General features: G+C 39.3%; 4 protein-coding genes across 7 annotated transcripts; all 4 read right to left on the bottom strand.

Annotated features, from left to right (window-relative positions):
- Positions 1-13003: 13003 nt before the first annotated feature.
- Positions 13004-29890, bottom strand: tbx5b (T-box transcription factor 5b). Its single transcript, XM_036580930.1, has 8 exons — positions 29837-29890; positions 28406-28500; positions 25772-25891; positions 23228-23375; positions 22258-22410; positions 21146-21237; positions 15366-15493; positions 13004-13428 (listed from the first exon to the last, which is right to left on the bottom strand). Exons 1-8 carry the CDS (start codon positions 29864-29866, stop codon positions 13004-13006), a joined length of 1191 nt encoding a protein of 396 aa, XP_036436823.1. The 5' UTR covers positions 29867-29890.
- A 7317-nt stretch (positions 29891-37207) lies between these two features.
- On the bottom strand, positions 37208-49557 carry prps1a (phosphoribosyl pyrophosphate synthetase 1A). Of its 4 annotated transcripts, none has more exons than XM_036580034.1 (8): positions 49229-49557; positions 48018-48207; positions 46392-46490; positions 44624-44748; positions 42994-43002; positions 40617-40790; positions 39697-39856; positions 37208-37753 (listed from the first exon to the last, which is right to left on the bottom strand). In XM_036580034.1, exons 1-8 carry the CDS (start codon positions 49348-49350, stop codon positions 37661-37663), a joined length of 972 nt encoding a protein of 323 aa, XP_036435927.1. In that variant the 5' UTR covers positions 49351-49557; the 3' UTR covers positions 37208-37660. The 4 variants fall into 4 exon arrangements, with proteins under 4 accessions (XP_036435927.1, XP_036435928.1, XP_036435929.1 ...); XM_036580035.1 differs by having other exon boundaries at positions 37209-37753; positions 48024-48207; XM_036580036.1 differs by lacking the exon at positions 42994-43002 and having other exon boundaries at positions 37210-37753; positions 49229-49556.
- Positions 49558-52563: 3006 nt separating this feature from the next.
- Positions 52564-55197, bottom strand: LOC118814430 (gastrula zinc finger protein XlCGF49.1-like). Its single transcript, XM_036580033.1, has 2 exons — positions 54972-55197; positions 52564-54261 (listed from the first exon to the last, which is right to left on the bottom strand). The coding sequence occupies exon 2, from the start codon at positions 54050-54052 to the stop codon at positions 53369-53371; it is 684 nt and encodes a 227-aa protein (XP_036435926.1). The 5' UTR covers positions 54053-54261; positions 54972-55197; the 3' UTR covers positions 52564-53368.
- A 5227-nt stretch (positions 55198-60424) lies between these two features.
- On the bottom strand, positions 60425-61840 carry LOC118815046 (zinc finger protein 239-like; the record flags this gene model as incomplete). The annotated part of the gene is made up of 1 exon (XM_036580978.1): positions 60425-61840. A coding segment is annotated over one exon (1185 nt), but the record flags the coding sequence as incomplete, so codon positions are not given.
- Between the last annotated feature and the right edge of the window lie 7504 nt (positions 61841-69344).

Below are 69344 nucleotides of genomic sequence, written 5' to 3'. Positions count from 1 at the left end.
CCAACTGACCTATTTGTCAGCAACATTTTCTGTAAAATCATTTTATATCAGGCTTGGTCATTTTTTTCTTCTCTCAGTTGTTTGTAATATTTGTCTTAGTTTATTTTCTAAAATAAAAGTCTCCGTGGATTTAAAATCTGTTTAAGGTGATTAAAAACTAGTTAGAGCTTTTATGCAGGACAATAACCTGGGTGGTCCGAGGGTGGGCCAGCCTTCACAAACAGCCGGTGGAGTGCCGACCCTTATCAGGCCAGCGGATCGATATATGTTCGCTATCTGGGACAAAACAAAAAATAAAAGAGTTCAAAGCGTCTTCCAGCCTTTTCCACCTTAAATAAACAACCTACACTGATAAAGCTTTCCTCTAATAATCGTCCATGTTTTCATCCGTAACCATGCCAACCTGCTCTTGGCTTCATGCCACCGCTATGAGGTGCAGAATGATGCTTTTTTCATTGCAGCATTGTGGTTATCTTTACTGAACACTGCTTACAGTTAGACAAGCAGTAAGTGATTTGGTGAAATATCAGCAGCGATTACTCTTTACCAGCGTTACATACAATTAGAAAGACTAGCAGACCTGTCAGTAAGGCTGACCAGCATATCAGCACCCAAAGCATAGCATATGCTGGTTTTTGCGGTAGCCAGTCATGCTGGTCTATGTTGTTTTTTCTAGGCATAGAAATTATATATATAAAAGTTTATAATGTTAAAACTCCCTCTGTATTGCAATGTTTCTTTTTCTATTAGCTTACGCATTGGTTATGTGTGCGTGTGTGTGAACCACATTGCCTCTGTATGAACTACATTATCTGAACTACATTGTCTGAGTGTGTGTGTGTGGGGGGGGGGGTCCTTATAAGAATAATTTCCGCTCTGCTGAGCATCGTCTCCTCACACACACACACACACACACACACACACCCTTGTTGAACTCTCCTTGTACAAATAGTCTCCATTTCTTTAAGATTGATCTGCAATCTGCTGTAATCAGCATGTCTGTAACAACAGATCACTCCAAGCTCATCTTTATTACTGTATTACTGCATCATTGGTCACGTGGCTCATTATTAAGGAGGAAGAGGAACCGAGTTCCACTGTTGGTCCAAGAAAAGCAGTTTTTCCAAGTCATAATCGCTGAACACTTTACTTACGGCCACCAGGTTAAAGCCAAAAATCAGATCTACACACTTTTCCCTGTTCCTCAAACGCAGTTAATCAGCCAAGACCAGCTCAATGTTTAAAACTGGCTTCCTGAGATTTAGGTGCACATAACCAAGCATACCCATAATTTTCAAAACACACCGATCAGGCATAACATTATGACCACCTCCTTGTTTCTACACTCATTGTCCATTTTATCAGCTCCACTTACTATATAGATGCACTTTGTAGTTCTACAGTTACAGACTGTAGTCCATCTGTTTCTCTGATACTTTGTTAGCCCCCTTTTACCCTGTTCTTCAGTGGTCAGGACCCCCATGGACCCTCACAGAGCAGGTACTATTTGGGTGGTGGGTCATTCTCAGCACTGCAGTAACACTGACATGGTGGTGGTGTGTTTGTGTGTGTTGCGCTGGTCTGAGTGGATCAGACACAGCAGTGCTGCTGGAGTTTTAAACACCTCAGTGTCACTGCTGGACTGAGAATAGTCCACCAACCAAAAGCATCCAGCCAACAGCGTCCTGTGGGCAGCGTCCTGTGACCACTGATGAAGGACTAGAAGATGACCAACACAAACTGTGCAGCGGCAGATGAGCTATCGTCTCTGACTTTACATCTACAAGGTGGACTGACAATGTAGGAGTGTCTAATAGAGTGGTCAGTGAGTGGACACAGCTTTTAAAAAGTCCCGCAGCTGATAAAATGGACAATGAGCGTAGAAATAAGGAGGTGGTCATAATGTTATGCCTGATTGGTGTATCTACCTTCATATTCATATTACTGACTCTTTTATAAAAGAATAACACTTCTTACGATTAATAACCGAATAATAAGCCCAGAGTTCACAGGGTTAACTAAGTCATCCCCTCGTATATCAAAGCTCAATTTCAGGAACCGGAGGGAAAGAATGCATCTTCAGAGAAGAGCGCAGTCGTAAATTGTGACGGCATCCAGTCAATCGTGCTGATCTACGCTTCTGACTCTCTGCATCTCCCAGCCATAAACCCTTATTTGGGTTAAATGGTGCTCTTTGAGATGCGCATCCTAATAACATTACAGGCTAATATCAGTGAGGAAAACAGCCTTCAGTGGGCAGCGCGGAGGCCTCGGACTGTGTCTGAGATTCCACTACAGCTAAATGATGCTATTAGCCCACAGAAAGCCCGCTCGGATCGGTTAATTGGTGGTAATTGTGGGTCAGGCTTGATCGGGAAATTCACCCCGGGGTCATCTTTAGAAAGATTTACTGGACCTTTAGGTCAGAGCAGGGATTTACAGTAGGAAGTATCACTGGGTTGGAATTAAACAGGCCCACAAATGAGAATTTAGCAGAGAACGATGCATCGTAATATGAAGTTATTCAGTAATTTGTCTATGATCCAGCTGCATCTTGTGGATATCTCATTTCATAATACAACCCCATTTCCCAAAATGTTGGGACACTGTAAATAAAAAAAAAAAGTAAATAAAAACAAAATGCAATGATGTGCAAATCATTTCAACCCTATATTTCATTGAAAATAGTACAAAGACAACATATCAAATGTTGAAACCAAAAAAGTTTCTTGTTTTTTGAAAAATATATGCCCATTTTGAATTTGGTGCCAACAACATGTTCCAAAAAAGTTGGGACAAGAGCACAAAAGGCTGGTAAAGTGTAATGTTAAAAAAACACCTGGTGGTTTATTAGCAACAGGTCAATAACGAGCACAAAATCGAGTACAAAAACAGCATCTCAGAGAGGCTGAGTCTTTCAGAATTAAAGATGAGGGGGGGTTCACCACTCTGTGAAAAACTGAGCAGGCAAATAGTGCAACAATTCACGAATAACGTTTCTCAACGTAAAATAGCAAAGAACGTTTGCTTTTCATCATCTACGGTACATAATAATGTTAAAGGATTCAGAGAATCTGGAGAAATCTCTGTAAGGCACAAGGCCAAAAAAACAGTATCTGCTGGCTGTGATCTTGGGGCCTTGGGTGGCACTGCATTAAAAACTGACGCAATTCTCTTGTAGAAATCATTGCATGAGCTCAGAAACATGTCTAAAAACCACTGTCTGTGAAAACGGTTCATCACTGCATCCACAAATGCAAGTTAAAACTCAAAAATGCAAAGAAGAGTTTCATATAAACAGGATCCAGAAATGCCGCCGCCTTCTCTGGGCCTGAGCTCATTTAAAATGGACTGCGGGGAAGTGGAAAAGTGTCCAGTGGTCTGACAATTCAAAATTGTAAATTCTTTTTGGAAATTATGGATGCTGTGTCCTCTGGGCTAAAGACCACTCAGCTTGTTATCAGCGCACAGTTCAAAAGCCACCCACTGAGAACATTTTGTGTATTATGAAATGAAAGATACTGCAAATGAGACCCTGAACTGTTGAGCAGCTGAAATCCTATAAGTAAGAATAGGAAAACGTTTCACTTTTAAACGCTTACAGAGTGTTGTTAAAAGAAGAGGTGATGAAACACAGCAGTAAACATGCCCCCGCCCCAACTTTTTTGGAGCGTGTTGTTGGCATGAAATTCAAAATGGGCAAATATTTTTCAAGAAACAATAAAATTTCTCAGTTTCAACATTTGATATGCTGTCTTTGTCGTATTTTCCTTTAAAAATATGGTTTACTTGATTTGCACATCATTGCATTCTACTTTTATTTACATTTTGCACAGCATCCCAACAATATAAACAATGTCAAGAGTGTAAAAGTTAACATTTCTTGCTAAAGAAAGGCAATCAGAAGTTCTCCAAAAAAAGATGATGCAATAGCCCAGTGCTTCTCAATCTTGGTCCAGACGTCAGCCTACCAAGTTGGAAACTTTGAAATGTGCTGGTTCTCCAGGGGCAAGATTGAGAACCCCAGAAAGTGTTACATAATGTAAGGGTTCCATAACAAGTGGAGGTTTTCACAAGAATCAAGCACATAAGAATCGTTTAGTAACCGTGATTTTTCATGGGCCCATATCTTACATTATTCTAATATTATAGAATTAAACAGGCTGTTCTTGTTACTGTGCCTTTAAGACTGATGTATATGCTGAGTTAGTTAAAGCACACTTGAATTAACTTTTTTGTAAGGGACTGTATGACACTGTTCCCTATAAACATGGACAAAAGTACATTAGCATAGCTAAAAACAGTAGCTGGAGCCTGAGGCATGAATTTTGTCCAAACTTTAGTCCATGTTTATAGATAACAGCACATCATACAGTGTCAGAAACCTCATAATCAAGTCTATTAGAGATACTGAACAGCTCCAGAGGGTTTGAGGCACGTCTGTGATGATTTAGGTACGTGGTTAGCACCAAGTGTCCATTATGTTAGCATTAGCCCTGTTGCTCCAGTGCTAAAACTGAAGAAACACCAAACACGTCTTGGCTAATTGACTACATTTGAATTCAAAATGGCTACTTTTGAGGCTTAGTTTACATATACGGACCATATGGACTGTGGAGTAAATGGATTTTTTTAATCTTTGACAGTGCTCATACGCGCTATATCGCACTATATTTTAACGAAGTGCAGTTTTGCATGATATGAGCTTTTGTGCTTTGGTTTCTTATGTTCTCTTTCTTAGTTTTGCACTATAGCTACGAGGCTAATGTAGCAAAACACTAATACTAGATTTGCTTATGTGGTTTACCCTCACAAAAAAGTATACTTAAAGTTCATTTTATTAATTAAACTTAAGTAAAGTTCAAGTATACTTTGCAAGTATACTTTATAGTATACTAATATCAATGTACTGGTAGTATACTTTTAAGTGTACTTTTTTAATACTTCTTGGGACGAAATTGGCCCACTTTTTAGCTTATAAAAGTATACATTTATTCTTTAGGTGTAAGAGTAACTTTGAGTACACAACTTGTTTACATATGTTTTATTTTGTACTCTACTGTGAACTACACTAAAAGTGAACTTGTAAATATACTGTTCATTTACTGGTTACATACTTCTATCCCACTTTTTAGTTTTGAAAGTACACTTTTAGGTATACTTTAAAGTAAACTACTAGTTTAATGGTTCATTTTCTTTAAATGAACTTAATATGATACTTATAGTTTAATTCATATATATAATTTTTGCACTTTATACTGCTAGGTTTCTATTTAGGTATTATTTTTTATACTTATATACCTTTAACAGTGTTTTAAGTAAACAAAGTAAACTAATGTGAACACTACCAGTCAACTACGGATTAAAAATTCACAAGACATACTCATGATTAAGAACATATTTGTTTTCTTTATAAATTTAAATTTTCAAACAAAACTGTTTTTGATGGCAAAATAAAAGGACATAACTTCCCCCAATCGACATTCCAGATCAAAACAAAACACAAAAAACACACATAGTCTTTAGGGAAGTGTGATATTACAGTTTGTGGCCTGCAACCTCTCTGAAATCAGTCCCTGGCTGCCCACAGACAGGTTGCATCTCTCTACAATTTACATAAAACATCAGTTCCATAAATGTGCTAAGCTATTCCGCCCCAAACTACAAGCCAAGTATACTTAAACTTTATGTATAAGGCAAGAATACTTACTTATACTTTTCTTAAGTACATCCCAATCAAAAAATTAATTAAACGTATAGGCCAAATATACTTAGACTTTTTTGTATACCACTATATCAGTATAAGACTGTATTTAAGTATAATTTTGTTTAGTATATCTCTGATAAGTAATTAAAAAGTAAACTAAATGCATACTCACTTCTTTTAATTTCAAAAAAGTATACTTTTGTAAGGGACTGTATGACACTGTTCCCTATAAACATGGACAAAAGTACATTAGCATAGCTAAAAACAGTAGCAGCAGCCTGAGGCCTGAATTTTGTCCAAACTTTAGTCCATGTTTGTAGATTACAGCACATCATACAGTGTCAGAAACCACATAATCAAGTCTATTAGAGATACTGAACAGCTCCAGAGGGTTTGAGGCACGTCTGTGATGATTTAGGCATGCAGTTAGCACCATGCTAATTTGTGAGGTATAACTTTCCATCATAAGTTAGCATTAGCCTCATAGCTCCAGTGCTAAAGCACGTTGTGGCTAATCGACTGTTTGGGGCACATTTTTGCTCTGTCTGAATGAAAGCGACTCAGATGAAGCGTGAGAGATGTTATGTTAACCTTTCAACTGGATTGTGCCGACTGTCCCGCAGTCGTGGGGTTTCTCACAGAAACTTCCTGTCACAGTCGCTTAGCGCGCGAGGTGTTTCGGCACCACGGGGCTTCCACAACCCGAAGAGTGGCATTTCAAAATGTCAATCATTTTTGAGCAGTGACCAGAAAGTGACTCGGAATAAAAGAAGGTGTCTGTCTGATTTGGCTGACGAGCGTTCGGAGTGTTAAATGTTGGAGTGTTCGGGCTGAACTGTCTGCCCTTTGTGGTGAGAAAGTCTTTTTCCCTCAAGAAGTTTTAGCGGAGCTCTTTTAGCAGTGCTGCGCGATGGCGCTTTACTTTCTCTGAGCATGAACACTTGCAGAAAAGGACATGCAGGGCGTGAAACTAAAACCCCAGAGGCTCTATGACCGAACAAACATGCATATATGGAGTTATATTTGCTGAATAAAAGCTTTATTCAAGTTCAAGGCTAGCAGGTTTACATTAGCATTGAAAGGTGGCTCAGTGAGGAACTCCATGCCTCAATACTTTTACTTTTGCCACAGATTATCCTTTTATTTGACATTTAACCGATGGTTGAGCCAAAAATCAAGTTCCCCCAGTTTCCCCCCTTTATCACTAAGATAATCAGCCAAGACATGTTCAGCTTCTGTAGTGTAAGCGCTGGAGCTATGAGGCTAATGTAGCTTACAAGTAATGGAAGCTTATAGTCCCCCAGTAAGCACTGCCTAAATCAGGGGTGGTGAACTCCAGTCTTGAAGGGTGAGCTCTGCGCAGTTGGTGGTTTTCCTAATCAAACTAGGTTTCGTTCAGTGACCTCTATTAGACTTGATTATGTGGTTTCTGACACTGTATGACTCACTTTCATCTATAAACACGGACTAAAAACTCAACAGATTGTAATTTTAAAGGGAAATCCCAACAGTTTTCTAGATTTCTGCGTAATTAAATCATTAAGATGTAAAGTCATTCAGAGTGGTTTAATGTGAAATGGTTTATTGCAGAGAAGCTGAGTCAGAACTGTTCACAGTGGTGGTGATAGGAACCAGACGTCTGGCTCTAAAAGCTCCCTCACCGAAAGTTACTACATGAAATGGTTATGAATTCACTGCCTAATGACTCATTGTTTTATAAGACTTTAGAGAAGATTTTGGCCTAGTCGTCCTCTTTTAATGTCATCTTGGTGGAGAAGTACATGCATGACGCTGTAGAAAAATGCCCCACCCCAAATAAAAACTGCCCCCCCCATAAAAATTTAACAGTAACTGTATTCTGCTATCTCTAAATGCAATGTGGACTGAATGCATTCTGCATATCGCTGCTGTCCAAAGAACAAGAAGTATCTCCAAAATAGTAACTTTGCAGGAGAAGGAAAAACAGTCTTAGCTTCTAGGCCCAGTCCCATTTCTGATTTTTAGCCCTACCCCTTGTTTTCAAGGGTCTCCTCGCCCCCTGGAACTGAGTTATTAGTGGTTGAAATCCTACCTACGAAATGAGACCCTCAAATAAAAAGAGCATTACTTTATTATCAGGCTAGTAGCACAGCTCTGTAGGCGACCCTGTCAGTCTGCAGTGATAGCAGAGGAGGGTAAAGTTCAGCTCCTCACTGCTGGGCTTTAGGCTTTAGTTACATTTAGGACATCAAAGAGGGGGGCAATTATTTATTATCACCCACCCCTAATTCTTCAGTGATATGAAGCTGAAGTCAGATATTCACCCGCTTGTCGTTCAAATTAAGGCGTCAGAACTGCTGGACTATTTAAGGTGGAACAGGAAATTTAGCAAGCTAGCTACTGAGGCATCAGCAAACTACTAGTGATTTTTATGCTTGTTATGAAGAAAAGGATCATAATACACTGAAACAACATTAAACTAAGAGAATACAGTGATTATCATAATTTTCTAACAGAGAAAATTCTCACATCTGTGGGTTTCTTTGGTCTCTTGTTCAGCCATCTTGCCGGTTTTTCTTTTTTTCTCATAACTCTTTGTTTGGAGTCTGAAAAACCTCCGTTTGGAGGGTCATGTATCCCCAACACTTCGCCCTACCCCTCTATCTCAACAAGAATCAGGACACCCTACCCCTAGACAAATGTGCAAAACGGAGGAATAAGGGCTAAGTGGTAGGGGTGAGGGGTGAAATGGGACTGGGCCTTAATGTAAGATAATGTAAAGTGATTTAATTTTAAGTGATTTTAGAGCATTTCTATTAGTCCATTATTTGTGAAAATTTGCTACAATGTAAAGAGCAGCTGCCGTGTCAAATGATGTAAAAAATGGAAAAAAATGGAGATACATGGGTTTATTCTGGGGGGGAGGGTTGGAGACGATATGTACTCCCGATACATTCCAGTCTTATGTGTGCATGAATAGATCTGATTAATTGAATCTGTTAGGGCTGCTTAAATGTTGAGGTTCAGCTTAATTTTAAAACTCAAAAATTCTATATTCTGTAAAAAAATCACTGATTTTGAAAAGACGCTGGAAACAAAATGGAAAAATCAATACAAATCAATTATTTCTCAGGCAGTTTAATATATGATGAATTAATGTGCCACATGACGTGGTATTTGGTGAGTTATTGGTGGCTGCTATTTCCATAATAGGGACTTTTTGTAAATATCTTTGAATAAATCTTAATAAAATTTGAGAAATGTTAAATAATAATATATTCTATTTGAAACATGATTCAAGAAGTTCATTTTTACGCCATACAGGACTGAACAAGAGTCAGATTCAATTTGTCGTCTTTATTTCACCATCAACTTTCACACAAAACGTCTCGACAAGCACTTGTGTACAATGAAATTAGAACACAGTTTCACAACAGAATATATTAAAGCAATTATGTCGCGAATAAGCAGCTCAACTCAATGTGCAATTTCTGTGAGGTAAAAATAAATATTATATTAAATAGACAAAGAGAACACAGAGGAAAACGAATCTTTTCTGAGCGATCCTGATCGTTCTCTTATTGCTGGAAATATTTCGTATATGTACAAACGCTCCATCTCTCTCAGTCATACACGCGTACTCTCATATCTTTCATCCGGACCCTCAAATAAAGGGATAAATATAAGGAATAAATGTGTGGAATATGAAGTATATCCATTACTGGAAGGTTCACAGAACAATGGAAGAGTCAGAAACCTCAGGCCTACAGAGTTTTACTGTTGAGTTGGTTCAGTGATTCGTTCCTGAATGTGCATCATAATGTGGAACTTTAGATTTGTGTCCCAAATAATAACCTGCTCAAACTGCATTCAGAGGAATTCAGCAGAATTCACAGCATAGCAAGTTCTTCAGTTCAGGTCAGTTCAGCTGATATTGCCTGATAAATACAGCTGGCTGATCTAAGCTACAAGCTGCTGTTTTTAGTCCAGCTCATTTTTTGTTGGTGTATCAAAAGCACAGATTTTTAATGCATCTGGCAAAACCATGATGCTGAGAATTAAATAGCATTAGTAAATGTGTCCTTGTTTATTGCTTTGTGATGTGTACTGTTGCATCGGTGCAATTTCGGGGGGCAAGGCCCCCTCCACTTTTTGAAAATTATGCAAGATTATTTCTGTAGTGGTTGGATGGTTGTCAAAAAACATACATGGCTTATATTATTGATAATATTTTCCATTAAATGTTCCACACCAGCCATATTGTGTTGTGATCACAAGCTAAAACAGAGGGCAACTGCATTCCATTTAACCCCTTGCTGTGTTGCATTAGGCCCAAAGGTGGAGCTTGAAGTTATGTAATAATCTGTTATAAACTTAGCTAAACCTGCACAGCCAGCCGTCCTTTGGGTGAAGGTCATTCCTGAGCCATTCACTTCAGAGATTCAGAGATTTGCTCTTGAATCCAGATTCAAAGCAAAGATTCAGGCTTGACCCTGGAATTATATATGTGTGATTCTAGAGATTCATTCATAACCCCCAAAAATTCATGATTTGGAGATTCATTCCTACATGTTTAATCATTTATGCAAGATTCAGAGATTCATTCCTAAGTACAGAATCATTTATGCATGATTCAGAGATTCATTCCTAAGTATAGAATCATTTATGCATGATCCTGAGATTCAATCCTGAATCTGAATATATTTATGCATGACTCAGAGATTCATTCCTAAATGCTGATGCACTTGAGTCATTATTGGAATCATTTGTAAATTATGCTGAGATTCATGCCTGAACCTGGAATAATTTATGTGTATTTCAGAGATTCATTACTAAGCCTCAAAAATGCATGATTTGGAGATGAATTCCAAAATTCACTAAACACACATTTATGTGTGATTAGGGGATTCATTCCTGAGTCATGAATCAATTATCAGGAATTATTAATTATTCATTCATTTAAGATTTACTCTTGAATATGGCTTCATTTAAGAGTGATTCAGAGATTCATTACAAAATGCTGAACAATTTATGCAAGAGTTGGGGATTCATTTTTCATAAATGATTCTAAGATTCATGCCTGAACCTGGAATCATATATGTGTCATTCAGTTTCACTACCAACCCTCAAACGTTAGTGATTTGCGAGATTGATTCCTAAATACTGAATCACTCATTGGCTGATTTGGAGATTCATTCCTGAATCTGGAATCATTTATCTTTCTATCCTTCTCTCTCTCTCTCTCTCTCTCTCTCTCTCTCTCTCTCTCACTTTGTCTCTTTCTCTCTCTCCATTCTCTCTCTTTACAGTTTGGCCTGAAGCCATGACAACATCATTATGGTCAGTGTTGCTCTAACAGATGCTGACGTGCGTAGTACCCAGCGCCCCCTTCCTTATCGAGACCGGGATTAAAACAGAACAAAACTAAAAGCGCCCCTCCAGGGCTCCTCTACTGTAGTGTGTGTGTGTGTGTGTGTGTGTGTGTGTGTGTGTGTGTGTGTGTGTGTGTGTGAATGGATCTGATTATTTGAATGTGTTTTGGCTGTTTAAAGTCTGAAGTTCAGTCTGTATTATAAAACTAGAAGATTCACAGTGTCTATTATGTCCCGTTGCACTAAAGCAGGGGTCTTAAACTACTGGCCCGTGAGAGCTTCATCCAGCCCCATCACATATTTACAATTTTTCCTTAAACCTTACTTGACACATTTTTTTTAACTGCTAAATATTTACATCTGATGGGAAGATTTGCTTCACATACCAGACTCATACTGATTAGGATGTTAAAACAAAAATAAAGCACTGCATAATAACAGGCTATAGCAACATTAGCAACGAACGATTCCAGTGGAAACCTGATGCCACATGAACGCTACACACTGACTGTGATTGAACTATAACTGAGCTATTATTCTAATCTAGACTGATAGTTATTAGATCTGCCTTCATGGATTCACTGTGTCCTGAATGAATCCACACAGGCAGATTTAACTAACTATCAGTCTGAATTAGAACAATATAAAGTTATAGCTAAACTGCAGTCAGTGTGCTGCGCTCATGCAGTGTCAGGTTTTTGTGTGTCAGAATTAAGAAATAAACAGAAATGCCAAATGAATCTGCTCTGCTCTGCTTCACTCGTTTAACTTTGCAGGAATGCCAACGCTATCACAAGTGTCATATATTGCTACTGTTATATATACATAATGGGTAGTGTTTGAAAAAACAATGTACAAAATCTGTAGATGTGATCGGTCCCAAATGCACCAGTGCATCATTGCTGTATAGGCTCTACAGTCCTGCAATATTTTATGGTTCTAGCTCAAAAACTACAGTCTGTGAAACTGGAATATAGAATAATAATAAGAAGAAGAAGCAGAAAATAACAAAAAACAGGAAGCTAGTTTGGCAAGCCAGCAATAATTAATATTATTAGTAATTACTGGGCCATTTTTTCCCTGCATTTTTTTCAACCAGCCCTCCCCAGCTTAGCTATTGGCTCCCAGGTAATTTGAGTTTGAGACCCCTGCGCTAAAGCTTTGGTTTGTGGGAGGAGCTAAAACCTGCTGCTGACCACTCTGGAAAAAAATAATATAAAACGTATATTACAGTCGATTGACTCTAAATGCATCTTTATCTAAATACTTCTTCAAGAAAAATGTTTTCACATCTCAGAAAGACTTAAAGGGCAATTCCACCAATTTTTCAAAATTTCTGTGTAATTCAGTGTGCGCGATGTAAACAGAGTGATTCAGAGTGGTTTGGTGTGAAATGGTTCAGATGTCTTTACAGTGGTGGTGATAGGAGCCAGCAGTCGTTATGACTACAACACAAATATAGACATTTTATTTACTATCAAAACCACCAGTGAACCTACACAAGTCTTCTGAGTTTATATGGAATGTTGATGATGAAAAATAGTGGAAAATCGGGAAAAAATACAGATATACAGAAATGCAGAGTTCTTGGGATACAGTCTCAGACATCAGGCAGTGAATTCATAACTATTTCCTGTAGTAACTTTCTGTGAGGGAGCTTTTAGAGGTGGATGTCTGGTTCCTATCACCACCACTGTGAACAATTCTGACTCTGTAAGTTTCTCTAAAACAGAGCGTTTCACACCAAACCACTCTGAGTGACTTAGTTTACATCACATTACAACCATTTAATTATGCTGAAATTTTGAGAAATCGGTGGAATTTCCCTTTTAACCTGACAGCCTGGAGGAAAACTGTAAAGTTTTGTAACAACTGCACCACAGTTATGTCCGGAAATGGAAAACACACTATACAAACACACACACACACACACACACACACACACTCAGCTCCCCCCACACCAGCCCACCCCACCGCAGTGATTCTGACCCACAGGGTGGCTGCACGCATACAGAGCGTAATCAGTCATAGGGCAATGCGACTGGACGCCCACCTCACAGGTGTATTGTGGGTAGATGTCCTGGGGAGGGTCAGGGGTGTGGCCAAATGCCCCGCCCATTTCCCGAGAGGAGGAAAAGGTCAAGTAGGGAGGGCATTCGGCATAAGACTCCCACACGAGTTCGTCCAGGCCCCCCGACTGCGAGCTGGTGTACATACATGGCTGATGCTGGGCTGAATCTGCACTGTAGGGGGCGCCGTTGCCCAGCCCGAGGTCAGAAGACGCCTGGTAAGTCAGGAGGGGGTAAGAAGGGTCGTGTGTGGGTGGGGTCTCCGCAAAAGAGTTGTCTTCAGACGACAGTTTGTGTTTTCCTGTTAGGAAAAAGAAACAGGAACAGAAAGGAGGGTCAAGATCTATCCAAGCTCCACCCACAAATGCGCATCAGCATTCAGTAAAGCTTGCCCACCCTAGCAACAGTAGCCGGGTTATTCTCATGAGCATGTCAAAATAAAAGTAACTATGTTTCTTTTTTCCTTTTTTTCAAACAATTATGTTATAATTAACAATAGACCTGAATGATTTAAGTGATTTAAATATGTCTTCACTAACGAACACAGAAAATATAAATATACCATCGTATGCAAAGGTGTGTGCACCCCTATCAAATTACATATTAGTACAGTGAAAATAAGTTGGTCACACTTTAGTTGGATGGTCCCCCATAGATGCCCTACAGCAGGTGTGCACAACTCTGGTTGTGGAGGGCCGGTGTCCAGCACAGTTAGGTGATTTACCTGCTCAAACACACCTGATCACACTTAGCTGTTAATTGCCAGGTTAAGTGGGGTTGTTTGAGCAGGGAAACCTCCAAACTGTGCTGGACACCGGCCCTCCAGGACCGGAGTTGTGCACCCCTGCCCTACAGTGGGGCAGTCGTGGGCTAGAGGTTAGGGAACCGGAAGGTCGCCAGTTCAATCCCCTTGGCTGATAGTACATGACTGAAGTGCTGTTGAGCAAGGCACCTAACCCCCAACTGCTCCCCGGGCGCTGTGGATAGGGCTGCCCACCGCTCCGGGCAAGTGTGCTCACTGCCCCCTAGTGTGTGTGTTCACTAGTGTGCATGTATGTGGGTGTTTCACTGCACGGATGGGTCAAATGCGGAGGTCTAATTCCTCTGTGTGCAAACACAGTAGGCTAATGGTTCTGAATTCAGATACTTAAATCAGTTGATTATCAACAACATTATGGTTAGATTGTAGGTTGTGCTTTGAGGGTAGGGTTAGATACAACAAACTCTTTCACACTGAACTGGATGTTCAGTTGCATTTAATGGATAATTAGTTGAATGTTACTTAAAGACAGACTGAGCATCTACAAAGCAGTGGACCATCCAAATCAAGTGCTACCAATAAGTGAACACATCCTCTACAGGGAACACACTTACCGCACATTTTAAGGCAATATTTATTTATTTATTTAATTATTTATTTGCTGAATTTAATGTATTGGGTTGGGGGTGGCTGTTAAACGGCCTGTGCAAAAGTTAAGGCACATTTTATAGTTTTTTTTTCTTCCAGTATGCTAAACTCAGCAAATAAACATAAATTGTGTGCTGAAATTTGCAGAAAATGCCATACTTATGTATGTTTTCTATAGAGGATGCGTTAACTTAATTTCATTTAGAAAATCAACAAGACGCAATTTGTCCAAGCTTTTGTACATGACTATACATATATGCATAGTGAGTATTTATTGCCCTGCGATGGACTGGCAACCTGTCCAGGGTGTATCCTGCCTTCCGCCCAATGACAGCTGGGATAGGCTCCAGCACCCCACCGCGACCCAGAAGGATAAGCGGTTTAGATGATGTATGTATGTATGTATGTATGTATGAGTATTTATGTATACACATTTACACATATTCATGCATGTATCATTGTCGGAGGAAAACCTTGTATCCCCAAAATGGTAACTTTACAGGAGAAGGAAAAAAGTACTTTACTTTTAATGTAAGTCAATGGAACCAGAATTTTTTCCAAGTCATTTTGGGCCGTTTCTTTTAGTCCATTTTTCATGAAATAAACACACAATGTTACAATGGAGATACAAGGTCTTCTTCCGACAGCAGCATATATTTATATATATATATGAGAGCGAGATTTAAAAAATGCCATAAAACTTTTTAAATAGATTATAATTTTTTCCTGCGAAAAACATATTAAATTCATTAAAACAGAAGTGGACATTAAAGTGATGCACACTACAGTCAAAGTATACACTACATTAGTGATATAGTGTGTTTCCATACCTGAGGGTTCTGAACAGGTGTAGTCAGGGCTGAGGGCGTGTGGTAGGGTGTAGGGCACGAGAGAATCAGTGGGTGATGGCGTCACTCTTGGGCGAACCGTGGTTCGTGGAACCAGAGGGTGCTCCTTACTATGGAGAGAAAGGTAAAGAATGCATAAAAGAGCAGTACCAAATGGCATGGGGTAGGGTGCCTAAGTAGGGTACATAGTGGAGTACACTATAGTAGGAAGCTAGGAGACCTAAGCAGGGTATTTTCAAATCAGTGACCCAAGAAGAATACATTGTGTAGTAAAGTCAAAGGATAGAGGACCTAAGAATAGTGCATGGAATGGAACAATACTGCAAGATAGTAGGGTACATACAAAGGTTACATGGTATGGTACATTAAAGTAAGAATAAAGGGGACCTAAGAACGGTACATGGTCTGGTACACTAAAGTGAGAAGGTAGGGGACCTAAGAAGGGAACACAGTACACTGTGGTAAATTAACAGTATAAAGGACTTATGATGAGTACATTGTATGGCACAGTAAAGTAAAAATGAAGAGGACCTAAGAAGGGTGCATAGTGTGGTACAGCAAAGTAAGAATGGAGAAAACCTAAGAAGAGTGTATACTGTAAAGTAAGTAAAGAAGTGTATGTACTGTGGTACCCGTAAAGTAAGAAGGTAGGGGACCTAAGAAGGGTCCATGGTGTCAAACAGTAAAGTAAGAAGGTAGGGGACCTAGGAAGGGTCCATGGTGTGGTACAGTAAAGTAAGAAAATAGGGGACTGTCAGAAGGCAAATTGTGGTATAAGAAGGTAGGGGACCTAAGAAGAGTATATACTGTAAAAGAAGGCGGTAGGAGACCTAGTAAGATTTTATACTGTAAAATAAGAAGGTAGGGGACCTAAGAAGAGTATATACTGTTAAGTAAGAAGGTAGGGGTCCTAAGAAGAGTATATACAGTGAAGTAAGAAGGTAGGGGACCTTTACTGTAAAGTAAGAAGATAAGGGACCTAAGAAGAGTATACACTGTAAAGTAAGAAGAAAGGGGACCTAAGAAGAGTATATACTGTAAAGAAAGAAGGTAGGGAAGCTAAAAAAGAGTATATACCATAAAGTAAGAAGGTATGGGCCCTAAGAAGAGTATATACTGTAAAATAAGATAGTAGGGGACCTTTACTGTAAAGTAAGAAGATAAGGGACCTACGAAGAGTATATACTGTAAAATAAGAAGGTAGGAGACCTAAGAAGAGTATATACTGTAAAGTAGGAAGATAAGGGACCTAAGAAGAGTATATACTGTAAAATAAGAAGATAGGATACCTAAGAAGAGTACACACTGTAAAATATACTGTAAAATAAGAAGGTAGGAGACCTAAGAAGAGTATATACTGTAAAATATACTGTAAAATAAGACAGTAGGAGACATAAAAAGAGTATATACTGTAAAGAAAGAAGGTAAGGAAGCTGAGAAGAGTATATACTGTAAAGTAAGAAGGTAGGGGACCTAAGAAGAGTACATACTGTAAAATAAGAAGGTAGGACACCTACAGAGAGTATATACTGTAAAATAAGAAGGTAGGAGACATAAGAAGAGTATATACTGCAAAGAAAGAAGGTAAGGAAGCTAAGAAGAGTATATACTGTAAAGTAAGAAGGTAGGGGACCTAAGAAGTTAGGGGTCCTAAGAAGAGCATTTACTGTAAAGTAAGAAAGTAGGGGACCTAAGAAGAGTATATAAAGTAGGAATGTGAGGGACCTAAGAAGGGTCCATGGTGTGATACAGTAAGGTAAGAATATAGGGGACTGCCAGAAAGACATACTGTAATATACTCTGATTCTACACAAGTGCAAAATCCTAACTTTGCCCTATTAGCTTTCATACATTATTATTAATTTTAATATTTCAGAGGGGAAGTGTTTGTTTAAAACAGCGAGTATAATATGAGACTATTGTTCTGTCTCAGCTGGTCCTCCACCCACCCAGACTTCACCTTCTCTCTCCTGAACAAGGGGCAGGAGCTTTTGACAACAAATCTTTTGTGGCACTCTCACACTGCCGCTGCCGCCCACCTGCTATCACAAGAAAATGGAGAGCTGGTAGATGAACTGTACTGTAGCGTGTTTTTAGCGTAGCGCTGCTATTTTAGCACTTCCAATGCTAATCTGAGTTCATCACAGCAGGAAAACACAAATACATTAGCATTTTGTTTACATACAAGCACAAATATGAAGTATTGTTCAGCCTAATTTTTTTACTAATTGTTTTTGGTATGCTGGGGGGCTCGAAACTAGGGGACCACGATCTGCCCCTGAGTATGAAAGAGGAAGTAGAGCTTTTCACAAGATAGCATCAATGCTAGCTCGTGACAATGTGGAACACGCCCCAGCAAGGCAGAGGTTCATAGGCATTAGTAAGCTAAGGCAGAGCGTTTGGGGTCCGGGTATAGGGGGCCGGCGGAGGGTGTTTCTGACCACACTGGAATTCTGGGGTCAGCAGACGGGGGGTGTATGATATAAGGGAGCTGCAGTTAGCCACTGCGGCTAATCTGTCCTAATTCAATTTCACAGTGAAGGGACACAAACAGCGGCTAACTAGCAAAAAAAATCTTTGCCCTTTCTGTGCTCTTTATTCATTAAACCCAATCTTTCTCTCTTTCTCTCTCCCTATGTCTCTCGCCCTTTCTGTCTTTCACTGTTTCTTTAGCTCTTTCCATCTCCCTCTCTCTCTCTCTCTCTCTCTCTCAAACGCACACATATCCACACAACACACTCTCATGCTTGCTTATGTATTAGTTTGTTTGTGTGTTTGCTTGTTTGTTTATTTGTTTATTAAGTAGTGCTGTCAGGCTATATACATACATACATATATATATATATATATGTATATAGGGTTATTGTCACCAACATGACAAATACTGGGACCCAACAATAAAAATTAAAAATTAAAAAAAAAAAAATGTATGCTTTCTTTTTTCTGACATATGAACAGTGAGGCCTGGGTGAATAAATAAAAATAAATGTGAACAACTGAATTTATTTAAAATAGATTTTACATTATTTTCCAAATGTGCATCCCTGCAACACAGTAAGATCTGTTTTTTTATTATCTGTATATTGTTGCTGACTAAGCATTTTAAAGCTAATTATTAAAACATACAGTCGTATGCAAAATAATGACATTTCATCTTCAGAGAACTGTGTGAGAACAGCGGCTTTGTGAAGAAATGCACTACAGTCTCTACGGGATGCAGAAAAGCTAGTTCATGTATTTATTACCTTGAGGCTGGATTACTGTAATGCTCTGCTGTCTGGATGTTCCAGCAAAAGCCTTAACGAGCTTCAGTTAGTCCAGAACACAGCAGCCAGAGTCCTCACAAGAACCAGAAAGTTTGACCATATCAGTCCGGTTTTATCAGACTTGATACTGGTTGCCAGTTAAATTATACAAAATTCTTTTATTGACATACACGAACCGCCACGCCTGCTTAGATCACAAGGTGCTGCTTACTATTAGTACCTAGAATTAATAAAGCTACATCAGGGGGGAGAGCCTTCTCATACAAAGCCCCCAAACTTTGGAATAGTCTTCCAGCCAGTTTTCGAGACTCAAACACAGCCTCAGTCTTTAAGTCTAGGCTAAAAACCCACTTGTTTAGTCGAGTCTTTGGTAATTAGTTTTCCCTGTTAGATAAAAGGGGCTGGGGGTTCAGGGTCATACAGTATTACGGTAAACTGGGAGTGTTGGTGCTGTCGTCCCGCTGCTCTCACTCACTCACTCAGGTTTGTTGACGGTGGAGCAGAGGGGCACCGAGGCTGTAATAGCTCGACCTGCCGGAGTCTCTGCTGCTCTCTGTTAACACTGCATACTGTAATCAGTCACTCTTTACGGAACTAACTGTCTGTGTTTCTTTTGCTGAATTGAACAGCTGCCCATCCTGTGGGGTCTGATGCTGTTGCTTTATCTGCCTTGATTTAGTACCCACTGCTTGCCCGCCTTCTGGACAAGTTAGACCACCATGGAGCTTCCTGCTGCACAGCACTGTACGTGAACTGACCCTCCTGATGATGCTGCTGCACAGACTCAAACTATTTAATTACAGCCATTGCTTCACTGTTTTTCCCCGAGTCTGTATTTTAATAGTTATGCTAAAGTTGTTTGCTGTCTGGTGTGTACCAGAGGAGGATAGGTTCCCCTTTTGAGTCTTGGTTCCTCTCAAGGTTTCTTCCTGTTCCACTGTCACAACTAGCTTACTCATGGGGGCTCGGACCCAGATTTTTCTGAAAAGCTGCTGTGAGACATTGCCTGTTGTAAAAAGTGCTATAAAAATAAACTTTGACTTGACTTTAGAATTTTTTCCTCCTGAAATTTCTTTTTGCTGAGTTTAACATTTTGGAGAAAAAAAACTTAAAATGTAAAATGTGCCACAGCTTTCACAGAACTCACGTTTTATATTTAATGTTTTTCCAACATTATAAAAAAAGAATTCGGCAAATAAACAGTATCGGTGTATTAAAGTGCGTTCTCTGTAGAGTATGTGTTCACTTATTGACACTCAGAAAGTCAGTAAAACATGGAAATGCAGCCAAGGGTGCACAAACCTGTATATGTTTTACATAGTTTAGTATTTTTTAATTTTACTCTATCACTGCAACACATTGACACCCATTTTTAAAGTTTACAAAAAACATTAAAGTAAAGAGATTCAACAGTTAAATGTGCTATTTTTTCAAATGCCAAAACTTTAAAGTATAAAAAAGCATTTATTAATTTACTGCATCATACAGAATTCTAATTGTTCTAGTAAATTATATGAACATTGTTTATTTGGCTGATGATTCTGACTTTATAGACACACACACACACACACACACACACACACACACACACACACACACACACACACATTTTCTCTCCGTCTCTGTCAGACACACACACACACTGTAGCCCGTCGCTGACCCCTGTTTGTGATGCAGTGTTTTACTCGCTGCACTGCTCGCTCTCTAAGCTATAAATATCCCCCCTCATGTGTGTCACATCCAATAAGGTCAACAAGCAACATGCAGTCTTGACTTTGGTTCCACCTTCCCCCAGCGCTTCGATTCAAAAGGACAGCCTAATCTCAGTCCGGCCGAGCTTGAAGAACTCTACAAATCTAACAGCAGCCCAAATAAACACCACTCAAAAACAGCAACGTTCAAAAAGACCACGTCATTCAGTCGTGAAGAGCGTGTGAGGAAAACTGAGCGTATATGCTGAACTGTGCAAAAGACTTAAGTGCCTGAGAAAATTTCTGTCTTGAAAAGGCTGTTTATCTGGGCGGTAGAGTTTATTAGCTCTGGAAAAACTAATATTAGATTAAATACAGATAACGTTAATATAATAAGTAGTGATTTTATGTGTGTATTGGTTGTAGTTATAGTCTAACACCTGCTTTATCTAATCAATACTTCATAAAATTAAATCAGGAGCTGCTGAGGGAACTGAACAAAGTCATATTGTTTTTGTGTTTATTGCATTGATTCTAGTGGTGTGTAGTGTTTTTACTCTGCTTTGGTGTTTTTGAACACTACTCCACTACAGAGTCTTGTGCAAAAGTTTGAACACTCCTGGTCTGCAGATTCAGAGCTTCATTTCTATTTATTTGCTAAATTTAACATGCTGGGAGAAAAACATAAAGTGTAAAATTTACAAATAAAAATGTTCACAGACTTTTGCGTAAGTGTGAAGATGTTTCATTTTACATCCGTTTCTCCTGTTGTTATGCATTTTTCTATTTCATGCAGTTTTCCCACCTCTGTGAACGGGACATCCGATGCATCTCGATGTCTTCGTTACCACGGAAACCCTTCGCGAATGGATTGTTCTCGATCTTCAACTGAGTGATCTGAAAGATACAGAGAAACGCTCATCTATTTATCCATCCATCCACCCATCCACCCACCCATCTATCTATACTTTCACTCAACCATCCATCCACCTGTCCTTCCATGCAACCACCCACCCATCTATCCATGCAACCATCCATCCATCCTACAATCTATCCATCTACCCAACCATCCAACCATCCACCCATCCATCCACTCACCCAACCATCCACCCATCTATACTTTCACTCAACCATCCATCCAACCATCTACCCATCTATCCATGGAACTATCCTACCATTCATCCTACGATCTATCCATCTACCCAACCATCCATCCTCCACCCATCCTTCCTCCATCCATCCATCCATCCATCCATCAAGCCACCCACCCATCCATCCACTTAACGACCTATCCATCTACCCAACCATCCTTCCTCCATCCATCCTTTCTCCATCCATCCATCCACTGACCCAACCATCCACCCACCCATCCATCCACCTATCCATTCAGACAACAATGCACCCATCCATCCACCCATCTATACTTTCACTCAACCATCCATCCAACCATCTACCCATCTATCCATGCAACCATCTTTCCATCCATCCTATGATCTATCCATCTATTCGACAATCCATCCATCCATCCATCCATCCATTCACCCACCCATCCTTCCACCATCCACCTATCCATCCACACAACCATCCACCCATCCATCCATGCAAACATCCATCTATCCATCCTATCATTCATGTATTCATCCATCCACCAACCTATCCATCCACTCATCCATCTATCCATCCTACCTTTCATACATCCATCCATTCACCAACCCATCCATCCACTCATCCATCTATCCATCCTACCATTCATACCTCCATCCATTCACCAAGCCATCCATCCACAAACTCATCCATCCACTCATCAATCTATCCATCCATCCATGCAACATCCATCTATCCATCCTACCACTCATTCATCCATCCATCCACCAACCCATCCATCCACCCACCCATCCATGCTGCTTCTGCACTTACAGTGTGGTTCTGGTAGGAAGTGACAGCGATGAAGGCTGTTTCGGGGAATGAATGAGTGCAGAAGGCTGTGTTGCTGGAGCCAAAGCTGTTCTTCTCATCCGCTTTCACTATATGCAGCCGCGGCTGGTATTTATGCATGGAGTTCAATATGATCTGTAACAAAGGCAAATACACTGCCATTTAAAAGTCTGGAAACAATGTTTTTAACAATATAAAAAACAACAGTTCTACTCTACACGTCTTGTATGAGTTCACAGGTTTCACATAATTCATAAAACTCTAGGAAGCTGTGAATAAAAATTTAGAAATGTCAGATATGACACAGAAGACTCTCAAAAAACTGAGAAAGCTGTAGAACATTAAGGCTTAAGTTCTAATCAAATTAATATCCACAATTCATCATATTTCAAAGGGGGTGATAAACTTGACAAAATAAAATTGATAACTCTTTGTTCACAAAATTCTTGAAATATTGAATTAAACATCTAGAAATATCTTTTGGCAAAGCGTTTTTTAATACTTAATTCAATTTCTCATTATTATTGTACATAAAATAACAAAAACTGTTATAATGGCAAATATAATTTCTCATTCTACTATGGGTGTTACGATACATACTTTCTAAAAATATTTTTTATATTTATTTTTACTACTGGACTGCAAGCCAGTATGCATTGTATATCAAATACAGTTTGATTTTCAGCTATAAAATTATTTGAGATGTCAGATAGACTGACTTGAATTGAAATTATTTCCATTATTCTATCAAAAATATGTTATGGTATTTCTACAAAACAACGAAACCATTTGTACCTAATGTGTATTTAAATGCATCTGTCTTCTAAGATTATTTGTTTGTGTTAATTATGTTTTCACCAGGTGCTGCGATCTTAAACTTTAAGCTTCAGAATCATCTGTAACCATTCTAACCATCACCATCATCATCATCATCACCATCATCATCACTCACGTGGCCGAAGGGGTCGAGGTGGTTGTTGGTGAGTTTGAGTTTCTGGAAGGAGACGAGCTGTCTGGTCCAGTGGGCTCCGGGAGCCGGGGAGTCCGGATGAACGTAAAGTCGACCCGGAATAGCAGGTTCGGCTTTACCGCACACTGACCTGAGCACAGGGCAGGAACCTGTCACTTTCACTGACACTGCAATTAAGTAAATGATCAGAACATCTGGGCAATTTCTCATTATGAGATTGTTAAAGAATGTTATCCACCTATCCATCTTTTCTTCCACCCAACCATCCACCCAACCATCCACCCATCCACCTAACTATCCACTCAACCATCCACCCAACAATCCACCCACCCATCCATCCATCCATCCATCTATCCTTCCACCTATCCATCTACCCAACCATCCACTCAACCATCCACCCAACCATCCACCCACCCATCCATCCATCCATCTATCCTTCCACCTATCCATTCACCCAACCACCCAACAATCCACCCAACCAACCATCCACCCAACCATCCACCCAACCACCCACCCATCCACCCAACCATCAACCCAACTATCCACCCAACCGTCCATCCATTCATCTGTCCTTCCACCTATCCAACCACCCACCCATCCACACATCCATCAACCCAACTATCCACCCAACCGTCCATCCATTCATCTGTCCTTCCACCTATCCAACCACCCACCCATCCACACATCCATCAACCCACCCATCCACACATCTATCAACCCAACCATCCACCCAACCACCCAAGCAGCCATCCACACATCCATCCATGCAACCATCCATCTATCCATCCTACCATTCATACATCCATCCACCCACACATCCACTCAACCATCCACCCAACCATCCACCCACCCATCCATCCATCCATCTATCCTTCCACCTATCCATTCACCCAACCACCCAACAATCCACCCAACCAACCAACCATCCACCCAACCATCCACCCAACCATCAACCCAACTATCCACCCAACCGTCCATCCATTCATCTGTCCTTCCACCTATCCAACCACCCACCCATCCACCCATCCATCAACCCAACCATCCACCCAACCGTCCATCCATTCATCTGTCCTTCCACCTATCCAACCACCCACCCATCCACACATCCATCAACCCACCCACCCACACATCTATCAACCCAACCATCCACCCAACCACCCAAACAACCATCCACCCATCCATCCATGCAACCATCCATCTATCCATCCTACCATTCATACATCCATCCACCCACACATCTGTCCATCCACCTGCCTTTAGATTGCCAAAACGTCATGATGAATTGACCAACAGAAATGCTCCAAAACTGCTTGAAATAAAATCTTTCACGTTAGTTTACATTGAAAGTAAAGAATGTTTTTGTTTTTCTCCTGTAACTTTAACATTTTGGAGATTCTTCTTGGACAGCGATGATAAGGCATGCTCAGTGGGCAAGTCCAGATCAGGTGACTGACTTGGCCAGTCAACAATTTTCCACTTGAGGCACCAGAATGTAATCATTTAAGGTGGAACGGATTATCGGAATAAGGAGTCTGGATGGACTGAGAGGTTCTGCAGCTGTTCTATAAGTAACTCTTACTTCTACAGTAAGTCTACGTCACTCATAGTTACATTTTGCTTTCATTTGCAGTGAAGACTTAAATATTCTGGAACCTGAGAGCTCCACTTCAAAAAGAGTCAGTCATTTTACACTCTTCAAAATAAAAGTCCTACAAAGGGTTCTTTTCGAGCAATGTCACATATGAACCACTTCTGGCTCCCTGAAGAACCTTTCAGTGGGTTGTTCTTTAAAGTACAATGTGTACAATGTGCCAATGTGAAGAACCTACTTAAAGTAAGAACCTTCACATAAGGTTCCACACTACACTCTTAAAAAAGATGGTTCTTCAGGGGTTCTTCCATAAAGAAAATGGTTCTAACCATGAACATTCAAAGAACCCTTTGCATGATTAAAGTGTTCTTTGCATCATGAAAGTGTTCTTTAGATGGATGGAGAATGTGCTGTAAACAGTTCAACATAGAACATTTTTGAAAAGTGTTCTATATAGCACCAAAAAGGGTTCTGCTATTGTGGCGATGTCAAGCTTCACACTTAAAAAAGATGGTTCTTCAAGGGTTCTTTAGTAGAGAAAATGGTCCTATATAGAACCAAGAACACTCAAAGAACCCTTTCATGATGGAGAATGTGCTGTAGATGATTCTATATGGAACCTTTTAGAAAAAAAGGTTCTATATAGCATCAAAAAGGGTTCTGCTATTGTGAAGAAGTCAAGCTTGTAACAATAGAAGAACCCTTTTTGAAAATGGTTCTAAATAGCATTGTCCACAGCACATTCTCCGTCAATCTGAAAAACTCTTTAGTGATGCATAGGGTTCTTTGGGTGTTCCATATAGAACCATTTTCTTTAATACAGAACCCTTGAAGAGTTTTTTAAGAGTGTAATTAAATCATACACCCAAGAACTGTTTAGGAACCTTTTAAGAGTCTGTGTCGTGTCTTGTGTGGTAACAGTTTCAGACTCTTACCATTTATTATCCGCAAACTTGTACCGGTGGTCATCAGCGGCCACTACGTCCATCAGCAGGATGTATTTGGCTTTGGGGTTCAATCCTGCTACCTTCACTTTGTAGCTCGGGAACATCCGCCTGTTGAAAGTGATCACAATAGAGGGAGACAGAGGAGAAAAAGGTCTATAAGGTCAGTATCACAGGTTTAGAGTCAGACTCACTGATGATCTACAGCAGGGAGGGATCATGTTCTCACAAGGCCCTGAGTGTGAGGGTCTTTGGAGGCCCCCCTCAACCCAAGTCTCTGACCATAACACAAAAAAGACAGAAAAAACTGACCTGCAGAACATCTTTAAAGGGAACATACAGTTGAAAAATGTACTTCCTAACTTTTTATGCAATAAAAGAGCTTGATGTGCACTCTTAAAAGGTTCTTCATGGGTTCTTTAGTGAACATGATGGTTCTATATAGAACCAAGAGCACACTTGCATGATTATTTGGTTCTTTGGATGGTGAAATCGTTCTTCAGATTGATGTGTTGTGTTTTATATGGTTCTATATTGCACCAAGAAGTGTTCTGTTTTTGTCCAGCTTGTAACAATAGAAGAACCCTTTTTGGTGCTATATAGAACCACATATACAACACAACACATCAACCTGAAGAACCATTTCACCATGCAAAGAACCATTTAAGCAAGCAAAAATGTTGTATATAGCACATTCTCCATCAGTCTGAAGAACCCTTTAATCATGCAAAGGGTACTTTGGGTGTTTATGGTTCTATATAGAACCGTTGTCTTTACTAAAGAACCTTTAAGAACCATCTTTTTTAAGAGTGTAATTAAATCATACATCCAAGAACCGTTTAGGAACCTTCTAAGAGTCTATGACTGTCGTATCTTGTGTGGTAACTGTTCTTTGAGTGTTCAGTATAGAACCATTGTCCTTACTGAAGAACCCTAGAAGAACCATCTATTTTGAGAATTAAAAGTAGGAAGTAAACACTTAAAATGGACTGTTCACTCCAGTCTATACAGTCCATATAATGACAATAAGCTATTTAAAAAAAAAATACATAAACCTGCCTAGTCAGTCTATAGCAGTTTAGCCCCACCCACTCTCGCTCAAATTTATCATGTTAAGTGTTTCAACACTAGGACTCCTTTTGAATGGGGTGGCCAATCAGAGCAGCGGTCGTTTGCATGTGTCCATCTGAAAGGCACCGTTATAAAAACAGCCTGTTTAATCCTGAGGGACAAAGAGAAATTATAAAACGATCATGCAAAAAAAAATTTCTGTTTTTGTTACATAAAAACTCAAACGTTTAAAAGTGGACCTCAAGGAAAAATCTTAATTACAAGAAAAATGTTAGATATGGGCCCTTTAATGACCCGTACATTTGTTTATGGGTGTGTTTAACAGTGCTGGAAAAAAATGTAATGAAACTAAAATGCTTAATTCTCAAAAAAAAGATTTATTATTTTAAATATAGTGGTAGGGTGGGCATGGATTGTCTTTACATACAAAGGCTATTCGTTCATCTCATTCTTGCGTCTGTAATGGACTCTCCCTACTCTTTGAGCTGGTGGTCTGAGGCAGGGGTGGTCTTTGCTCTAGGCAGCTGCCTACCTTTGCCTAGTGCAAAGACCACCCCAACACTGCTGTTATTTATGATTGTAGCAGTTATATGCAGTCCTTTTAAGTCACATTTAAACATTTAAAAGCCTCTTTATCTCAGAACTGCATGAACACAGTAATCAGTGATGTGTTTATTGCGCAGCTCCAGTAGAACATTAAACTGGGATTTAACATTTTCAGTATTTCAGCATAATTAACCAGTTCAGATGTAAACTAAGTCACTCAGAGTGGTTTGGTGTGAAACGCTCTGTCTCAGAGAAACTTACCAAGTCAGAACTGCTCACAGTGGTGTTGACAGGAACCAGACGTCCACCTCTAAAAGCTCCCTCACAGAAAGTTACTACATGAAATGGTTATGAATTCACTGCCTGATGACTGAGACACTGTTTTATGTTAGCTTTGAGAGGATTTTGGTCCTAAAATGTATTTTTAAAGTAAACTCATGGTGAATGGACACGCAAAGCATTTTGAGGCAAAATAGTCCCCAAAGGAAACTTATTTTTCCAGATTTACCACCATCAGCATTCCATATAAACTCAGGAGACTCGTGTAGGTTCACTGGTGGTTTTGGATAGTAAATAAAATGTCTATATTTGTGTTGTAGTCATGGCGACCCCTGGTTCCTATCACCACCACTGTAAAGACATCTGAACCATCTTTACCATCCAAAGCCACCAATGAACCGACACGAGTCCTCTGAGCTTTTATATGGAGTGTTGATGATGATAAAATAGCAGTAATTATATGTAAAATTAATTCTTTTTGGCTCAGAAAGTTTCCTTGGGGACTTTGCATGAACCCCTCTTCCACAAATGTATTAAAAACAGTATTTTACATTAAAATCGTCTCAAAACTATCATAAACAAATGTCTCAGACATAAGTCTTTTAGAGGTGGACGTCTGGTTCCTATCACCACCACTGTGAACAGTTCTGACTCTGTTCACATCTCCACTTTTTAATGCTGCAGCAGTAATTCTGAAAAGCGGGTGGAGTTCCCCGTTAAAACTCTCACCTTCCCGCTTTCGTGATGATCATTTCCGTGGTGACGTCATGGAACTTCCGCCACAGCTCGCGCTCGTGGAGGTGAACTTTAACCCCCTCGAGGCCCTGCGCGAGAGACAGCAGGGTTAGCATGACAGCTGACTGACGGACTGATTGACTGGCAGCTAATAGATTGATTGATATATTTAACCTTTATTACGTTATTATTTTTTTTTATTTAAAAAATGGTGTAAATTCACAGAAGTGTCTGAACGCTGTTAGAAATCAGTGCTGAACAAAAACCTTTGAACCATTAGGACTAAAAATCCTGGCCTGTCATTAATGACCGTTTGAACCAGCCTACAGTGATAAGACGCTCTAGATTAGAACCGTTATTAAAATCAGGGGAAACGTGCCAGTTATTTACATATAAACACGAACAGATAGATATGAAATTATTCATTTGAAAGACTATAAGAATGAACAGCACTGAAAATAATTTTAAAACCTCATTTTTGTTGTCGTTGTGCTTTTATATTATTACCATGACATTATTATTGCTATTAGTCTTAATCTTAGTCTTAGTCTTCTAATTATTATTTCATTACTATAATTATTATCATTATTAGTAGTGGTAGCAGGCAGTATTATTTTCTTATTCTTACACTCTCAGGGTTCTATATCCTACTAAAAACGGGTTCTTTGACTCATAGAACTCATAGAATAGACAGTGGAACCCTTTTAGGTGTTATATAGAACAATTTTAAAAGGGGGTTCTTCAAAGATCCATACAGAACTGTATTTATATAGAGAGAAGAACCATTTAACCATGCCAATACCCAGTGGTTCTGTGAATGGTCGTGGTTCTATAGGCTGTAGAACCATTGCTGTTACTAAAGAACCGCGTTTTAAAGTGTTAGTGTTCATTATGGCTCTTAGTCGTTGTTATGTTTGTTATAACGGTTATTATTACTTTTATTTTTGTTGGTGATGTTGTTAATCATGTTATTGGATACATTGATATTTTTATTCAGAAAAAATACAATCCTGTAAAACAAACATGACCTATATAATATAATATAATATAACATAATATAATGTAATATAATATAATATAATATAATATAATAAATTCCCTTTACTGATGAACCCCTGATCATTTTAATATTAATAATGATAATAATAATATTAATAATAATAATAATTATACTTTCGGTAATCTCAATTTTTCGCAACAGATTAATAAATTTGAATATACTTTTTAAAACAACATTAATATAAATATTATGGTAAATATGCAAATATGGAGTTATTAGTCTAAACGCTTTGTAAATGATATCAAATTAATGATAAACTAATAATTTAAGTGCGCAGCTGTTTGTGAGCGTTAATATCAGCGTATTAGTCTGTAAATATTATTATTAATAATAATATTTAATATTAATATTAGGGTTTCTTTTACCTGCAGCTGCTCCTGAAAGCCGTCCGCCATGTTACAGCCCGGACACACGGCGCGCGCGCTGGACACACACGCACACATTAAACACATTCAGACCGTTAATGAAAATGTAAATGAATAATAATCAATACTCATTATTATCAGAGCTCTTTCAATCTGTTTACATTTTCAGCCACGGAGAAAAAGGAGCGCGCGCAGTAATCAATAATCAATAAATCAGTCATTAATTTCAGCACGTGCGCAAAGGTCAGATCCATCAACAATGACGTCCAACAGCAGAGATTTACAGGCAGAGCAGGAAATCTGCTATCACGGCGAACTGCGCGCGCCCTCCTTTTCGCTCGAGCAGTAAAATATTAATCCTGATAATAGTGATAATAATGGTTATTAATCTGTACCTGGTTTTCACTCCATGGCGCTGAGGCTCCTCGGTTCCGCGCGGAGGAGCTGAAACTCCGCTCACTTATTTCAGAGATTAACACTGAACGCTGAACTCGCCTCGCTAGCCAATCAGGAGCGTCTATTCACTCTCTCCGCTCTGCGGGCGTCCAATCAGAGCTCGGACCTCTTCCTCCTCTCTCCTCTTCTTTCCCTCTTCCTCTCTCTCCTTCTTCTCTCCTCCTTTTTAAATCTGCACTCCTTCCCCAAAATCTTCCTCCTCCTCTTTCGTCACTCCCGCGTGCCCCCTACTCCCCCACTCCCTCCACCTTCTCCCCGCGCGCCGAAAGCAAGCCACGAGCCCTTAAATCCGCGCGCTCTCCCCCTCTCTCTCTGTTATAATCAGTGGAACGCGCTCGAGCAGCAAGTTCTCTTGTGGAATGTGTCGGAGCGTGAGTGCCAAAGTGAGACGCGGTCGCGCGCGCACACACAATCGCTCCGTAAATAGTGCAGCGTGATAACGGAGCAATGATACGTCTCGCGCGCACGAGTTTGACTGGAAAATCCCGGAGCGCGAGCCTATGTCAGTAGGCTTTTATTATTATTATTATTATTATTATTATTATTATCTATTATATCTATTATATAGAACCCTTTTCAAAAAGGTTCTACGTAAAGGTTCTATTCTCCATCAATCTACAGAACCATTTCAACATGCAAAGAACATTTTAATCATGCAAAGGGTTCTTTGAGTGTTCATGGTTCTATATAGAACCATTTGTTTTACTAAAGAACCCTTGAAGAACCATCTTTTTAATACGTAACACTATACATACAATATAACAACAGCTTTAATGACATTTTAATAAGAATATTTTTAATAATATTTTTCATAAATAATGTTAAATCATTGTTTGTTATTATCAGCATTAATAATTTTCGCAGTATTATTATTATTATCAACAAGAGAGAAAAAAGATACTAATAATAGTAAAACTAAATATTACTTTAACACTACAATAACATAATTATAACAATTATATAACATATTTAATCATAATAATGTAGTAGTAGTATTGTTATTATTATGAGCAACAAGAGACAAACAACAGTAACAGTAAAAATAAACAATATTTATAATAGTGTAATAAATGCCAATTATATAATAACATTATAAACATGATCTAGGCTTTATATGACAAAATAATAATAATAATAATAATAATAATAATAATAATAATTAGTAGTAGTAGTATTGTATTGTTATGAGCAACAAGAGACAAAACAATAGTAATAGTAAAATAACAAACAACATTTATTACAGTGTAATTTGTAGACATAGTGTAAACATAATTTGTTTTATATAATAATAATAATAATAATAATAATAATAATCTCCTGTGCATGTTTATATGTGTTTATATGTGTTTATATTACTTATTTAAATTAATACCCAATACAAACACACAGGTACAGCTGCAGTGATCAGACTGACCACAGCAGGCCTTAAACAGAGTAAACAGCTCTGGAGCTGCTGGTCAGTAAAGATCACTCTTCAGCTGCGGAGCGGTGGGCAGGTGTCCGGCCTGCAGCTCCAGGCTGAAGGTGCCCTTTTTACCCCCAGACCTCAGACAAAACCCCCCTCTAACCCCCCCAACACCTTGTCCAGCAAACACCAGCTTCTCTGTCAGATTTCCTGCTCCACCTTAAACGGTCCAGCCTGGCTGTGTCTGTGCTGACAGACGCAGGAGGTACTACACAGGTTCCGCTGAGGTTCTATAGGCAGTTTTTGGACCTCAGACTTAATAATTATCCACTTCCTTGTCTGTTGCTACACTCTTTAAAAGGTGCTTCTTCAAGGGTTCTTTAGTAAAGACAGTGGTTCTATATAGAGTCATGAACACTCAAAGAACCCTTTAGAAGCTTAAATGGTTCTTTATATGGCTAAATCATTCTTCATATTGATGGAGAATATGTATCTTTTGAAAATGGTTCTGTATAGCACCAAAAAGAGTTCTGCTGTTGTTATGATGTCAACTTTATAACAATTGCAGTACCATTTTTGGTGCAACCTAGAACCATTTTCAAAAAGGGTCTATGTAGAGCTATATACATTCTCCATCAATCTGAAGAGCCATTTCACTAAGCAAAGAACCATTTAAGCCTGCAAATGTTCCTACAATTCCCTTTACTAAAGAACACTTAAGGAACCATCATTTTTAAGAGTGTACAATGTTGGTTCTTCAAGGTTCTTTAGTAAAGAGAATTGTTCTATATAAGACCATGAACCCACAAAAGGGTTCTTTGTGTAATGAAAAACGTTCTTGAGATTGATGGAGAATGTGCTGTAGATAGCTCTATCTAGAACCTTTTTGAAAAGGGTTCCATATAGAAGCAAAAAGGGTTCTTCTATTGTTACAATGTCAAGTCTTTAACAATAGATGAACACTTCTTGGTGCTATATAGAACCAATTTTAAAAAGTTTGTATATAGAACCACAAAAAATACACTATCAGTCTGAAGAACCCTTTAACGATGCAAAGAACCCTTTAATCATGCAAAGGGTTCTTTGAGTGTTCATGGTTCTATATAGAACCATTTTCTTTACTGAAGAACCCCTGAAGAACCATCTTTTTAAAGTGTGAAAGAAATACTATTTGTAACCCTGTACATATAAAATAACTTTTATGATATTTTAATAAAAAAATATTTTTAATAATAATATTAATAATGTTCGACCTTGTATGTTATCATTAGTATTAATTAGGCTCGCGGTAGTGTTAGTATTGTTATCAACAAGAGAAAAAAATGCTACTAATAATAGTAAAAATAACAAAATATTTTTATAACACTTACATATATAACATACTTATAATATAATAATAATAATAATAATAATAATGAGAAAAAGAAGAACAATAAGAAGATGAAGAATGTAGTACAATGTCTTATAAAACGATCATTTGGCGCCACCTTGTGGTTGTAGCGCCAAATAACTCCTGAACCAGTTTGATTAAAAGGCCCATTTACTACAGTTATATGTGTGTTTTAATTATAAATGGGCGGGTCTAAACTGCTGTAGGCTGAGTAGGTGGATCTACGTAAATGTGCTGTTTTTTGGTGACGTCACAAAAAATAATAGATTCAGAAGAAGCCAGCTTTGCAGCTTATTTTTCATATACTGACTGTATGAAGTGGGGAGTAAACGGTACATTTTGGAACTTCAACAATGTTTACCAAATTAAATATTAAAAACATGGTTTTCCAGGATATGAGCCCTTTAACACTCACGCTTTTGCCTTAGACTGTCTTTTTTTTTTTTAATTTGAAATACAAATTCATCCAATTATGTTTTAAATGATTTAATCTGCCATTTTCATTTTCATTAATCAATGTTAATGAAAGATGTGACCAACTGCAGGTCGCGTCTATTTAAGGTGGAACGGGAAATTCCAGTGAGAAGTCAGCTTTAGCCCCTAGGGTCTACAGCAGGGGCAGCCCACAAAACTGACCACAAAAGCTTTCACTGCCCACAAGAAGATAGAAGATTTAACAGCAACTGTGAAAAGCACTATACAAATACTTTTGAATTGAACTGAATTTAATGTATCCTATCAAATTTTACTTGACTGTTTAATGAAACGACATAAACACCATAAAAATTGTAAAAATTTGTTGATCCGTGATGAATATGATACGATCAAAACAATAAAATATGTCATATATAAAATGATGGGTACTGTTAAATATATAGATATATGTATATGTATATAAGAAATGTCTACCAACAGCCCCCTAACAGTACCACCACAGCCCACTGGATGAAAACCACTGGTCTACACTCTTAAAAAAGATGGTTCTAAGTGTTCTTTAGGAAAAGGAATGGTTCTATTTAGACCATGAGTCCCATATAGAACCGTTTCATGTTTAAATGGTTCTTTGCATGGTGACATGGTTCTTCAGATTGTTGGAGAATATTTTACGTATGGTTCTAGGCCATGTTTGAAAATGGTTCTATACAGCAACAAAAAGGGTTCCGATACTGTTTCAAGCTTGACATCCTAACAGTAGCAGAACCCTTTTTTTAGAAGCACATACAACACATTCTCCATCAATCTGAACCCCTGAAGAACCATCTTTTTTAAGAGTGGATGGTTTAGGATCACAGTACAGACCTTACAGTGACAGTCCAACCAAAAATCAAATTTACACATTTTCCCCTCTGATCCCAAATTTAGTCAATCAGCCAAGACATGTTGTGTGTCTGAACTTCGCCTCTTATCTTTAACATTAGAGCTATACAGGTAACAAGCTAACATAGCTAACAAGTAATGGAAGTGTATAGCCCACCAATAAGCCCACCAATTTGCATTTGACTCAAACAGTATTGAGTTACTTAGTAATCTCTAATAGACATGCTTATGTGGTTTCTGACATACTATTTATAAAAATGTACAAAATTTCTGAATCATTAACTGGTTGAGATGTAAACAGAGTCGTTCAGAGTGGTTTGGTGTGAAACGCTCTGTTCTAGAGAAACTTACAGAGTCAGAACTGTTCACAGTGGTGGTGATAGGAACCAGACGTCCACCTCTAAAAGCTCCCTCACAGACAGTTACTACATGAAATGGTAATGAATTCACTGCCTGACGTCTGTTTTATGTTATTTTGAGAAGATTTTGATTTAAAACGTATTTTTTAAAATCTATTAATGGTGGAGGGAAATATGCAGGGCATTGTGAGGCAAAACATTCCCCAACTTCAGATTGTCCACTATTTTCCATCATCAACATTCCATATAAACTCAGAAGACTCGTGTAGGTTCACTGGTGGTTTTGGATAGTTGGTCTATATTTGAGTTGTAGTCATGGCGACTCCAGGTTCCTATCACCACCACTGTAAAGACATCTGAGTATAAAGTATATGAGTATAAAGATGTGTTAAAAATCTGTGTAATTCCCCTTTAACACACCATAACTGTGTTGATCTATCAAATCTAGAACCATAATGAAAGTTTAAAGAACAGTTTCCATCACTCCTCTTTTCTCTCTCATACTGAAGACAGCAGTCATGTAGATATTATGATTTTTTTATGGTGCAAACTCATTAAAGCAGCTCCCACAACATGGAGACATGGTGCAGTCATAAATCTGAGATGATTTATTTGTCATTCAGGCGCAAATACAATCTGAACTCTGATTGGTGGAGCAGAGGCTCCACCCACACTTCCTTCAACACTCTTTTAAGGCAACAGGCTTTGACCAATTAAATAAAGACTGTCTTCCTCTCTTCAGGAAAAAACAGAACACCCTTCATCATGAAAAGGAAAAGTGATCAAATGAATGGAAAAACTCAGACATACAGTTCTGAGCAGAAGTCAGAGACCCTTCCTTCAATTAGGTTCCAGTCAAAACAGCTATTATGTACAAGTTATTCACGTTTTGGGAGATTTTTGAGAAGATTAGATATGAGATAATCCGCTTGAATAATGAAGGAGAAAATCTAAGTGAAAAACAGGAGCTTCCAAAACTGACGTTATAGAGAAAACGGGGCTCCTAACAACCACCTGGAAGACCTGCTAGACCCCAAAACTGCCCCCATCAGATAAACTGCACTTAAAGCTTTCATCTTTGAGAGAGAGGAGAAAATCAAGCTGCTTCAGATCTGAAAACATCCACAGGTGTTTCTGTCCATCCTTCCACTGTGAGAAGACGACTCAGCGCTATGGGTCTGAAAGGATGTGTAGCTGTCAAGAAGAACCTCACTGAGAAAAGGAGACGGACACATCAAACAAAGAAGCTGAACGATGGATTGACCACCCCAGAGTCCAGTCCTCGACATCACTGAATGTGATTGATTACTTCAGAAAATGATCAACCAGCTTCTAAGACTGAACTTTGGAGGCGTGTCTGCAGATTCTTTCAGGAACTGAAAGTGAGTCTCCTGAAAACAAGGGAAGCTGGAATAAAGGTGAAGAGTGACTCACTGAACTCTGAACAACTGCATTATATTTATTCGTTGATGCTTCTGTGTGATTTTCTGTTCCCTTTTTCCTGCCGCTGAAAACTGAATAACTTGTACTTAATGGCTGACTGGAAGAGTGATCTACGACTTCTGCACAGAGAAACAGCAGAAAGGAACATAACATTGATATATGAGGCCCTTTTTAACACCACCTATTTGCTCCAGCTTGTGTTTGTGTGGTTAATGAACACTGAAGGGCACTTCAGAACAGATCTGTCCTCACGCAGCCTCAAAACTGCATGACTGTAAACACAAACATTCACACAAAACAAACATTCAGAAACATCAGAACGACGTACTAATATAAAAATAAAGTCCTCTGCGCTTCATCTTACTTTACACTTTTAGAACTCCCTGAATCTTCAGTAGCCAAGAGGAAACCTTATTAAAGCGACGTACCGCACAGAAAACAGTTCATACTCTGAGAAAAGCAAGAATGGAAAAAAAACATGATGTATATCCGTATAAGATTTACAAAGAAATTCAGCTGCCGCAGCAATATTCACTACAACTGTGGCTAAAATATCGCAATGCCACCTGTTTATCGTAGCAGGACTTTCTGGCTTTAGTGTAACAGGCTGATGCGTGGTGATTACATAATGTAACAGACCCATATTCTGCTAATGTGGCTCACACACCCAACATTATTTCACATACGATGAGATTTCCAGTAAGTTATTCATGCATCCACCCAGAAATGTGAAGCAGCTACTGTGGTGATGTAGTTATATCACAATACCTACATTTAGAGTCAGTTATTCATTCAGCCTAATGAGAAACTGTAGAACAGACTAAATGTAGGTATTGTGATATAAACTGAGTCTGTTCTACAGTTTCTCATTAGGTTGAATGAATAACTGGCTCTAAATGTAGGTATTGTGATATAAACCGAGTCTGTTCTACAGTTTCTCATTAGGCTGAATGAATAACTGACTCTAAATGTAGGTATTGTGATATAAACCGAGTCTGTTCTACAGTTTCTCATTAGGCTGAATGAATAACCGACTCTAAATGTAGGTATTGTGATATAGACCGAGTCTGTTCTACAGTTTCTCATTAGGCTGAATGAATAACCGGCTCTAAATGTAGGTACTGTAAATAACTACATCACTACAGTAGCTATGAAACAACACATTTGTGGGCAGAGTTTGGATAATATTCAGATCTTCGGAACACTCAGTAATGAAACTAAATGACTGTAGATTGTTTGGATAAATGTTCAAGCAATGCTCAGTGGATTAGCAGGTACAATCCATGGTTATTAGAGTACATGAAGCTGATGGCAGTGAAGAGTTTGTAAAATGATGAGTTGCGTATTTGTATTTATTTTATATTTGCTCACAAATAGCGAACAGAAAACGCACAAGGGAGCGTGTGTGTGTGTGTGTGTGTGTGTGTGTATGTATGTGTGTGTGTGTGTGTGCGTTATAAAGGTACATGGCTGAACAGGTAGGACACAGACTCTCCGTTATGGGTTCGCCGGATTGCCTCTGCCAGGATCATGGAGATGTCAATCACCTGCAGTGGGGCGGAGCAAACAACACAAACAATAAACATCCTAGAGAGTCTATTATAACATCAGTTCAGCCCATAAGTAGACATATACATGCATACATACATACATACACTATATGGCCAAAAGTATGTGGACACTCCTCCTAATTACTGAGTTTATGTGTTTCAGCCACACCCATTTCTAGTAGGTGTATAAAATTAAGCACACAGCCTTGCAGTCTCAACAGACAAACACTGGCAGTAGAGGGTCGTATTGATGAGCTCAGTGACTCTAAACATGGCTCTGTCATAGGATGTCACCTCTGCCACAAGTCAGTTTGTGAGATTTCTGTGCTGCTAGTTCTGCCCCAGACAACTGTAAGTGCTATTACTGTGAAATGGAAGCGTCTAGGAGCAACAACAGCTCAGCCACGAAGCGATAGACCACCAAACTCACAGAGTGGAACTGCCAAGTGCTGAAGCTCACAGTGTCTATCCTCTGTCTACAAAGATATTCTACACAATTATATGCTTCCAACTTGGTGTCAGCAGTTTGGGGAAGATCCTTTCCTGTTCCAGCATGACTGAGCCCCTGACTGACCTCAACCCCACTGACAGCCTTTGGGACCAAGTGGAACATCAATTGCAAGCCCGTGTCTGATCTCACAAATGCTGTTTTGACTGTATGGGTTCCCATAAGAGTGGAGGCTGTTATAGCTGCAAAGGGGACCAACTCTGCAACAATGCATTATGTGTTATTGAGGGTTTTGGAACGGGATGTCCAACAAGATTTCATTCCTAGCAATTCTAGACCATTTCTATTGGTCCATTCATCAAGAAACTATCACACAATGTAAAGGGCAGCTGGTGTTTTACTATTATGTCAAAAAATGAAAAACAATAACGAAAATAATGTATTTGATATAGCTGTGAATCTAGTACAACGCATTTGTTTTCAGCACAAATGAGCCCTCTGAGCAAAACAGATGTGTGTTTTTAACCAGTATCTTGTGCTGTCTGAGTTTATTCTAGATTGGAATTTGCAACACAAGGCTGTTGGGTCTCTTTCTCTGGACAGATGGTCAGATTTTGCCTATTAGTAAACCACAAGCCCATCTTTATCTCTAACCTCAGTGCATTCCCAGGCTGTTTGGTCTACAGGCCGACCACAGTGGCCAAAACAGCAAGACCAGACCATGACTAGCGTTCAGCAGCTGCTGATTTTGCAAACAGCAAGCATGGTAAACACACTGTACAATGGGTTTCAAGTGAATGAGCTGCTGCACCAAACAGGCAGGGTCTGTAGTAGCGTATTACATGATTAAATACATTATACAATATTTTTGGATAATTTTAACAAATGCTGTTTGATACAGCTCTAGAGCCTAACCCTGCTGCTTGGGTTCTACCTCCCCTGCAGTTTCACTCCTGGGGGGTTTAGTTCTAATCCTGTTCTAAGATCTTTCTTCCTAAGGTTTAGCTCCAGGGCTCAGGGAACCAGGCCTAGCAATAAAACAGTAATACTAATAATCAGAAGAATTTTCTAGTATTAATAAAGCACGTTTGAGGTATTTTTGACCTAATCATTATTTTGTTCTGCTCCACAATCAATTATTAGCAATAAAGGCATCAAATTTGAAGAGTTGCTACTTCAGTATACTAGTTATACTAGTATGCCGTGTGGGAGAAGAAGTCTAGCTGTTCACTAAGAACACCTCAAACCAGCAGGACAGTAAGCAAAATTAGTTACTGTTCGCTGTTTTGTATATTCGTTTTTTATATCTAATTGAAAACACTATTTATATACTTTCATGTTTCACCACAATAACTCTTTTGTCTTCATCAGAGATACTAATACTGTAAATATATACTATTTATGCTAAAAACAGAGCATATCAACTATTACTAAACATCAACCTAGGATGAAAAGTGTATCAGGATAACACTCCAGTCCTGAGGTTTTATACCTGTATCTTGTTGCAGTGTTTGATCTTGTCCTCCTGTGGAATAGTGTTGGTGACCACCACAGCCTCAAAGTTGGCGTTGTTTATGCGAGAGATTGCAGGTCCAGAGAAGATGCCGTGAGTCAGAATAGCGTAGACTTTAGTCGCTCCAGCAGAGACCAACCTAATATAGGACAACACACACAATATTGATGTACTATACTTGCGGGGACGAGAAAGAGATACAAAGTTATGACCATGTATGCAAAGTTTTGAGGACCATCAACAAGATCGTCACAAATTCAGTATTTTTCACATGTTGCTACTTTTGTCTGGAAATTACCGTAAATTATACAACAATAACTTGTACAAATAAAGAAATTAATATTGTAAACTATATTATATATTTATTTGTTTTTTCAAAAATCTTGGGAACAACAAAGTATTACAAACTGATAAATGCTATATTGTATTTATCTATTTCTAGAACTTGCCTCAAGATTTGATCACTTCTGAATTATGAAGCGTTTTGGATATTATTTTCTTTAGAACTTCATTCTGGACGTTCCTTTTATTAGAACTTCATTCTGGATGTTCGTTTTATTACAACTTCATTTTGGATATTCATTTTATTAGAACTTCATTTTGGATATTAATTTATTAGACCTTCACTCTTGATGTTCTTCAGCTTTCTCAATTAGTTTAGAACCTTATAAAGCTCTGTTCTTTATTCTGGACACATTGAACATATTTTGTACAGGTTCTTACTAGTTACTTGAAAGATATGAAGTTCTAGATCACCAGCAGCATGTTATTATCATATATATATTTGTCTGTAACACAGCTGTCTTTATTATTCATTAATATTATTTATTAATATTTATTTATTTTATTTATTCAATGTTTGATCTGTAGCGTACATATGTGTGTGTGCATATCCTCACTTGTCCGCTGCATGGCAGATCGTGCCACATGTATCTGCCATGTCGTCCACCAGGATGGCCACTCTGTCTTTAACATCTCCGACCAGAACCATGCGGTCAACTTCATTGGCCTTCTTCCTCTCTTTATGGATCAGAGCAAAGTCCACATTCAGATGATCCGCTATGGACGTCACCCTACAATCACACAATCATATCCACTTCAATTCAGCAGTTTATCATACAGAGAACATCAGAAAAGCCAAACCTACACACAGAAGGTTCATCAGCACTTCAGACATTCAACAAAACGCAACAAAACAAACCCATGAAGCCTCTTAAATAAGGGCTGCAGTGTGTAATATTCATGTAAAGGCATTAGAGCGTGCGGCACCCTCCACACAGAACATCCACACTCAAACTGTTAATACAGTTAGAGTAAAGCTATGTTTATGCTGTGATATGATTATTACCTTGATTATAAAGGTTATTTTAATGTAAACACTACACATACAGTACCATGCAAAAGTTTGAATATACCTATTTGGAAGCATTTTTCTGTATTTTTACTATTTTTTATATTTCAAAGTAACAACAAAAATGTCAAAACTATGAAATAACACATACAGAATTTTGCAGTAAACAAAAAAATAACTCTAAACTATATTCTGCTTTAGATTATTCAAAGTAGCCTCCGTCTGCCTTGATGTAGGCAACATTTAAACTTAAACTTAATATTGTTTTAAAAGTATAATACTGTGCAAATGCCATCATTCATTCATTTAATTTACAGTCACAACAGCCAAGGTACAGATTTTTCAGAATCAAGAAAAAAGCAGAAACATTTATTTAACAGAAAATTACACAGAGGTCTCAACAACTACATATATCATTTTTCTGTACTTTGTGTGTCACTCTTTACCTTTATTCCAGCTTCCATTCTTTTCAGGAGACTCACTTTGTTTCTCAAAGAAATCTGCAGACACACCTCCAAAGTTCAGTCTTAGAAGTTGGCTTAACTTTTTCTGCTTCTCACAGTCCAAGTAATCCCAAATCTCTCAAAGATGAAAGCTTTAAGTGCTGTTTATCTGATGAGGACAGATCTGGTGTCTGCCAGGTCTTCCAGGTGGTTGTTAGGAGCCACATTTTCTTTGTAGCTTTTAATTATTTTAATCTTTTTTTTTATTTCTGTTTTTTAACTTTTCATTTGACTTTCTCCTTCCCTATGCATGTGGATTATCTTATATCTAATCTCCTCACATATACACTATACAAAGAAAAGTATTGGAACACCCCTCTTAAAGCCGTCACCACTGGACTCTGGAGCAGTGGAAACGGTTTCAGTGTAGTGATGAATCAGCTTCTCTATCTGTCATTCTGATGGACGAGTCTGGGTTTGGCGAATGCCAGGAGAACGTTACCTGCCTGACTGCACTGTGCCAGCTGTAAAGTTTGGTGGAGGAGGGATGATGATATGGGGTTGTTTTTCAGGGGTTGGTCTAGAACCCTTAGTTCCAGTGAAGGGGAACCTTAATGTTTCAGCACCAAGACATTTTGGACAATTGTACGCTTCCAACTTTGTGGGAACAGTTTTGGGAAGAACCTGTTCTGTTCCAGCATGACTGAGTCCCAGTGCACAAAGCAGCTCCATAAAGGCCTGACTGGATGAGTTTGGTGTGGAAGAACTTGACTGGCCCTCACAGAGCCCTGACCTCAACCCCATCCAACACCTTTGGGATGAACTAGAACGGAGATTGTGAGCCAGACCCTCTCGTCCAGCATCAGTGTCTGACCTCACAAATGCTCTCCTGGATGAATGGACAAAAATTCCCACAGACTCTCTCCAACATCTGTAGGAAGCTTCCCAGAAGAGTGGAAGCTGTTAGAGCTGCAAAGGGGACCAACTCCATATTAATGCCTATGGATTTAGAATGGGATTCATAAAAGCTGTACGTGTCCCAATACTTTTGTCCATATAGTGTATCTACTGAAAATGAATGACTTGTATGTAGTTGCTGTTTTGACTGGAAATTAAATAATGTTTTGCACAGTACTTCAGATTTGTTCTGATGTTGGTGGTAGTCAGTCACCATAGTGGACGGGCACCACTACTAGTCATGCATTCTCAGTGGTCAGGCAGCTCAGTGATTCTCTGTAGACGCAACCTAATGACACCCACATGGTTGAGTGCTTGCATTTACAAGGGAGTGACACAGCTGGGCTTTGAACACAAGAGCCGCTGGACGAATATTAGCAGTGTTTGCAGATTTAGACTGAACAGAACAGCTTCTGAAGCCATACACTGTTAGCCAAAGGCCAAAAACCCAAACCTTCTTCTACCATTAGAAAATCTTTTTGACAAAGTGAAACAATCTCACAAATTCACACCGCAGTCTCTTACCCTCCACACCTAAAGGGAACAAAATACACTCATGTCCACTTTCGTTTCACTTAAAGCGATACTTCAGTGAAAAATCAGATTTACCCAATTTTCCCACCTACCCCAAATACAGCGATCCAGCCAAGACAACTGGTGGAGTTTACGGTTCCATTACTCGTTAGCTACATTAGCCTCGCAGCTCCAGTGCAAAACTAGAAGTTTCTTGGCAGATCGATTAATATGTGGTAATGGGAAAATTGTATAAATTTGATCTTTCATCAAACTATCACTTTAAAAGCCCTCCAGCTGTGGTTTTGTCCAGCAGATGGTGCTGGTGAGCAACTGCATCTCAGAGCCACTGAGTACGTTTACATGCATTCAATAATCAAATCACAGTCAGATTCTTGCTGTTATCTGATTATTCAAATCATGTAAACAGCAAACTCTGATTTCTTAGATCTGAGTAAGGTCTAGAAATCTGATTAAGAAATCTGATAAAGAGGCTGGATTTTAGCTCAGTAATCAGATTTCTCAGTGTAAACTCTTACTCTAATTTCTTTCAGATTTCTCAGTCTGAGCATGAGCAAAAACAGACGGCGGTACTGGAAATAAGTGAGCAGCGCCACTGCGAGACGCAGCAAAACACCTTTCGAGCGACGCTGAAACCGACTACATCTTGATGAAATGAAGGATTTAAATATTCTTCATCTTCTAGATGATGTATGCTCATATTTTAAGTTAAAGTGTTGTGATGTTTTTAAAAAAAGCCGCAGCATGAAGTTTGAGTTTACGTTACGTTTACATCACGTCTTCTTCTGTGAGTTTATTGGCTGGTTGCAAAGCAGAAATCTGATTACTGTCTGACTCACGTAGACCTGGAGTTTCCCCATTATCTGATTACTCAAGTGCACATAAACGCATTAATCAGATTAAAATCTGATTTTCTGCAGTTTTTGGATTATTAAGTTTATGTAAACGTGCTCAGTGAGTGACACCCTCTCTGTAAATGTGGGACACAGCACACATTTTTGGGACCCTGTTTTGATCAGTAGCACCTTTTCACCCTCTGTGGACAAAGACTCTGTTGGGAGGCTTTAAAAGTGACGACCCTGTTTCTACTGTATCGAAAAGAACACCGAAGGTTTACAAACATTACAGAAACAGAAATGAGTTACTGCTGCTCGGATGAAGCTTTTGTTAATCTAAATACAACAAAGAGGTACAAAAGACTAAAAATAATCACTTAAAACTGTTAAAAGAGGGAAAAGATAAAAGAAGGCTAAAAAAAGAATTATTGAAGAGCAAAACTGAGGAGTGCTCATGGGAAAGTAGAGAGAGAGAGAGAGAGAGAGAGAGAGAGAGAGAGAGAGAAAGAAAGAGAAACAGGGAGAGAGATAGGAGCGAGCAAGGGCAAAAAGTAAGAGAGAATGAACGAAAGATGTGAAAGAAAGAGAGGAAAAAATCAAAAAAGTGGTGTGAGAGAGGTAGGAGAGAGAGTAAAAGAAAAATGAGAGAGAGAGAGAGAGAGAGAGAGAGAGAGAGAGAGAGAGAGAGAGAGAGAGAGAGAGAGAAAGAAAAAGCAAGCAAAACGGGAGAGATGAAAGAGAAAGAGAAAGTTACAGAGGGAGAGAGAGTTAAGGTGAGAACACACCTCTTGGCCCCGCCTGCATCAGGAGAGACGATGGTGCAGTTCTTCCACTCGTTAATGTTCTCTTTGATCCACTTCAGAACGGCAGGCTCAGCGTACAGATTATCCACTGGAATATCAAAAAACCCCTGGACACACAGACACAACACCAACACGGTCACCTCAAACGTCCATGGACACCATCTGTGTGTGTTATATAGGTGTAAAATACATGTGAAGGTGGTGATTCAACTGCACTGATCTCAGACAGTTAGAATTTACTACACACTTCAGTATCAAGTTGGGAAAGTAGATAAAATGCAAATAAAAACAGAAAGCAGTGATTTGTAAATCCACTTTGACCTGTATTTAAATAAAAGCAGTGCAATGAGAAGATATATAATGTTTTACCCAATCAAACTTCAGTTTTTTAAATTATACGCTCATTTTAAAACATACTGAGGCAATTTAAGACAAGAAACATTGTGAAATGTTATATATTTTATTGCAATGCTTGGATTTAAAATGAGCAACCAGGCGGGTGGAGGATCGCCACTTTGCCAAAAATGCATCAACAAATAATAAAACAGTTTATTGTTCCTCAATAAGTCACTGCAGGAATTTTAGGATTTTGCAAAATAACATTAAAAAAGAAGAAAATCCAGAGAAACAAATGTGTGTTAAGAGCACAACCAAATGGCCATGACCTTTGACCTCTCAGGCAGCATATTAAAAACCGCTATGTTTCTTTGTTGGATATCACCACATGGGCTCGGGGGAACATGGACAAACTTGTCAATACACACCACCGACTGCTGCATCCACAAACGCCAGTTAGGTGTTTCGTACATACACCAATCAGGCATAACATGATGACCACCTCCTTGTTTCTACGCTCATTGTCCATTTTATCAGCTCCACTTACTATATAGGTGCACTTTGTAGTTCTACAGTTACAGACTGTAGTCCATCTGTTTCTCTGCATACTTTGTTAGCCCCCTTTTACCCTGTTCTTCAGTGGTCAGGACCCCCATGGACCCTCACAGAGCAGGTACTATTTGGGTGGTGTGTCATTCTCAGCACTGCAGTAACACTGATGTGGTGGTGGTGTGTTAGTGTGTGTTGTGCAGGTCTGAGTGGATCAGACACAGCAGTGCTGCTGAAGTCCACTATAGATGAATGGACTTATTTGCATCTATAATCACTCCAGCTGGTTTCCTTATACGTTTAATCTGCAACGAGAAACTGTCAAACACTAAAAACTCGGAAGGCTGAAGTCAGATTCTCGTTTGCCAGCTTCTTGTTAGAATTTTTCCGTTTCACCTTAAATGAAGCAGCAGTTAAGTTGTGGCGCCTCAGTCACCATTTAAGGTGGAACAGGAAAATACGACATTTTACAAGAAACTATTCTACACTGGGGAAAGGTTTCCTGCTGGAGATGCGAGAAAAGCGGCTATAGCTGAGCTAAAGCTTAAAGCAGAGCAAAAAAAGTCTACTTTTTTGTTTATATTATACTTTTTAGTCTATGTTAGGATATTAGCACACACAGAGACATATTTACAGCCAAGATGGTAAAATGTTACTTCAATAAAATGTACATAATTGTTGTGGCTTCCAAAGTGGTAAAATCTTTGTTGAAAGGACAAAATGACTCTTCTTAACATTTGGGTTGAACTAAACTGAATCATGACGAAATTTTAGATTTCACGATACACCGAGTCATTCCCTACTGAATCATTATCAAACTGAATCATTGTGAGGTCACAGATTTGCCCCTCTGGTGTTAGTGTACCTGTATTTGAGAGGCATGCAGATCCATAGTGATGATGTGATCGGCTCCAGCTACAGACAGCATGTTCGCCACCAGCTTGGCCGAGATGGGAGCTCGACTCTGTGGAACAGACAGTAAGACAAACATTCAACACATCAACATTATAGTAAACAATACACAACATTATTAAAATATTAAAGGGCCCATAATGTACATTCTTCTTGTTTTTCGTTTGTCCCTGAGGTCCAGTTCAACATCTGTGAGGTTTTATGTACCATAAATTATATTTATATGGCCATTTTCTAACATCTCTTTACCCCTTACAATTAAACAGGCTGTTTGTCACTGTGCCTTTGAGACTGATACACGGACATGAGCTCTTTTGTGATTGGCTGTCCTGCATTGTGCCTCATTCATTGAATTACAATGGGCTGTTTTTGCAGCTTAGTTTCCAAATGTACTGTATGGATGGAGGAATAAACAATACGTTACACACTTTTAACTACATCAAATAGTTTTATTTGTAAACAAAAGCAAGGAAAACTCAGTTTTCTATGATATGGGCTCTTTAATGTTTTCACAGTAAATCGACTTCTATTACAAAAAAGTGAGAAAAACTAGATTTTCCAAGATATGAGCTCTTTTAATGAAACGACCAACACACTTCATCAATTTTCAGCCATGCTCGCTAATCTAAGAGCACTCATTTACTCAAAATGCATAACAAGACTGAGACAGGAGAGAGAGAGAGAGAGAGAGAGAGAGAGAGAGAGAGAGAGAGAGAGAGAAAGAAAAGGATAGAAAGAGACATAGAGAGACAGACAGAGAGAAAGACAAAAACAGAGAGAGAGAGAGAGAAATAGAGACAGAGAGCAAGACAGAGAGATAAAGACAGAGGGAAACAGAGAGACAGAAAGAGTGACAAAGAGAAACAGACAGAAAGAAAGGGAGACAAAGACAGAGAGAAAGAGATAAAGATAGACAAAGACAGAGAGAGAGACAACAACAGAGAGAGAGGGGGAGAGAGAGAGAGAGAGGGGGAAAGAGAGGGGGGAGAGGGGGAGGGAGAGAGAGAGAGAGAGACAGACAACAGAGAGACGGAGAGAGAGAGAGAGAGGAAGAGATAGAGGGGGGGAGGGGGGAGGGGGGAGAGAGAAAGAGAAAGAGAGAGAGAGACAGACAGACAACAGAGAGATGGGGAGAGAGGGAGAGAGGAACAGGGAGAGAGAGAGAGAGAGAGAGAGAGGGGAAAGAGAGAGAGGGGGAGAGAGAGAAAGAGAGAGAGAGGGGGGAGAGAGAGAGAGAAGGGAAGAGAGAGAGAGAGACAAAAGAGCTAAACAGACTTACGAAGACGCAGCCCAGATGGATCCATCTTTTTTTTTTACCAGTTTTTCATGTCAGTGTGTGTGAGAGTGTTTATGGTTAATTAGTATCATCATTAGTAAATGAGCTCTATGTTTGTGTATATATGCATACAGTACTGTGCAAAAGTGTATTTGTATTTGTATAATAAATAACTTGTACCTAATGGCAGCTTGGGATACAAATAACTAAAGAAATGAAGAGACTTCAGCACAGCACTGTCTGTGTGGGTGTGCATGCCTTCAGGTAGTGCATTAGTAAAAATCTGCAAGCAGGTTCTCTCACCCCCACCTTATCCTTCTTGTCTTGTCTGGCGTAGGGAAAGCAGGGGATGACCGCGGTCACTCGGGACGCTGACGCGATCTTACACGCATTGATCATAATCAATAACTCCATCAGGTTATCGTTTATCTCACCACAGCCGCTCTGAACGATGTAAACGTCCTCTCCGCGCACGCTCTCGCCGATCTCAACACTAAAAACACACAAACAGATAAAAACATGTTGATCAGCAACCACCGATCACTGACCTATTGATCATCATTATTCACTCTGATCAGGTTTCAGCAGTTCTTGGTATGTGGACTATTGAGATTTTGATTATTGCACTGTGCACACTTTCTGAAGCAGAGAGAAAACTGTGAATGGGGTTAAATTCTGTTGGATGTTCTTATCTTCAGCACTGCAGTGACTTATCTGAGGCTAAATGTCAACTATAAACACACCACCCAGCCACTGCCAGCGTGGGGATATTTTAAGCAGCCAAATGCTCCATATATCTTCCACTTTCCCACGGCATATTTCTGCTGATATTGCAGCTTTGGTGTCAGTTTCAAAGCTTGCTTCTTTTTCGAATTTGCCGTTCCACCTTAAATGCTGCAGCAGCTATATGTACATGAACAGGCGCCAAAATGCAACTGCTGCACATTTAAGGTGGAACGGAAGATTGTATTTAAATGCTGGCACAGAGGAAGCCAATTTCAGCCTCGCGTTTAAAACTGACACCAGAACTGCAGCGCAGACCATTTTTTTCTCATAAGGGAAACATTAAAAGGAAAATGAGAAAAGGTCTCATGTCCGGAATGCCTTCATTGACCATAACAAGCGCTTTTGTGCCGCGTAGGCGCATAATTTCTTGTAATACTCCCTCATTTAAACGACATTACAGGGCAGAAAGATAAGCAGGCCGCATAAAAACAGGGCTTGAGAGAAAGTGATAGAGTTTCAGCCCCTTACAAGTGGAGAGCAGCCAAACGGGGGTGGGTTAAATACAGCATTAGCGTTCAGAGCAACGCGTCGCTGGGAAATGTAGTCCTCTGACGCTGCGTTTCCGCAGAGCGGGATGACGGTCGTCGCCACAAAAAACTACAAAACTCAAAACGAAAACATTAGCGAGTGGCGCCGTGGACGTTGACCATGTGGTGCTATTTTCTGCCCAAAAACATGCTACGCCAAAGCTAGTAAACGGGTCTAATGAGCGAGTAAGAGACTCTCACCATGTTTCTTGGTTGCTGAACTTCTTGGTGACCACTTTGCCGAGCTCCTGTCCCAGGCGGTCAGCGATCTTCTGCGATAAGTCAGGATGAGAACTGCCGCTGAATATCTTGATGTTCGGCATTCTCGGCTGTTCCAGCGCGTCTATCTTGGCTGAAAGGAGCCGCCGGGTTCAGAACAAACTCAGTAAATGTCGGTGAATGTTAGAGAGCGTAGCTGCTGTAAACACAGCGCTGCTGCCAGTAAACACGGAGCGCTCGACCTGTCTGTCTGTCTGTCAGCTCCTGCTCCGTCTCCTTGGCAGCCGTTCCCCAGCAGCCCACTAGTTGTCGCCAGATCTCGCGAGAAAACGAGCAACGTCATCCCCCAAAAGTACTCAAGGTTCTTACTAAGCGGAATATTTTTTTTATTTTACCTACTAACTAAAATCATTTTTAGTATTTTATCTTCTAACTAAAATTATTTGTTTTATTTTATCTAATATTTTAAAATTTCTTTTACCTACTAAGTATAATTATGTATTTTACCTACTCAAAGCGGGAGGAATTGGAGACGACTAAATTGGGGAGAAAATCGGGTAAAAATGGAAAATAATTTTACCTACTCAATAAAATTATTTTTATTATTTTATCCACTACTTATTTTTTTACCTACTAAAAATATTTTTTATTATTTTAGCTATTATTTTTTAAATAATTTTTCCTATTAACTGAAATGATTATTATTGTATTTACAAACTATTTTGTAATTTTATCTACTAACTGTAATTATTTTTTAAATAATGACTAAATAAAATTCTTTATTATTTTAACTCTTAACTAAAATCATTTTTAGTATTTTATCTTCTAACTAAAATGATGTTATTTTACCAACTAGCTAAAATTATTTTTATTATTTTATCCACTAATTTTTTTACCTACTAAAATTTTTTTTTCACCTACTATTTTTAAATAATTTTTCCTATTAACTCAAATGATTATTATTATTGTATTTACAGACTATTTTTTATTATTTTATCTACTAACTGTAATTATTTTTTAAAAAATGACTAAACAAAATTCTTTTTTTACCTACTAAAATTATTTTGTATTACTTTATCTACTAACTACTTTAGTAAACTAAAACTACTAAAATTTCCCATGATTATTATTGAGATTTAATAATAAATAATATATAAGATATTAGATTTATAATAGACATATAATCTAATCAAATTTAACACAATGAGAAAAGAATAGAAGAATTCCATATAATAGTAATGATGAAGGGAGACTGTCTGAAGGAGAGCAGTTTGCCCTTATAGTGTGATAAAATAGGTGTTTAATTACTTATAGCTTTTCCAAAGGGGCTGTATTACTGACACCTGGCGGTCAAATTGACGAAGAGCAGCTCCAGAGTCTTTAGTGGAGTTTAGGCTGAATCACTCCCTTTTAGGGCTTTGAAAACATTAAAAACATTAGCTTTCTTAAAGCAATTAAGATAATTAATGATGTAAACATGTCTTTTGGTGGCTGGAAGCAGCTTGATTTTCTGTTTATGCTGAAGTGCTGTTTATCTGATGGGGACAGTTTTGGTGTCGACCAGGTCTTCCAGGTGGTTGTTAGGAGCCCCATTTTCTCTGCAGCTTTTAATACATTTTTTGAACTCCAGTTTTGGAAGCTCGCTTTTCACTTTTACCTTCTGGATTATCTAATCTCCTCAGAAATACCTCCTGAGAAATTAATAACTTGTACTTAACGGCTGCTTATAACCAGAAATGAAGTAAATAAACATGGATTTTTACACAGAGCTGTATTTACATAATTACATATTAATTAACACAGTTGCTTATGTAATAAAATACTTTTACATTCAAGTCTGCAATTCTTGCTTCTTTTTGTTGATATCGATGTCCAAAAATGAGACAAACATAGCAAAAATAATATTTAGCATTTTCACGAAAGGGGTAGTAGTAATGGACTGTATCACTAAGTTAGTCACACCCTGAGATTCAACACTCAAACACACCAGGCGGACTGAAAAAAAATGGTTGAAAAGAAAAAAACTGTTCTTAAAGCATTTTTATATTAGATGATTTTTAAAGCAGCATTGTGGCGCAGAAATAGCCCACTGCTCTGCACTTTCCCTTTTTTTTGTACCTCAACCTGCTTGTGTTTTAACAACTTGCCCCCAAATCACCCAACTGTTTTCGAGGGACACAATCTGGTTCACTTTAATGAAAATACACTGTTAAACAGTGCAAGGTACTGCAGACTTAGAAAGAACATAAATATAAACCCTTTAGAAAAGTTGGGACAGTAGATAAAATGCAAATAGAAACAGAAAGCCGTGATTTGTGAAGTGTCTTTTACAGATATTTAATTGAAAACAACACAAAGAAGAAAATATGAAAATATGTAATATTTTGCCTTATCAACTTTATTGATTTGGGTAAATATATGCAAATTTGATGTCTGCAACACATTCCAAAAAAGTTTAAAACAGGGGTGATGTAAGAGTGGGAAGTTCTGTTTTGGAACTTTCCACAGGTAAACAGGTGAATAGGTAACAGGTGATGCTACTATAATTGGGTACAAAAAGAGGCTTAAACAAAAGGCTCAGTTGTCACTTTGTGTGAGCAAACTTAACGCCCAATCCCATTTCACCCCTCCCCCCTACCACTTAGCCCTCTGTTTTGCACATTCACGTCTAGGGGTAGGGTGTCCCAATTTCTGTTGAGATAGAGGGGTGGGGTGAAGTGTTGGGGCTACATGGCCCTCCAAACAGAGGTTTTTCAGACTCCAAACGGAGTGATATGAGAAAAACAGAAAAACCTGTAAGGTGGAGCACAAGCAACCAAAGAAACCCACAAATACGAGAATTTTCTCCATTAAAAAATTACGATAACCATCATTGTTTTAGTTTAATGTTGTTTCAGTGTATTATGGTCCTTTTCTTCATAATAAGCATAAAATATCGCTAATAGCATGCTAATGTCTCGTTAGCTAGCTAGCTAATTTTCCCATTCCACCTGAAGTAATCCAGCAGTTCTGACGCCTGAAGTGCCAGAATGTAACTGCTGCATCATTTAAGGTGGAACGGGAAAATTTCAACAAGAATCTGGTGAATATCTGACTTCAGCTTCATATCACTGAAGAATTAGGGGTGGGTGATAATAAATAATTGCCCCCCCCTTTGAAGATCATATGATGCCCTAAATGTAAACTAAAGCCCAGCAGTGAGGAGCTGAACTTTACCCTCCTCTGCTGTCACTGCAGACTGGCAGGGTCGCAGACAGAGCAGTGCTAGTAGCTGTTAATGAAGTAATGCTCTTTTTATTTGAGGGTCCCATTTCAGAGGGAGGATTTCAGCCACTACCCTATAACTCAGTTCCAAGGGACAAGGTGACACTGAAAAACAAAGGGTAGGGGTAAAAAGAAGAAATGGGACTGGGCCTAACCGTTTAAGAACAATGTACCTCAAAGCATGATTGCGAGGAATTCAGGGATTTTACCGTCTACAATCCATAACATTATTAAAAGATTCAGAGAATCCAGAGGAATCTCTGTGTGTAAAAGACCAGGCCGAAAACCAGTACTAAATGCCCATGGTCTTCCACCCCCCAGACGGAACTGCATTAAAAACCAACATTCTTCTGTAGTGAATATCACCACCTGGGCTTGGGGATACTTCAGAAAACCCTTGTCTGTAAACACAGTTTGCCACTGCATCTACAAATGCAGGTTAAGACTGTACTACGCAAAGCAGACGCCATATATCAACAACATCCAGAAACGCCGCCGACTTCTCTGGGTTAAAGCTCATCTGAAATGCACTGACACAAAGTGGAAATGTATCCTGTGGAAATGAATCCTTTGGTCTGGCAAGTCGGTGCTACACCCTTAACACCTCCACCTCCTGCACCCTGGCACCCTATTTAACTTTACACTAGTGTGAATCTGAGTTTATATTAACACAGGCTTGGAAAATGCTACATGACACAAGCTGAATGTCTCCTCCAGTTTGTTTACCTCCATCAAAAACAATAGCTTAAAATTTCTGGACACTGCACAACGCTGTTTGTCCATTGCACAGCCTTTAGTGTTGTTAAAAGCGCTTCTACAATCAAAACGCTCTGCACCCCTTGTGCATTAGTATGTTTTTTATATTGTGTGAATGCGTTGGTGTCGTAAGAAACTATACTTATGAGTAAAACTCTTCCCGCACTGTAAGCAGTTATAGGGTTTCTCTCCGGAGTGAGTGCGCTGGTGTAGTTGGAGAGTGCTCTGTTGGGTAAAACTCTTTCCACAATCTGAACAAAAATACGGCTTCTCTCCTGTATGAGTGCGCTGGTGTTGCTGTAGAGTGCTCTGCTGACTAAAACCCTTTCCACACTGTGGACAGACATACGGCTTCTCTCCCGTGTGAGTGCGCCGGTGATTCTTAAGAGCACCACTGTCAGTAAAACTCTTCCCACACTGTGAGCAGAAATACGGCTTCTCTCCTGTGTGGATGCGGAAGTGTATTTGGAGAGTATTTTGTCGGCTAAAACTCTTTCCGCACTGTGGGCAGGAATATGGCTTTTCTCCAGTGTGAATGCGCTGATGCGTTATCAGAGTATTTCTGTCAATAAAACTCTTTCCGCACTCCGAACACACGCATGGCTTCTCTCCTGTGTGAATGCGCTCATGTTTTTTTAGATTACTTGCGTGAGTAAAACTTTTCCCGCACTGTGAGCAGCAATACGGCTTCTCTCCTGTGTGTATGCGCTGATGTTGTTGGAGATTACACAGATGAGTGAACCTCTTCCCACATTCTGAACAGTGGAGCGTTCTCTCCTTGCCCATCCTTTCCTGTGTTTGTAGATGAGACGTATCTATTAGGAAACTACCAGAAGACACGTCCTTCAAGTTTTGCCCGAGTTCTCTTTGAATTCTCTTTCAACAGATCAAGTTCATCTGCTTGGGGAAGGGGTCCAGTGCACAACCGACGTGCACTTACACATTTCCACCTGAGAGGTCTCCAAATCCTCAAAACTTACATAGTGTGGCTTTAACTGGAGGAGAAAAGAAGTTAGAAAGAAATTGATTACATTAAGCAAAACTAGAACTTAAATTCCCCCATTGTTTAATCAAATACGAAGTATGAAAGACATTCAGCATCCAAGTAAAAGCACCATTAGAAGTGCAGCTCCAATGCTTTTTTTTCAGACCAAACGTGTTCACTGAACAGCACAGGTTTCTAGTAAGAAGGGGATTTTTTTATTTTATTTTAGTGAACCAAACCCTTTGAACTGTTTGTTTTACTGAATCAAATGTTCTACTTAAACTTTTGTACAAATTTGTACAAGTCATAAGAGAAATAGTACTGATATTTTCAGATATTTTGAATTGTTTGCTAAAAAATGCTACTTATCATTCATCAGGACCAAGAGGTCAGTCTACACACAATTTCAGAAATGCCGTCATAAACGTAACAAAAAAAATCCTGACTGCGCATCAATTGCATTGTGTCTGCTAAAAGACTCAATCCTGGCCTCATATTGGCGTGTCGTGCTTGGACCCCTACAATCGCCGTTTGCACCTACATTTCTGTAATTTGTAGACGCTCCCTTACTTCTCAAAGCGATTACAGCCCCTCACAGCCAGCCTATAATTATTTCTTAATTAAAAAAAAACATACATTTCTAACGATCACTAAGCCGACGCTTTATTGTTTAGGTCTGCTAACACTGGATCGGTGATAGATTAACCGTTTTGTACTTACCGTAAAAAAGAAAACTGAAGAAAAAATGAATCAAACTGCTTTGACTTCGCCAACCAATGTTCAAAATGCAGCCTAAAGAGCCTCAATGGTTCCAGCCAGTGGATTAAATCTACACAAACTCGGCTAATGGTTCAGTTTTGGACTAAAATCCGCTACAAAAACAGTTTGTTTACATCTCGTTTTCACTTAAACCCGCTGACAACAAACGAAAGCGGTGTACGTGCACAAATCCTGTCCGTGCAAGCAAGTGCCAAACAATCGTTCCGCCCTGAATACATGAGCATCAAATTATATCAGTGTTTCCCAGCTGCAGTGCTGCGGTCAGTCTGGGTTTCTTTCAGATAGCAGGACTTCTCAGTGAAGCTTTATGAGTTTTATGTTCTGTTACTTCTGCCACTACATTAAATAAAAGACCTATTATTAAAAATGACTATGAGAAATACCTACTGACCATCTCAGCGTGTTGTTCTAGTCAAATACACTTCAGTTTTTGTGTGCATTTTCATGTTTGTGTTATGGTCGTATGTCTATCTGAAAGGAATTTACTGCAATAAATTAGCAGAATTAAAAAAAAAAGTTAAAAAAAAACAAAAGCTGTTTTTCATATAATTACTGACATTTTCTAAAATCAGGGCCCATTTAATCTTCAGAGAAAACGCAACCAAATATGACTGTATTCAGAATTTTTGAAAATAACAGGGTTGACATTGATGGGCTTAAAACATCAAAGGAAGCTGTTTGCATGTTTTCCTTTTAACTGACTGAATTGAAATGGTGGCGTTTTAGATGATTTTGAAAGGCACCTCACTTTAAAGGCTCCAACCAAGACAAGATTTCTGATGCAAACATCTTTGAAATTCTGAAGCAGAAACAACAACAGAAATAGTACAGTGTGTACAAATTTAATGTATTAGTCACATTTCTAAAACGGCAAAGTTTTAAAGACTACGCAAACATTTCTCATGCAACACTGTCATTTGAAGTATAACATTTATGAATATATATAACGTCATCAATGGCACATTTCATGAACATTCAAACTTTTTTAAAAATGGGAGTAATTACTTAGAAGAAACAGGATACATTTCAGACCATTACAATGTGCTAATCCTATCATTTTCAAAAAAATTCTGTGACAAATTGTGTAAAACTACAAGTGAATCACAAATTAAAAGAAAAACCAACATATGTTGATGACAACATAATGATGGGAAAACATTTTGTATTTTGAATGATATGATACAATGGACTGTTTTTAATTTGTACAATGACATGACATAACTAATAATAATAATAACTTATAAATAATAAGGCAATAAATGCTTCAAGTTGATTCTAACTGGGCAAACATCCAGAGAGATGCAGATAAAATACAAACTAGTTTATCACGCTGGTCTGAGTGGATCAGACACAGCAGAGCTGCTGGAGCTTTAAACACCTCAGTGTCACTGCTGGACTGAGAATAGTCCACCAACCAAAAATATCCAGCCATTAGCATCCTGTGGGCAGCGTCCTGTGACCACTGATGAAGGACTAGAGGATGACCAACACAAATTGTGCAGCAGCAGATGAGCTATCGTCTCTGACTTTACATCTACAAGGTGGACTGACAAGGTAGGAGTGTCTAATAGAGTGGACAGTGAGTGGACACAGTGTTTAAAAACTCCAGCAACACTGCTGTGTCTGATCCACTCGTACCAGCACAACACACACGAACACACCACCACCACGTCAGTGTTACTGCGGTGCTGAGAATGATCCACCACCCAAATAGTACCTGCTCTGTGAGGGTCCATGGGGGTCCTGACCACTGAAGAACAGGGTAAAAGGGGGCTAACAAAGTATGCAGAGAAACAGATGGACTACAGTCTGTAACTGTAGAACTACAAAGTGCTCCTATATAGTAAGTGGAGCTGAGGAGGTGGTCATAATGTTATGCCTAATCGGTGTATATGGTCAGTGGAGCTGATAAGATGGACAGTGAGTGTAGATACAAGGAGGTGGACAGAGAACACACTTGAATATTACTTGAATATGATATCGGCAAAGTTTAGAATAACGGAAAAAATAAAACATAAAATAATAACATATTAATAGCACCACATTTTTTGTTTATTTTGTCCCCCGATATGTTAAATTCAACAAACGTACAGTCACTGTGTATTAAAACGTGCAGAATTGTGTCTCTGTAGAGGATGAGTAACTGATTTTCACTTAGAAAATCAACATGTCATTGGACCAGGGGTGCTCAAACATTTGCACACAACCGTGTCTGGAATTCAAATATGCCAGAGATCCTTCAATTGTCAAGAAATCATAATAAAAACAGAAGGTACAGAGTTAAATATGTTCCAATCACAAATATTTAGGAAGGAAATGCAGTGATTAAGAATAATCGCACCATCATAAAGGCAAACAACTTCAATCTTCTAACAATTAGTGTGGAATGAAGAGTTATTATAGTATTGAATTCATAAAAACGCTGACTGAAGCTGTACTCTAAGATTTGACTGGCTATCTGAGAAATAAATTAACAGTACACTGGTTTATCATCAGAGGAGCTACTCAGCTACAGCAGACCTGAAACAGGCCTTTATACAAACATCAATTAGTGCCTAAAGAGCTACAAACCGACAGACTATCACTACCAAAAACAAAGTGTTGGCACTTACATTTGGCCCAAATGTACAACAAGACTATTCAGTCTTAGTGTTGTGTAAGAGAACTCTTTCCAACATGTATGTATGTATTTAAGGAGAATTCCACCAATTTTTCATATTTTCTGCCTAATTCAGTGGTTCAGATGTAAACAGAGCGATTCAGAGTGGTTTGGTGTGAAATGGTTCAGATGTCTTTACAGTGGTGGTGACAGGAACCAGGGGTCGTCATGACTACAACACAAATATAGACATTTATTTACTATCCAGAACCACCAGTGAACCTACACGAGTCTTCTGAGTTTATATGGAATGTTGATGATGGGAAAATAGTGGAAAATCTGAAATAACAAGTTGTTTTTAGGGACTATTCTGCCTCAGAACACCCTGCATGTATCTCTCTACCATTAAAAAAAAAAGAGGCCAAATTCTTCTTCTCGATAATTTTAATAATCTAATAACTGCAGAAAATCAGATTACATGCACTTGAGTAATGAAATAATGGGGAAACTCCGGGTCGACACGAGTGAGAAAGTGATCAGATTTCTGCTTTGCAACCAGCCAATAAACTAACAAAATAAGACGTGATGTAAACGTAACATAAACCTCAAACCGGCTTAATTTTAAAACATTGAGCCATTTTAGATGAAAATCCTTTAAATCCTTCACTTCGTCTGGCATGTATTTGGCATCAGCATCGCTCCAAAACGCTGCTTGCTGTTTCCGGTGCCACGGTCTATTTTGGCACATGCACAGACTGAGAAAAGCGAAAGAAATCAGAGTAAGAGTTCACATGCACTGAGAAACCCATTACTGAACTGCTTATGCGACCACTTGAATAATCAGATAGCCACAGAAATCAGATTATGATCAGATTATTAGGTGCATGTAAACGTACTCACTGTCTCAGACACAAGGCAGTGCATTCGTAAAGATCTAACATAATAACTTTCTGTTAGGGAGCTTTTAGAGGTGGACGTCTGGTTCCCATCACCACCACTGTGAACAATTATCATTCTGCATGGTTCTCCAGAACGGTCAGCGCTCCAGACTAGCCACATGACGGTATGGCAGTAGTCTGGAGCCCTGACCACGTATCCCCAGAATTGAATTCACAACATAAACAGCCAGTGTGACGATTCAGGGACGATTAACTTGAACACCTGAACACAGTCTGAGTTCACAGAGATTTGTTTTGCATTTCAAGAATGCAGTTCATTAAAAAGTATAAAGTAATGATTTAAAACATACAAATTATGTATGTTACATGATATTTACACATTGAATTACAGAGCTTTTCAGATATACAAATGTATTTTTGGACCACAGATGTGTTTACGTGCATTATCAGTCTGACTGTGTAAGTGTGCATGCATGTGTGCCAAGCCTGCATTCTACGTGTTGATACTTGCTGGTTTTGGGAATTCATAATATGGTCGTACAAAACTTCTATTAAAAAAGCAGTTTAATTTAAATGGATTATGGTTCAGTTATGTTCCTTGACTAAAGGTACTGAGACGTACCCTTGAGGGCCCCTCCTCAGTGACAGTTTTTAATGACCTTTGTTTCTGAGAGTGATGTTAAAGCTAGTTTGTGCGATGCAACCCATTCTGATTTAGTAACGCATAAACCTCAACTTTATAAACGATCACAACAACTAGCCCACGTTTAAACTTACATACAGCTGGCACAACCGGCCACAGCTTTGTTTACATCCTAACCATTTGACTGATGCAGAAATATTTAAAAAAGAGTGGAATTCTCCTTTACGACACAGTTTTAGGGCCACTGCTAAAAAAAAAATATAAAAATAATGGACTTTGAGAATAAAGTCGTAATATTTTGAGAATAAAGTTGTATTTTTTTTTTAGAATAAAATCATAATATTTTGAGAATAATCGTAAGATTTTCAGAATAAAGTAATTTTTTTGGAAAAAAGTTGTAAGATTTTGAGAATAGAGTCATAATATTTAGACAATGAACTCACAAAGTTACATGAATACACTCGAGATATTTCATAAAGAAAGTGAGCTAATTGTAGGGGGGCTGTCGTAAGGCGTTGGGGTCTCGGTTGCTGTACTGGCGACAGTGAAGACGCTGTGTGCGCTGTGTTCCACTCACTCCTTAGGAATCGATCATGTTGATCATCATTCTCACTGTCTGTGAAACTTCATGCCCTCTTTGAATGGTGTGGAGATGTAGCCCCCGATAGCCGTGTAGACGACCCTGCCTGTGATTCTCCTTCAACAACACAGACAGACAGTTTCCTCCAAGTCCGTCTGGCTCTCTATTCCAGATAAACAGTTTCCTGCTCAGCCGTTTCAGACGTTTCTTATACTAATAACAGGCTGGTGCTGATGTGCAGGAGAGACAGGGAGACTGAGTGTTTCTTTATGGGTGAATCGATATGAAAGTATAACTCCACCAACTCACCGCCCCTCATTTAACACGAGGAGGTGCTGCTTCCCTTTGCAAAGCCTTTGGCCACAATATTGCAACCTTTTAATGCCACTTTAATGTCCTAATTCTATGACTGTATTCTCAAAATATGACTTCATTCAAAAAAAAAAAAATTACGACTTTATTCACGAAGTCTGTTACTTTTATTTTGGTGACACTTTATTTTGAGTGTTTCCTTTTAGATGAAACAAACACTGAACGGACTCTCAGTAACATGTCAAAAGTGTAGTAGGATTAGGATTAGGTTTTGGGTTGAAGTTAAGGTTAGGGTTAGGATTAGGGCCAGGGTGAGGGTTAGGATTTGGGTTAAGGTTGGTAAGGTTAGGTTTTGGGTAATAGAAGTAACATATTTACAACACATCTACTTAATGTAAGTAATGTATCAACAGAACATCTACAAGATATTTACTTCAGTGTATTCAGATGCTTCACTAGTGTTACTTTACTAAAATGTTGATGTGTTTCTGATATTCTGTTAAAAGTTTCTTAATCTCTACAAAGGACCACTCCAAATAAAGTGCTACCTTTATTTTTCTAACAGTGGCTCTAAAACACCATTGCACTCCTTTAATACGGCCTCTCTCCAGCGTGAACGGTCTGGTGTCGTAGCAGACTGTTCTTATGAGTGAAGCTCTTCCCGCACTGCAAGCAGTCGAAGGGTCTCTCCCCCGTGTGAGTGCGCTGGTGGAGCTGGAGATGATTCCATTGCGTAAAGCTCTTCCCGCACTCCAAACAGTTGTACGGCCTCTCTCCTGTGTGGATGCGCATGTGTTGCTGGAGGGTGCTCTGCTGAGCAAAGCTCCTCCCGCAGTACAAGCACTGGAAGGGCTTCTCTCCCGTGTGAGTGCGCAGGTGGTTCTTGAGGGTTCCTCCCGTGATGAAGCTCTTCCCGCACTGCGGGCAGAAGTACGGCTTCTCTCCGGTGTGAACGCGTTGGTGCAGCTGGAGGGTGCTCAGTCGATTGAAGCTCTTCCCGCACTGCGTGCAGGAATAGGGCTTCTCTCCCGTGTGATTGTGCTGGTGCGTCATGAGGGCGCTCCTGTCCATAAAGCTCAGGCCGCACTCGGCGCAGACGTAGGGCCTCTCTCCCGTGTGAGTGCGCTGGTGTTTTCGGAAATTGCTGCTGTCGCTGAAACTCTTTCCACACTCCGAGCAGAAGTACGGCTTCTCTCCCGTATGGATGCGCTGGTGTTGCTGGAGATGGCTCTGCTGGGCGAAACTCTTCCCGCATTCCGAGCAGGCGTACGGTTTCTCTCCGGTGTGAATGCGCAGGTGACGCTGGAGGTCAATCAGCTGAGTGAAGCCCTTCCCGCACACTGAGCAGCAATACGGCTTCCTTTCCGTGAGAATCGGATGTTCTTCGAGAAAACTCGGCCCACAGCCTGAGAAGCAGTACGGCTTCCCTTCAGCATCGATGTTATGTTCTAGGAGACGTCCCTGAATTACAAAGTCCTTCCCGCACCGTGAGCAGCAATACGGCTTCTCCTCAGCGTCAATATGCTCTTCTTGGAGGTGGCACTGGTGAATAAAGCTCTTCCCGCAGTCGGAGCAGCAATAAGGTTTCTCTTCCGTGGGAATATCATGTTCTTGGAGATAGCACTCATGGATAAAGCTCGCACCGCACTGTGAGCAGCAATACAGCTTCTCCTCAGCATCGACCTCATGCTCTTGGAGATGGCACTGATGAATAAAGCTCTTCCCGCAGTCCGGGCAGCAATAAGGCTTTTCTTCCACACCAGGGTGACGTTCTTGGAGATGGCACTGATGGATGAAGCTCTTCCCGCAGTCTGAGCAGCAATAAGCCTTTTCTTCTGTGAGAATATGATGTTCTTGAAGGTGGTACTGATGAATAAAACTCTTGCCAAAGTCTGAGGAGCAGTACAGCTTCTCATCTGCGTCGATGTGATGCTCCTGGAGATGGCGCTGAGGAATAAAACTCTGTCCATACTCTGAGCAGGGGAGAGTTCTCTCCTCATCCATCGTGAGAGGTGTTTGTGAGGAAAGTACCGCAGAATATTTTTACTCTTCTTGCTTTAATCTGTAAGTCTTGAGGCGTCTTGTCATCTGTTTGCGGAGAAGAGTTTGAGCCGTGTTGGAAAGTGGGCCTACAGATCAAGAGAAGACTTGAAACCAGATGCCATTCGTTTCTGCAGGTGAATAAAAACACAGGAGAGAATTAAAGACATTGCAAAATGCAGCAACTTCATTACGTAAAGCAAAATTAAAGCTTGTTTAACTGAAGCCAAGTATGAAACATCCAACAAAGAGCGGGACACAATTAGAGGTGCTACAATCCAAACTGTTCTTCAGTCTAAATATCTCCACTGAGCAGCACCACAGTTTCCGACCAGAATGGAAGGCCCAATTCCATTTCACCCCTCGCCCCTACCACTAAGCCCTACCCCTCCATTTTGCGTGTTCAAGTCTAGGGGTAGGTTGTACCGATTTTTGTTGAGATAGAGGGGTAGGGCAAAGTGTTAGGGCTACTCGTATCATGGCACCCTGAATCAAAACTGAATTATGAGGTGCCAAGAGATCGCCACAACACAATACCTGCAGGTCATTATAAAGCCACGTTGAGCAGTCTAAACATTCTCTATAAGGGGGAGCTCTCAAATCTTACAGCCCTCAAAAGTGTTCAGATATGCTGTTTATCAGAAATGGATTCAGAGGTCTGATAGGATTTCTATTTACAGCAGTGATGACATGAAGGTACATTCAAAACATAACTCTTTGTTGATGTGTTTTCATAGGTAATTTAAACACTTTGAAAACTGAGGTGTTGCATAACTAGCGTTACCTGTTTTAACACTCTGTCATATTGGTTTTCTGATTAAACACGTTCTGTGTTAAAAGTAACACAAAATGTGTCGTCTCCACCTGAACGCACTGATGTGTCTAGTTAGAAGCAGAATGTATTGTTTTTTTAACACATCTGTTTTAAGGGTGAAGTTCATGTTCCAAAAAGCTTCAGAAGGTGAACATAAGTCTTATTCAGTACAGATGAACTGACAAATTTTTTTTTAGTGATTTCATAGCATTTCATAGCCATAACGAATCAGGAAAACCAAAACTATGGCTGGGGAGAGTCCTTAGATTCAAGATTCAAGAGTTTTATTGTCATATGCGCAGCAGAAACAGGCAGTTACACTGTACAATGAAATTCTTACTTTGCTGTATTCAACAAATATAACCTTAGAAAAAAAATATAAAATATAAAATTATATATATATATATATATATATATATATACATATATATATATATATATATATTAAATACACTGAATAAGTAGAAATACACTAAAAACAATAAGCTAAGTGTGGAACATTATTTACATGTGTATGACGGCAATTTTTACAATTATCTTTAAAAACGACTTTCAGCTTTGTTAGTGCCTGCAATCAGTTTGTTCTGTTCTTCATTTCTAGGAATTTTCATTTTTATTATATATTGTCACAGCGGCCCACAAGAAGAACCAACAGATGCCGTTTTGCTACTAAAGGAAAATGCTCTCTGAACAAAGCAGCAAAGGCCACTCAGTAACAGCGAGAATGGCGTGGATGGTCAACTTTAGCCATACAGCATCCACTGACGGTAAATACTAAACCCACAATAAATAACTCACAGCAGAACACAATAAAGCCCAGCCACATAAGCACATCTTACACTTACAAACAACCACAACAACAAATATCCTCCCTTAACGGAGGGAGGAGGCGAGTGCAGGGGCAGCATTGCATGCCACGCCCCCCTGAGCTCCTCCTGAAATGAGGAGTGTGTAGCGGACACCAGTGTTTTTACATTGTAATTACATTGGCACAGTTTCAATACGCATTTTCTATTCAGTCTTGGGCTCACAGCTCTGTGTTAACTTCTATCCAGTGGTGTTGTTTTCATTTTGAAGAGGTGCCAAGCACCTTGAAAAAAAATCAACTTGTTATTGAGTTTACATATAATTTACAATAAAATATTTTGTATAAAAGAGCAACAGGCCTCTAACTCTGAAAAGTATTAGGAATCTCAGAGAGTGTTCAAGAATTCTGTTGGGGTCTAAAAGGTTAAAACTAAAGCAAAAAAACAAAACCCAAAGCATTTCGTTAAACTGAATATTTTACTCAGCAGTAGCTACTATTAATGATTTGTACAACCACAAGTCATATGACGAATAACTGCTTCTGAATAACTAATAATGACGAATAACTGTATTATCAAAACATACAGCTTTCTACACCAAGCCCAACAGGATTATGATATTTGGCAAATGTAACTGTAACTTTAACTATTTCTAAAATCTCCCACGGCCAATCAATTGTGTTCAATCGGCTAAAAGACCCAATACTGGCCCATAAAGTCTCATGTTTCTATTTCTGCATCTATATAATAGCATACAACAATACTTTTGCTCGTGTTTTGCCCTTTACTGTACTTTGTGTTACAGCAATAAACGATTTTCCCTCTGGAATTAATAAAGTGACCTATCTATCCATATATCTAGCTATCTATTTGTGTTGGCGCGTCGTGCTTGGACCCCGATAATCGCCGTTTGTACCTACGCCTGTGTAGTTTGTAGACGGTCCCTTAGCTTTCAAAGCGGTTACAGCAGACAGTCCCTAATTATTTCTTCTTTATAAAAGGCAAACATTTCTAACGATAACTAACCTGATACTTGGTTGTCTCGGTTTGCACACAGTGACAGTGACAGTGAACCTTTTCGTGCTCACCTTTAGAGAAACGCCGAGGAAAAACACGAATATGTGAACACAAATCTGAACCGCAGTAACGCAGCTTTCAGTCCGTAAAGCAGAACTACGGACTAAACTCCTCCAATCTCAGCCGCCAGTCTATCAAATACAGCCTAACGGACCTCATTAGGATCCAGACCGGGGATTAAATCTTAGCGCTTTCGGCTAAAAACCCAGTTTCAGATCTTAATCCGCTACAAAAACTGTTTATTTCTTCTTCTTCTTTGGCGGTTCTGGTGGATGTCAGACCGGCTGAAGGTGCATTAGCGCCACCTACTGAACTGGAGTGAGAAGTGAAAATAGTTTTGGAAATGTAAACAAAAAAACTCAAATTGTAAAGCCTGGAAGATGTTTTAAAAAACTGAAATACCCCCTTTTGTAAGCTTGTAGCCCTTTTAGAATGAATGACCATGTAATTCACAGAGCAGCAATATACAACTACATGCAAAAGTTTGGGCATCCTAGTTAAATGACATGCTTTGTTGATTTTCTACACTGTCAGAAAAAAAGGTACTCTGTAGATATATTTTACTGTCATAAGGGTCCAAACAATGTAAATACAGAGTGTTAAATATCCCCTGGTATTCAGGGGGTCCACGTTGGCTGACTGGCTGCTAACTCACTCACCATAGCGGAAATGCTCTTTTCTGGTTTGGTAATGAGCTCTTTCTCACATTAATTAAGATCTTACACGTCTCTTTTGTCTTCAGTTTGAGAAATTAGTAACAATTAATTATTTTTACCAAACTTTAGGGAAATCAGAGGTATCCCAGGCACAGTTTGGCCCAATCGCATTTCAGCCCTCGCCCGTACCACTTAGCCCTTACCCCTCTGTTTTACATGTTCACGTCTAGGGGTAGGGTGTCCCGATTCTTGTTTAGATAGAGGGGTGGGGCGGAGCGTTTGGACTACATGACCCTCCAAACGGAGGTTTTTCAGACTCCAAACAGAGAGTTACGAGTAAAAAAGGAAAAACTGTGAAGACGGCTGAACAAGAGACCAAAGAAATGTAAGAATTTTCTGTTAAAAAATTACGACAGTGTATTATGGTCCTTTTCTTCATAATAAGCATAAAAATCGCTAGTAGTGCTGATGTCTCGGTAGCTAAATCTCCATTTAAGGTGGAACGGGAAAATTTCAACAAGAATCTGGTGAATATCTGACTTCAGCTTCATATCACTGAAGAATTAGGGGTGGGTGATAATAAATAATTGCCCCCCTCTTTGAAGGCATATGATGCCCTAAATGTAACTAAAGCCCAGCAGTGAGGAGCTGAACTTTACCCTCCTCTGCTGTCACTGCAGACTGGCAGGGTCGCCTGCAGAGCAGCGCTAGTAGCTGTTAATGAAGTGATGCTCTTTTTATTTGAGGGTCCCATTTCAGAGGGAAGATTTCAATCACTATTCCTTGTAACTCAGTTCCAGGGGACAAGAGGACACTCGAAAACAAGGGGTAGGGCTAAAAATCAGAAATGGGACTGGTCCTTAGAGTTATTAGGCTATGAAGGATCAACTGGGTGAGCCAGTCAGCTACAGCGCCACCCTGAGGCAGAGCAGTGCAGCAGCTCTAGTTAGCTAAGAACATCAAAGACAGAAGCTCACTGATTGTGAGTGAAGCAGCTGAACAATGTCCTTGATCTAATTTGTATTTGAGCGTCTATTTTACCCAAACGGACAGCATAATGTCATAATATGTTTATTTCCAGGGACCCTCCAGAATTTTGATTGTGAGACCAAAAAACTAATTAGGGGGTCCTGATCTCAACATTGCCTTTATAAAATGTAACTTGGACTGAATACAGATACTGAATTTCTGTATTCTGAATACTTACTTCCCCATACTTGTATTCTGTTACGTTTCTCAGTATTTCTCAGGAATTCTCAGTACAGTTGGCTCATTTAGGCCCAGAGTAAAGAGCCATTAAGAATGCAGCTGTTCTCCTACTGGACAGGCTTCACTTTGGACTCAGGTTATCTGGTTAACTGAGAAACTCTGATTTCTGAAACATCCCTCAGGTTGATTGGGAACTTTGGAGTACTAAAGCCATGTGCCACCATTACTAGGGAAGCCTCGATATGCAAATTGAGTGTCAATCTCTGGTATTTTTCTGTTCATACTAATACATAATCATTTATAAATTGCAGAAATTGAATATAATATGACCTTACCTAACTAAAGGAAGCAAAGTGAAAGACAAAATTCTGTTGATGTAATATTTTAAGAGGAAACACAAAATTTAAATCAAGTGAATTTAATGTAATACTGTGTGAATATAGGCTTTTCAACTTCATAATAACAATAATAATACGGATTACTTTTATTAGTATTGTAATCACATTAAAATATTTGTGTTCTCAAGTAGGCAGAGGTTGTTTTTGGCCAGTTCTCCTGAGTTTTCTTTAAGGTTGTGTGTAATCAGACACCACTAGAGCTGGATATCATTATACCATTTTGACCCCAATACAGATACCATGACTTTGATACTGATTCCTGAATAATCTTTTTCGATTTCTTCTTTCAAGTTATAAACTGGAGGTGGGTTTGGCTTAAACCAGAAATGAGTGGGTAGTGGGCACATTTACTGACCCCAAGGATTACAGAATAATCAAGAAATGCCCATGTTAACATCATGCATGCGAAATGTAAGTTAGACAGCCAATCAGATGTCTAGAGTCTAAAACAGAGGTTGTCAAGCTTTTCCACCTTATGGTCCACCTGTTTATCACTAGAAGGCATGGAAAAAACTTTTTTGCTTAAAAAATAATGTTTGAGAAATTCAACACAACAATTTTTGGGTGCCACATCATCACTGAACATTAAATATCAACAGATTAGATGAATATAATCTTATTTCCTACCAGAAATCAGGCAGAACGGCGACAAATTAGGCAAATTTTTCACTTGTAAGTGGACGATTAAAACTTTTGGGCAGTATGTTTTATTTCTAGAGGCAAGCAGCTAAAACAGATGAAGCACCATCGTTGTATGACTTGTATTAATACATTTATCACAAAGGGCCCACTATGGACCACTGTCTCCTTCTCAGTATAGGCCCAAGGACCACCAAAGGGTGCCCACTTGTGGTCCACGGCCCAGTGGTTTAGAAACCCTGGTCTAGAAGATGTTTAGGTATTAAAATTTGGTCGCTGTTACTGCAATTCAGCCCTACAGCCCTTAGTTAACATATACAGTCTATACTCGTGTTAATCGCTGTATATAAAATCATTATGTTAAAGTTTAATGTGAAAGTGAAGGCTGTACATATTAACCTGGGATAAAATATAAATTCGAACTAGAATATCTACATGAATCATATAATCTATTGCTCAATAAAGTCTGAATTTTTTACTGCACTAGTCAAAAGCAGTTCATTACACAGTTTTATTTCAAAGGCTGAGATGCAACAATTTTGGAAAACAGCAAATATTACAATTTTGACAATCCACCTAAGATTTATTTGCTCATCTTTTATAACACCTGTATTCATATTAACAGCTTGCTGCATGTCAGAGACAACAGAGCAGTGAAAATAAGAGCTTGAATTAAGGAGCTGTAGCCAAACAAATTGAAAATGTGCACCCCTCACACAACCTCAGCACCCCTGAGGTTAATACTCGGTGGAGTTTGTGATCCTGACAGTTGCTGTGAGTCTCATAGAGATGCTGGCGCCTCTCCTGTGTGAACGCGCAGGTGTCTGTTGAGAGTCCCTCTGTTGAAGTAACTCCTCCCACATCGTGTGCAGTGAAACGGTTTCACATCTGTGTGAACGCGTTGATGTTTGTGAAGATTACCTAGCCGAGTAAAACTCCTCCCGCACTCGGAGCAGATATACGGCTTCTCTCCGGTGTGAATGCGCTGGTGCATGTGGAGGTAAGTCAGTCGAGTGAAGCTCTTCCCGCATTTCAAGCAGTTGTACGGCTTCTCTCCGGTGTGAACGCTCTGGTGCTGCTGGAGAGTGCTCTGCTGCGCAAAACTCTTCCCGCACTGCGCGCAGCCATACGGCTTCTCTCCCGTATGAGTGCGCTGGTGGTTCTTGAGAGTTCCACTGTCTGTAAAACTCATCCCACACTGTGAGCAGCAGAACAGCTTCTCCCCTGTGTGAATACGATGGTGGCGTTTCAGATGATTCTGTTGAGTGAAACTCTTCCCGCACTGCGAGCAGCGATACGGCCTCTCTCCGGTGTGAATGCGCTGGTGGTCTTGGAGATGACACTGTTGGCTAAAATTCTTCCCACACTCTGAGCAGTGGAGGGTTCTCTTCCTGCTCATCTTTTGTCTGCTGGTTTTTTTGTTAGGAAAACACCAGATGAGAGTTTTAATCTAAACTCCAAGACTTAGGAAGTCTCAGATACTTCTTATACTGATCTCCCCATCTGTCTGAGAAGATAAACTTGTACCATGTAGAAAGTGAACACACAGGAAAAGATGTGAAATAAGCTCACCGACCAAAAAGTTAGTCACCTGTGACTGAAATGTACCTGATCCAGCATGGCTGGTCCGCAGTGCACAAA

Source organism: Colossoma macropomum, unplaced genomic scaffold (assembly GCF_904425465.1).
Source record: "Colossoma macropomum unplaced genomic scaffold, Colossoma_macropomum, whole genome shotgun sequence".
Classification (NCBI taxonomy): Eukaryota; Metazoa; Chordata; class Actinopteri; order Characiformes; family Serrasalmidae; genus Colossoma; species Colossoma macropomum.
Note: the sequence above shows the minus strand (reverse complement) of the source record. Positions and strands in the feature narration are given on the sequence as shown.

Coding starts and splice junctions, on each gene's coding strand:
- LOC118814430 (XM_036580033.1), bottom strand. CDS start 54,052: ATGGGCAAGGAGAGAACGCTCCACTGTTCAGAATGTGGGAAGAGGTTC.
- prps1a (XM_036580034.1), bottom strand. CDS start 49,350: ATGCCGAACATCAAGATATTCAGCGGCAGTTCTCATCCTGACTTATCG. Junction 44,749..46,391: donor TGCATGCCTCTCAAATACAG/GTACACTAACAC, acceptor CTGTGTGTCCAG/GGGTTTTTTGATATTCCAGT. Junction 39,857..40,616: donor ATCTGCCATGCAGCGGACAA/GTGAGGATATGC, acceptor GTCCTATATTAG/GTTGGTCTCTGCTGGAGCGA.
- tbx5b (XM_036580930.1), bottom strand. CDS start 29,866: ATGGCGGACGGCTTTCAGGAGCAGCTGCAG. Junction 21,238..22,257: donor CTTCCTACCAGAACCACACT/GTAAGTGCAGAA, acceptor TGTATCTTTCAG/ATCACTCAGTTGAAGATCGA. Junction 15,494..21,145: donor CGGATGTCCCGTTCACAGAG/GTGGGAAAACTG, acceptor TTCTCTCCATAG/TAAGGAGCACCCTCTGGTTC.